At 35.0% G+C, this 72,089-nt stretch overlaps 1 pseudogene; it reads right to left on the reverse strand.

The window, feature by feature from the left end:
- Positions 1–42,633: 42,633 nt before the first annotated feature.
- Positions 42,634–52,782, reverse strand: LOC140532026 (ubiquitin-conjugating enzyme E2 L3 pseudogene; annotated as a pseudogene).
- Positions 52,783–72,089: the final 19,307 nt, after the last annotated feature.

Here is a 72,089-nt window from a genome sequence, read left to right on the forward strand (position 1 = left end):
TATTCTTGAGTGTTTTCCATACCTCTTGGTCCTGACTTCCATGTAGAATTTTAGGCCACAAGGCACAATGAAAATCCCTCCTTAAATCATTTGAAATTTATTCTTCTAAAACTCATCAGATCAGGTCCAAATTTCCCCCTTTTTCTACATCTCAAATTCTAATTAATTTTGTTGAAGTTATTTTCTTTCATCATTAGTTCATCTGCTTGTTAGTCCCCATTATTTTTCACTTCTCCTTTCTCTTTTCCCAAGACTCTCTGTTCATTTAACAGTTATCTAAGGTCAACATGACAAATATTCTATTCTACATACACATTCACACACATATACACAATATCCCAACATAAAGATAGCTACAGTGTCCTGGTGGTAACAGTATGTGAGTTGAAAAAAAAATGGAGTACAGAGTTACAGTTAAGGTTACTATCTTATTTTTCAATATTTAGTGAAAAAGGCCATGTGTGCTAGATTGTTATATTTTATTGCAACATTGACATGCCATTGAATATCCAGGTTAGCTAATTTTCCTAAAATTTCTGGATAATCAAGGTCTTTGTAATATATGTCAAGGGATAAGTGGGTTGTACAGATTGATTTTTATAATAAGAATTTAGAGAGAAAAAGATCACTTTAGGGTGACCCTTTATCAAGGACATGAGACTTTAACTGAATCATGAAGTGTAAGGAGGCTATGGATACAAAGAAGAATCTAAATATCAATAGCTGCAGAAGAATATAATATGAAAGGATAAAATTATGCTAAAAGTAAATAACCATCCATCCTAAATTTAACCAAGGTATGGAGCAATTCATTCTGAGCAAGAATATTTATTTTTGATATTTTACTCCCAGTGCACCTACAGGTAGGAGAGCAACCTGATTAAATGATGGGACAAATTTATGGGATTGCTTAAATGAAACATTACACAGAAGATAAACTAGACAAATAAATTATAGGGTTATGTCTGCAAACATACAATCAAGTGTTCTGCAAAATTGACATATCTCATATAATCATGAGATTCTACATTTACTGTACAAAATAGCAAAAGGAAGGGATTTTGATAGGAAGACATCCAAAAGAGAGTATATAGAAATAATTTATTACATTTTCTCTATGCCTGGATTCAGAAAAAGCTGAGGAATGGATCAAGAAAGGATAAAGGTTGAAGGAGTGTACTCATTGCACATCACTGCAGTAAAAGACAGTGCCTAAGACAGATATATGTTCTCTCTGGAATTGAAACGTGATAATATTTGAGAAGAGGCATTCACCTGTGCAAAGATGGCAAAAATGAGCTTTCCTTGAATGCTCCCAAACCATTTACTTTAAAATTGTGACTGGTAAGGCAGTGGATAATAGACTACCTAACGTAAGTACTCTGATATTTTCAGGTATACTGCCTAAATATATTTTAACCTGTGTTGCTCTTCTTGCCTCAAATTGTAAAAAGAATCAATATATACCATTTTCCCCACCTGAAATATAGCCCTTATAGCTGATTTTCAATGAATATGCCTCCTTTTCTTCAAAACCTAGTTCAAAATTTACATCAAAATTAATTCCCTGAATAATTCCTCTCAATTCTAATCAGTACTTCTCACCTCTCAAGTCCTGTGTATTGATTTACTTCACTATGGCTCAGTAAATATTCCCATCTTTACACTTACTCATCTCCAACCAGATTGTAAACTTCATGAAGGAGAGGAGTATTTTTTATGTCTTCATTGTCATCTTCCAATCAAATCATTTCCTTACCCCTGAAGCAGTCCCTTAAGACACATCTGCTAAGGTATGGATGAAGTGCAAACTTTCTCTGACAGAAAAACATATTCTTTCCCTGTCCAAAAATCTGATAACCAGCTTTTTGTTTCTCTAATTTGTTTGTTATATGTCCTTTTATATTATATGTATGTATCTGTACATATGCATATGTATACACACCTATACATATGCATCACGTACATATAATTTCCCTTATATATAGCATGGATTTACAGAATTGCTCAAGTATAATGCAAATAAAATATCTAATGAATTACTGTGAGTTAAAAAGAATATCAGAATCACAGAGATATTGAATTTTATAATTGGAAGAAACTTCAAAGTCCAGTAAATAGAACCCAAAGTTAAAAATGATTCTTTTCTCAAATATGCCTGGCCAGTTGTCATCCAAACTCCATCTGAAGTTCTCTGTCTTCCAAAACTACTCACTCTATTTCTGGAAATGTCTTCTTAGTATCTTTTTGCTTACATTGAGATGAAATTTGTGACTTTGGAAACATCCAATCTTTAGTTCTAAACCCTGTGGAATGAAGAACCCCAATATTCCCACATGACAGTACTAAAAAGTCATGAAAGCAGCTATTCTGTGTCTTCTAATAGAAAGAAGCTGGGCAAGTGTGGTTTAAAGTTGCTTGCCTGAAGTCAGGAAGACCTGAGTTCAAATCCAACCTCAGATATATACTAGTTTTGTGACATTGGGTAATTTGGTTAATACTTTTGCCTCAGTTTCCTCATCTATAAAATTGAAATATCACCTACCTCCCAGGGTTGTTATGGGAATTGAATGGGATAAGTGCAAAGTGATTAATACAGTGGTTGTCACATAGTAAACATCACACAGATTTTAGTTATTGTTAGTAACAATATTTTATTTAAACAACAAGAGATAGTTGTAGTTTTCCACACTATATAGGCAAGAAGGGGCTCATTTCAGATCAAACACACTTGAGCAAAAAGTACCAGATAATATGAAAATAAATAAGAAAACTCTAGCAATACCCCCCTTAGCCCCCCCCCCCACACACACACATAAGCACACACTCCAAAAAGAGCCTTCAGTGAAGAACAGGACATAGTTGAAAACATTTAAAATACACAGTATGCCCTGGATGGAATTTAGCACCAGGAGCAAAAGAGAACTTAGTAAAAGCAATTACAGAAAGTTAAAAACATTTCAGTGACCTGCAGAGAATGTGTTATGCATTTCTGCTAATGTCAAATAAAATGGTAATAGGCACTAAATGTATTTTTTAGAAACAAAGGTTGATTTACTCTTCAATTTTTTGGAGAAAATGTAATGTTACCTAAAAAAAAATTGACGTGATTCAAGGTAGTTGGATTGGAGAGGAGAGGAAGAACTACAATCTGGATATTCCAAGCAGGGTGAAAGCATGAACCAAGGGCTTGAGGATATGGAGAAAATAATTAACATTTTTTTAGTATTTATGAAGGAAAGAAAAGTGATATACAATCTCATTGTTCTTCATAATTACCCAGCAAGCTAGATGTTATCATAGGTGTATAACTAGGTGCATGTTTATGTGTCTATGCATGTGTGTATATATAATATGTATGTATATATGAATACATACATGCATACACACATACATGTGTATATGCAAATACATATGCATGTATGTGTATATGTGCATGTATATGTATATATGTATTGTGTGAATATATATGTGTGTATGTGTGTAATATATATACACATGTATAGTGTGTATGTATTGCGTGTTCACCCTTCGTTGCTGAAGAAGACCATGCCATCAGAGAAATAATGGCATGACTTGCACTTGACTTTGTTTTGAGTGAGGGAGGGCTGTGTAGATCACCAGCCTCACTTCTCCTCCACAGCCATCTGAATCCAGTGACCAGATATTCATCAGGATGACTGGAGATGACAGGATGAGGCAATTGCGGTTAGGTGATTAGGTCAAGGTCACACCCCTAGTGAGTGTCAAGTGTCTGAGGTGAGATTTGAACTCAGGTCCTCCTGGCTCCTGCACTGGTGTTCTATCCACTGCACCACCTAGCTGCCCATATATATATTCACATAAATACACAGATACACATACACACATACATACATACACACACATATACACATGCATACATATATACACAAATATACATACACATATATGTGCATATATGTGTGTATGCATATATACATGCACACGTATACACATAGGTGCATACATATGTATATATGTGTATGTATATATATATATATATATATACATATATATGTAGACATAATATGTGTGTAGCATCAATGTTATATTTCCAGCACCTACAGTACCTGTGAATATCCCAGCACAATTCTGAATCACAAAATACAATAGGATCTCCACATGGAAAACAGAACCAAAACATTTCTTCAGATACCAGAAAGCCAAATCCATCATAGCAGCAAAAATCTATACCGAATAACAATGCAGAGGACAGCACCTTCCCCAAGCCTTCCCCCTGCTAGGCTTCCCACAAACCAGTCCCTTTACACAAATCACAAGCAGACTCTCTTAAACAAATGATCTTTTCACACTTATGGTCAACTCCATGCTTGTCTGCCTCCTTCAGTTCTGACTTCTCTCATGACTAACTTCCTCTCATTTCTGTTGTAGCTCTGCCTCTTCCTGTTCCACCCAAACAGCAGACTGCTCCCACCACAAGCTCCATGTGACTCAGACTCATGTGACTCATGCTTCCATGTGACCCAGGCAGGTCACATGGGCCTATTAATGAATGAGAAAGATCTTTCCACTTTAAATTACCATTACAGTATGTGTATGTGTGTATATAGATAGATACATATATGTGTGTGTGCATGTGTGTATGTGTGTATGCGTATATGTGTATGTGCATATGTATGTATATGTATATATGTATGTGCATTTGTGTATACATGTATACTCACACGCACATATATAAGTTATGCCTTCAACCTGTCTAACAAGTATAGATACAGATAACTACCTAAAAAATGGCCACTGAAAGACTGAAGTGTGTTTGAAGGTCTTCTCTCAGAGCCGAAGCTATGTTCTATGGGTGGAAAGCATTTAGAGTCTCAAATTTATGATACTACTTAGTTGGTCACATGAAAATTACTTAATCACACTGAGTCTCAGTTTAATTATCTATAAAAGGAAGAGGTAGGAGCTCTCCTCTCACTCTAGAGCAAGAAGATGTGATCCAATAATGAGGAAGATTGAAAGATCCCACCAGAAGAAATAAAATACAAGAATTGTTGTAGTGAGTCAGTACTGATGGAGTCTGGAATGTGAGGTACTTGAGACTTGTACTAACATAAAGACTAACATTCTCAGGATTAGAGCACCATCCTACTCCTTACTCCTGATAAGCAAAGATGAGGTTTGTCTTGATCCTGAATGTTTACCCCGAGGTTGTTATGCAGAAGGAACTAAGTAAAGGATGTAAAAGATGTAAACTAAAAATGTTCTCACGGGAATAACCTTGCTTGCTTGCTTGAAGAGAGTATATAAACTTGACCTTCAGATCAATAAATCAGTCATGCACCAGTCATTTACAGATGGTACAGGCTCACCTAGCCCCTGTTGCTGTTATCTCTTTCTTTCCTGTAAACTTTGCTCCTCTCATCATCCAGTTGCTGGCAATTGGTGCCTGAAACAGGGACATGACTCGAAATAGGAGCAGTGGCTCCAACCAATCATGTGCACAGAATCTGGAAAATCTGGGGAATTTTGGTGAATAACTAGTCTCTCTGGGGGGTTTACTTTCCTATCATGATCTCTTCTCAGTTTTTGGATTCTTCTTTTCATTGTCTGTATATGAGTTCTGTCTCTATGTGTCTGTGTGATTAATGCAGCCAACTTCGCTGCAGCTGGACTTTCCCTCCTGGCTTCCCCTGTCTCTGATTGCTGCAGCATCAAAGGAGGATGGGAGAGAGAAAGAGAGAAAACTAATCTTATATTATTTAGTTTATATGATTGCTAAAGGCAGTTTCAGATCAGAAATGGAAAGAAATAATGTATGTGCAGTTTTAAAAGGGCTTTGATCAAAGGCCACTAGGAGAACAACAGGAGTACAGACTTTAGGAATGCATAAAAGTTTTGGAAATTGTTGGAAAGTTGTTGGTAAAATTCTCTCTCTCTCTTTCTACCTTCTAACCCTGGCCAGGTTGTGAAGGTGGGGAAGAAAGACAAGAAGAAATCGGGGAAATATTTCCCCTCATATCAGAGAGGCAGACCAATTAACATTTAATCATTTCGTGTCTCACCTAAAAGAGAAAAGTTTTGTTTAATGGGAAATAACCAAAAGGTAGTTGTTCTGATCATATTTTAAGTGAAACATGTCACTCTTAATTGGATGTTTAAGACAGGTCAGAATTTGTTATATTATTTGTCACTAAGGCAAATTGGAGAAATGTCATAAGCTACTCAGAGGGAACATGATGCTGCACTGTTAACAGGTGAGGTTTGTATCTGGAAGGGAAACACCGAGGGGACAATTCTAGACTCAATCTAGGATGAGATTCTCCTGGTCAATTTCCCCATTGCATTTCTTTTAAAAAGAATGTTTCCCACCTGACTATTCCTGAATCTGGCTATAAAACAGATACTGAATAATTGGAGAATTTTACTCTTATCTGAATTCAAGCAGAGTCAAGGATGTTTTATCCTGTCATATTTTGTATGTCACATGTCTCTACTTTTTTCCTTATATAGAAAATTTCTATGATCAATAGCAAGTGGTCAGCAAAACATGTGAGCCCTTTTGTGTAATCTTACTGGGAAACCTAATATAATTTTTATCTGAAATTAGAGCATGTTCAAAAATTTATGTAAGCTACTTAAGACTCATCTTAAGATGTCTCCATTGTTTAAAAAGATTTTAAAGCAGTAGTTACCAGCATGAGGTTACATTGCACCTTTTTGACTAAAGCATTTTTTGATATCTAGAAATTCTGTAATAATTAAGAATTTGGTTTGTTCTGATATTTTGGGAATTCATATCACTTAAGGACATTATATCAACTAAGTTTTAATGAATTTTAATTTTAAAAGGTTTATATTTTGCTTCAAAGAGAAAAGAATATTATCCTTTTAAAAGGTTTCAATTAATTTTCTTTATAGAAGTTTAGTGACTTAACATCAGGACAAATTTTAAACTGTTTTAAAAGAAAAGGGACCACTTTTAAAGAAATGTCTTTCAAAGAAAAAGGGAGTAAAGCCTACTAAATTTTCATTTTCAAGGTAATGTATTGCTAAATTAATACTGTTTGAATCTGAATTTGTAGCCATTCCATGGCCTAAGCAAAAGTTAAAATTAGCGTTTGAACTTATTAATAATTTAATTTCTAAAGTTTCTCTTCCAGAGTGAATGTAATCAGAAAAGGATAAACAAGCCTGTGAAACGATGAACATCTATTCAGTTGTGAGATTCAAGTTAGAAATCTCTTTTTTTAAGACAATACAGCTATGCTAGTGAAAATTAATAACTTGTGAGCTATCTTGTCTATGGTAGAAATATAAAGTAAGGTGAAGGAGTCTGAATAATGCATTCAAGAGATTTTGAAAGATAAATAAAAGCTTGATCAAAAATATGGAAAGCAGCTAAGAAGGTTAGGGACAAATGGGGTCATCTAAGCCCCTCCTATCCCCAGATAGTTGCTCTGGATACCTTTGTACCAGTCTCAGATGGTTTAAGTATGTTGAGATAGTGTGAGGAAATATTTTAAGACAGAAAAATGATGTAATTTGATTTGATAATTAACAGCTCAATCAAATTTGAGATAACCCTACCTAAAGAATATCAACCCATATTTAACTCCTTTTGGTCATTTTTTGGTCTTTGTTTGCTTAACGTCCTTGTCAGATTTGTGTCTTCTAGGTTCAATCCCCTCTACTTGCAGATGACCATTCTGACTGTATATCACCCACTGTTGATGACCCATCACCCTCTGGATCACGTTCCTGATACTGACTAAAGACCCAACCTCTTCAGTGTTGGGACCCTTTGAGTCAGGGACAGCTTAATGTCCAATCTCAGCGTGAAGCAGTTTCAGAAGCCAAGACCTTCATCCCTTACCCCAAAAGATCTTGGGCCCTATCTGTTTAAAAGGGGGAATGATAGGGTGCCTGGGTGCATGTACTAGGACCCCCATTCCAATTCTAAAATTACATTTCTCTTTAAAAACCTTATAAAACTACATCAATTTCTTGTCAAGATTGGCATAGACCTACATGGACTAAAATCACTTGCAAAGAAAAAAGGGGGAGATGTAGAAAGCCAGTACTGATGGAGTCTGGAAGCAAAGATGAGATCGTCCTGACCCTGGATGTGTACCCCAAGGTTGCTATGCAGAAGGAAATAAGTAAAAGATGTAAACTAAAAGTGTTCTCATGGGAATAACCTTGCTTGTTTGCTTGAGAGAGAATATAAACTTGACCCTCAGATCAATAAATCAGTCATGTACCAGTCATGTACAGATGGTACAGGCTTGCCTAGTCCCTGCTACTGTTATCTCTTTCTATTCCATAACATCCATGCCTCTGATCCACCAGTTGTTGGCAAATTGTCATATCAAGAAGAAAAGAATTATTGTGGCTTATGATTCCTAGTTAAGTATTACTAAGGGGGTCAAGTATGAATCTATTTTGGCTATTCAGAAACAATCCAGTCATCCCACAGAGAATATCTAGGACCTCCTCTTGAGATTTGTCTAACATGGCAATTACTGTCCATTTTAGGTCATTCATGTGAGGACTATAAATGCCATCAGGAGAAACCTTAAACACAATGCTAGAAATTGAGAAGTTTTCAGTAAGATACTGAAAACTTTTGCAGAAGAGATGATGTTTCTATTTTATGATTTAAATTTCCAGACCTCTTCCAACTTCCCTTGTTCATAAGTCCTTGGTAATAGTAACATATATTTAAACGGTTAAAAAATACTCTTCCATATTACAAAGAAGAAAATTTATGAAGATGTTCTGAGAGCCTATCATATTTTTACTCTTCTAGAATTTTAATCCTACCCACTTAAGTCAGTAACTCAGCTGCTTGAAAAGGGTACATGACTAAGAAAAGAGACTGCTCCCATTATGAGGATAAGACAAATTGCAATAAATAAATTCTGAGCCTGGTTTAGTCCCTGACTTTCAATTTGGATCTTTTTTTCTGTAAAATTGACACAATACATGAAACAAATACAATACAATTAAAAAAAAACTTCTAGAAAGTGGCATTTCCATAACTGCTGCCGATTAGAGGCAACCGCTCAAGAAGAGAAGAGAAAATTAGGGAAGTAAAAGGCTGGATAACAAGATAACTTTGGCAAAATTAATTTTATGAACTATGTGCTTTATAAAAAAAATTGGTTTGTGAACTCATAACATATGGATTGCCCTTATCTCTTCAGGGGTTATAGTCTATTTGAAAAAATGGGAAAATATATGTAATGATAAAATAGTAATAATTGAAAATATATTACAATGAAGTAGATAGATTAATTGTTATCTAAGGCTTTTTGCCATTCTAAAATTCTATGATTTTGTGTAAATCCAACATATCTGCTCATTTTTTTCAATTTTTCAATGTTCTTGATGAATTCATGTTTCTGCCTACTTCACAAGTAGCCTACCTGTTTTCAGGGAAATGTTTTGTAAACCATAAGGAACTATATAAATTTGATAGAACATTAATATTGATATTTTCAAGTTCAATCCTTATTCATCCTTATGATTCACTTTAGTTTTTATGTATTCTGTTATAATGTATTTATTACAGATATTTCAGTACATATACATAGAATCCTTTTCTGAACTTCTATAGCATTTATTAATCATTCCTTTATTCACCAGTTATCTGCTTATTAACAAAGGACTCTCAAGTAAGAAGTATATTAAAAAAAATTCTAATCTACTCAGTTATCTTAATAATGAAAGTATAAAAATATATAAGTTTAAGTAATGATGAAGTAGAAAGTTTGAGTACTAATAGTATAATAAAAGATAGACAATTTAAATAAAAGTGATTACAACTCCCTCTGAAAAGCTTTAAAATAATGGGGCCAGATAAAAACCAGATAAATAATTTGTTCAAACATTTCACAATGGCATGTGAATTATTACTCTACCCACTTCATCTCAGAGATATATTAGTTCCTAATTTCTTAAGAAAAATCATCGCATATTTATGACCCAAAAGATGAAAATACTGGAGATCTTTCAAATATAATCTGAAAGGTTTATGTACTTTTCACAAAGCATTCAATGCTTATATCCTAAAATAAACAAACAAATAAATAACCAAAATAAAAATCTCCAAATACAGAAATCCATAGAGTGAATGAGAAATGGAATGAATGTGGCAAAAATTCCAAGACATGCAAATTAAAAACTATTGGACTCCCTGAAAGTCAGAATCAAAAAAAAAAAAAGAGCCCACATGTATTCTTTCAAGAAATTATTGAGGAAAAGCATCCTGATATTCTAAAAATAAAAATTAAAATAAAAATTGGAAGAATCTACTGATCATCTCCTGAAAGAAATCCCAAAATTCAAACTCCCAGGAATAGTATAGACAAATTCTAAACCTCCCAGATGAAGGAGAAAATACTGCAAGCAACCAAAAATAAATAGTTTAAATATTGTTGAGCCATAGTCAGGATAACAAAAGACTTAGCTCTTTCTACACTAAAGAAATGGAGGGTTTGGAATGTGATGTTCTAAAGGAGGTAGGAGTACAAACAAGATTCACCTACCCAGCAAAACTCAGTATAATCTTTCAGGGGAAAAATGGAAATTCAATGAAATAGAAGAATTTCAAGAATTCTTAATGAAAAGACTAGAGCTGAATAGAAAATTCGACTTTCACATACAAGAAGCAAAAGAAGTATTAAAAGGCAGACATTAAAGAGAAACCATAAGGAATTTGATAAAGTTAACATAATTATGCTTCTACATGGGAATATGATATTTATAACTCCTAAAACAGTCTCAATATTAGGGAAGTTAGAAGGAGTATACAAACATAGAAAGTAGAGGTATGAGTTAGATGTGATGGTATGATTATCTAAAACGAAATTAAGGGATAAGAAAGAAGAATGCACTGGGAGAAAGGGAAAGGGAGAAGTAGAGTGGAATAAATTATCTGACATAAAAGAGACCTGAAACAGATTTTATAGTGGAGAGGAAAAGGGGGGAAACTGAGAGGAGAGTGCAAACAAACTTTGCTCTCATTGAAATTGCCTCATAGAGGGAATAATATACATACTTAGTTGAGTGTAGAAATAGAATTTATCATATAGGAAAGTAAGAAAAGAAAGAAAGAGAAGGGGGGAACTTACTGACATAAAGGATGGCAGTTCGGGGAAGGAAAAGTCAGAAGCAAAACACTTTTGAGATTGGACAGGGTATAAAGAGAGAGAAAGAGGGAGGGAAGGAGAGAGAGAGAGAGAGAGAGAGAGAGAGAGAGAGAGAGAGAGAGAGAGAGAGAGAGAGAGAGAGAGAGGGAGAGGGAGAGAGAGTAATAAGCAGGGAAAATAAGATGAATAAAACCAATTGGTAATTTTCCAGCAAGTTTCTCCAATATAAAATTCATTCCTTGAACATATAAAAAATGGAGTCAAATTTAAAGAAAAATAAGATCCATTGCCCAACTGATAAATGATGAGATGATATGAACAGGCATTTTTTGAGCAACATAATCAAATTTATCTATAATTATATTAAAAAAACACATTGTAAATCACTATTTATGAGAGAAATGAGAATTAAAACAACTCTTAGTTAGTACTTCACACCTGTCAGATTGGCTAATATGACAGAAAAAGAAAATGACAAATGTTGGATGGGATATGAGGAAATTAAAACATTAATACACTGTTGGAGAAGTTGTGTACTAATTCAACCACTCTGGAGAGCAATTTCAAACTAAGTCCAAAAGGCTATAAAACCACACAGATACTTTGACCAGGAAATACAACTCTTAGTTCTGTATTCCAAAGAGATTTAAAAAAAAGAAAAAACGACCCATGTGTAAAAAAATATTTATAGTAACTCTCTTAGTGATAATAAAAAAACTGGAAAATGAGGGCATGTCCATCAATTCTGGAATGACTGAACAAGCAGTATATGACTGTGGTGCAATACTATTGTGCTTGAAGAAACAATGAGCAGAATACTCTGAAAGAAAATGAAAAGACTTACATGAACCAATGCAAAGTGAAATAAGCAAAACCAGGAAAACATTGTACACAATAACTTCAATATTGTATGAATATCTGCTATGAATAACTTAGCCATTTTCATCAAGACAATGAACCTAGACAATGCTGTGAGATTTATGATGAAAGGTACTAATCATCTCCAGAGAAAGCAGTAGTAGAGCCTCATACATTATCTTTATTTTCCTTGGGGTTTTTTGTCTTTTTCTTTATTTTGCACAGAATGACTTTTGTGAAAATGTGTTTTGCCTCACTACACATGTATAACTATGCCAAATTGTTTTCCTTCTCAACAAGGGGCAAAAGGAGAGGGATAGAGAGAATTGGGAACCCAAAATTCGAAAATAAATGAATTTTAAGATTGTTTTTACATGTAATCAGGAAAAATAAAACAGCAAGTAAGATGAAAAATAAAGAAAACTTCTGTATTTAAAACACGCTATGATACAAAAGAGAAATAAAGAATGCATTTAATTCTATTTTTTCAGAGAGAGTTTGAAATCTTATTGATTCTGTGTAAGTTTAAGTTTAAATTTAAATTAGGCTCAAATAAGTTTTCCAAGCTTAAATGTGACGTGTAATTTTTTTTTTAATTTTGTTTACAAGTATGGATGATAGAATTTGTATGGCCCCATTAAACCATATTAAAGAATATTGTAATTCTTTTCAAATATTGTCAAGCATGCTATTCAACTGAATGATTATATATATTTTTAAGAAAAAATTGAAAGAGTCATGCTTGAAACTAGAAGTCAAATTTCTTTAATGGTTGGAAGCAATACTTACAAATACTTTCATCTCCTACTGGAAAGAAACAATGAGGATAAAAATATCTACACATCAAGTTACTTGTTGGCATTCTTAAATCAAAGTTCATTGAGAAGAAAACAATAAAAGAAGCTAACACTTATGCATTACCATTTTTAACATATCCTTCTGGAACATAAAAATAGACAACAGCATATGTAGAAAGGAGTCTAATAACAATATCTACATATATAGTTATCTATATCTATATTTATCCTGTCCCATCAAGATACAGAAACCATGGAAAGATTGATATTTCCTCACCAAAAAGTAAAAAAAAAGGACTAATAAGTATCTTCAGAGTAAATTATAAATAGATTAAAAATGTAAAGAAATAATTTCAGGATGGATTAATGTTACTTCCCTAAGGAATTATAAAGGCTGATGAAGTGCACATGACATGGCATCACTGAATGACAATGGAATCAAAATGATTTCTTTGGTTTATATTTACATGAATTCAACCAATATTATACTGATAAAAGAAGTATCACTAAACTGAGTGATGCAGATTTACTGAAATGAAGGAGTTCATGTCAATAATTCAAAGCTATCATTTGCACGAGAAACTGCTTTCCATAAAGAACTCAAAATTATGAATGAATGAATATTATTTACATTAAATATATTATTTTCATCTTTGTTCACATAATGACCCATTACAAAATGCCTTTATTATGAATATATTATTCTAAACAACCTTGAGATCTCAGCAAGCTATAGTATAACTGGAGAATTATCATAAAACTTACTGTTTCCCCAATTTCCCAGGAATAAGAACAATCCAGACAAATCTGATAAATGTTTTAGTGGATATCAGTTTGCTAACTGCTTACACTTTTCAAGCTTCATGGAATGAAAATAATTCAAAATATAGAGATCAAGCTGGAGAAAGTGTTGTATTGTAACAGGATGACACACATTATCTCAAACATCTTATTGGCAATTAAATTTTATACTAAGGAAGATTTCAGTTAACCTACTGGATATGACCTTTCATTTTATTACTTTTATTTAACTATTAGAAATAAGATTTGATCTGTATAATACTCCACCATATATTATATATTAAATAAGAAAAAAGGAAAATGACTTTTCTAATAATCATTTCTATCTCAAGTCCATTTAAAGAAAAGTAAAAATTTATTTTAATAATAATAATAATAATAATACTTTTAAAAAGATGAAAGAAATTATATGACAACCTTAAAAGACATAAACATTATCCTTAAAGAGCCCAGACTGGTTCTTGGTACATATTGTTCAAGCAAACAATAAAAACCATCCAATGTGTCACTGCAAGTTATAAAAATGTAACATTTACCAAAAGCTAGAAAGGCATTATTAGGTAGACAGAATGATACACTGGAAATTGACTATTCTTCACAAACACATCAAATTCCCATTCCAGAAATACAGACCTCAAACTATTCTTGAGAAAATTTTGTGCTGCAAATGGAATATTGTCACTGATAAAACTTCTGCCCACAATCATCCAGACATATCATTGCTCAACAGAAAAAAATGAAGAAACAGATATCATCATAAAAATACTCATGAATTCCAACATATGTAGAAAGAAAAAAGTCAAAATAAAGATGAATAAGAGGTTTTAAACATTTTTCTACAACTCCAAAGTGTCTTTTTTTTTAAAATCAGCATGAGAATATTATTGGACATTGAATAGCAAATAAAAGACAAAAGAAATCACAAAGGAAACAGCTGATGAGACCAAAAAAAAAAGCCAATAATACCTTTGGACTTACATAAAGAATAAATCATTCTATAGAGTAAATGTTTGTTAGTTTGATCCAGCACTGATGGAGGAACATTGAATGATGAACAAAAGTTTTCTTTCTTCTCCATTGACACTTGGTCATGTCTCCTTGAAGGGTAACCACTTACCAAAGAGAAGACATTGTATACAGCAATAAAAATTTTTTTAAAGGGGATTTGTTCTGTGAAGTTTAGATTCAGGCAAAGAGCCACTCATGAGGACCTAGAGGGCCACATGTCGTCTCCAGGCTGCAGTTTCCCCTCCCCTGAGAAAGAAATGCCAGATATAAAGAGAAAGTCACCCAGTAGAAGTGATAGTTTCAAGTGGCACATGCTCTAGCATCAAAAAAGACAGCCAGCTAGACCTGACAGAAAACTTCATGAGGAAAGAATAAGTTTCATTTTCTTGAGTTGTGCAGCCGAATATTGCTCTGGCACTGTTTACTACATAAACTCTTCATGGTCACTTTACTATTTGTCTTGCTGTTATGTATATTATTTTTGGGGAGAGTTTTCCGCTACTCATTTTTGGAGGAATAATTTGTAGCTACTTGTTTTACTATGTCATCTTTTTAAAAATTCTTCCTAATTAGCTAATGAAATGTAATGACCGTTAATGAGATACACTCTAGTAGGGAATCATGAGCTAAGGACAAAAGTGGTGTTCCTTATATATTGAGGTAACAGTTTTCTTCTGGGGACTGAATCTTTGAATATGAATCTACTTCGGGGAAGCACTTTAGATTTAGATGTTAAATAGCTGGTGGAAGAAATGAAAATAATGTGGGAAAAGGAAGGAGGTCGATAGCATAATACTAATGCTATTTGCTAAAGAAATTCTCTTAAGGTTGATGACAATGAACTGATAAGAGATGTATCTACATCATATATTTGGATGGAGAAATTATTTCATCATGGTATCATTCAATTACAGAGAGCAGTTATTTTATGCACCCAGGCAAAAGTCTCCAGAACACTGAATATGAAAATATAATAGCAGGATGATGGCTTGCCCTCTGACCATTTCTATCAGAACTATACCAAAAATACTAGAAGAATGAGCCCTTGTTGAGGCTATGTATATAGGTACAGATATAAATTTATCTATCAACATCTATATTTATATCTACAGATATGTAAATAGACATAACTTTCTGTAAACCTTAAATATAGATAATAGAGATATATAGGTATCTATCTATATATGCATGTATGTGTGCATATGTGTATACCTATGTATGTGTGTGTGTGTGTGTGTGTAGTTTCAGAACATGCAATATAGAATAGGTTATTGATTCTTATAATAACCGTAGAATGTAAGTTTTCTCCTCATTTATGGAGCTGAGAGATGAAGTGATTTACCCCTGTACCTATAGTTAAGAATTTTCAGTACATCCCACTATCTCCTAAAAAATAGTCACAATTGTAATAAAAATCCCCACTGACATCATCACCTTACATTCATGTAGGATTTAAATTTTTGAAAGCACATTTCTCTCCCATTTTATTTTGACAATATCCCTATTAGGAAGTTTTGAGAACAGGTATACTTTGTCTCATGTTACTATTTCTCATTCTTTAATGGATAGACAACATGAATATCACTTTTTTAGGTGTTCATCTCATAGATATATACCTGTGATTTGTGTGTTTGTGTGTTTTAAGGAGTTAAATTCTGAGAAATTTCCCAAAGTGGCAGATATAAGAATTATTTATGAACTGAAAATGATCACTTCAATGCTAACACTTCTGGTTTCAACAATCTTCCTGTAAGTGTTGAGTGTTCAAAAAGAGACCTTAGAGGGAATACTTGATTACAAAATCAGGCTTATCGTATAGTCAAAACTATGTTTTCATTATTTTTCTGTTTGCCATTCAAAAGAATGAGATCAGATGTTTAAGGGTCATAAGAAATAGAATGAAGATTGACTCAAGTGTTTAAAGGTAAACACACATATATGTGTCTGTATGCATATGTGAATGCATCTATATGCGTACATGAGTGTATATGTGTACACACACATAGAACACACATTTACATATATACACACATGAAACGTGTGTATGTAGGTATATATGTGTGTGAGTATATCTGTACGTTTGTGTGTGTATATAGAATAAGTGTTTGTCTATTCTCCTCTACCAACATGGAATATCATGCCCTTACCTGTGAGTTCTCTGGCCAAAGGAAGGTAAATTTTGAAGGCTGAAACCTACCAAGATAGCTTGGGGTTCACTGGCTAGGTTTCTCTCTTTAAATCCTTGCCTTAGACTCAATTCATTCTAGCTCTCGTTGATTGGTCAACAATTGGTCACTACCAAAGCATAATTTAGTGGTTATTATTTGGGCCCATTTGACTCAAAGTGAATATTTGATCAGAAACCCTCAGGATCTTCCTCTTTCAATTTTATTTTGTTTTTTCTCAAAGGGCTCATTGCTTGGCTCACTTCTTCATGAGGCCTGTTCACTGAGATATTGACTCAGTCAAAGTGAGAACTTGGAAAGACCTTAGCTTAAAAAGGCCAAGGTCTCTCACTGGATCCTGGGACATATGCAGTTGTACTCATCTATATCTGGCTGCTGGACTCAGATGCCTCTGGAGGAGAAAGTGAGGCTGGTGATTTTGCACAATTCTCCGTAACTTAAATCTAATTAACTTTGCAAGTTATGGCATCATCTTCTTGATGTCGTGGCCCTCTTCAAGAAAAAAGGAAAAACCACACAACCACAACAGCAATAATGTACCTGATCTTATGCTAAGTGCTTTTTATAAGTACTATATAATTTGACTGGCACAAAAATCCTGCAAGGTAGATCTTATTATTATTGCAATTTTGCAGTTAAGGAAATGAAGACCAAAAGAGATGAAGTGACTTCCTTAAGGTCACACAAGTACTAAATGTCTAAGGATGGGTTTGAATTCAGGACCAGCACTCTGTCCACTGCACCATCTAACTCCCTCATATTTTAAATTGACAGTGCATATATCCTCCACTAATATCCTATTTCAATGCCTTCTCATGGGATGACCATGATCCTCTGTTCTCAAATGTTCTGATAGTGATATGTAAGCTATGTCAGATCAGGTCACTCAGGAAAGGATTTTATCTGAATATTGTAACAGATGATTTTCATTATCCAAAGACCAAGCAAGCAAAATTTGTAAAGGCTCATGATCAGAATTGGTAACCAGGTTAAAGTTATGAACCCTTCAATAAGAGCTAGAAATACTGTTTCCCATATTTTGAGAAGCCTGTACACTAGCTGTACCTAAGTTATGAGAAAGTTTCTTTGAATTTTTCTACATAATTACAATATGCCAAAGAAGAACAAATATATTCTGTTGGTACATCTGCCTCCCCTTCCCTCAGAGTTCCTATCAAGGATTGAACCAGCTCTGTGTCAACTGAAAGACTCTGAGGGACCAAGGGTCGTGGGTTACACAAGCATGGCAGAATCAGTCAGAGCTTGTACCATCCTGCTACCACCTTTGAGAAAACAGTGTCAAAACCAGTTTTAAAAAATCCTGCTTTAGGAGGAAGTGAATTATCCATCATTAGGGGCATTGAATCAGAGGCTTAATGATTATTTTTATAGGAAAGTAGAATTTGAAATTTATGCATTGAATAGAGCTTAGAGTAGATGACCTCAGATGTCCTTTTTCATCTCTAAAATCCCTCAAGTCTAGGTATATAAAATGACATTTATTTTTTCCTTAGCAGTTGTAAAACTGAATGGAACTCAATATTCAGTCACAGTAACTCACCCATTACTGATGCCTGGTATCATGGATTTCCTCATTCCTTGTAATTTGACCTTTGCTTTTATTTTTTATTAATTTACTTTTCAAATCATAAATTTTATTAAGGTCTGGATTTTCTACTTAATTTCAATGAGGACATGACCCTTCTCAATAATAACAGCAACAATAATTGACAATTTCTAGGCAATGCAAGGACCTAAAACAATTCACAAGGATGCATGATAGAAAATTCCATCCACATCTATAGAAAGAACTATGGAGTCTGAATGGAGAGTGAAGCAGACAATTTTCTTTTCTTGTCGTTTTATTTTGTTTTTCTTTCTCACAGTTCCTCTCACTCATTCTAATTTCTGTAAGATGACTAATAAGAAAATAGGTTTAATGGGAATGAATGTATATTTAGAGCCTATATCAGATTGTATGCCATCTTGGGAAGAGGGAGGGGATGCAGGAAGAGAAAATATAAAACTTATGGAAGAGAATGTTAGAAACTAAAAAAAAAACAAACAAAGATAATAATAATTGCTAGAATTGCAAACTTTAAGGTTTGTAAAATGTTGTACAAATATTATGATTTGATTCTTATTCAGGCATATAAAAAGTCTGAGAGACATGGTTTCTGCGTAACGAACCATTTTCTTAATCATACTAATATATAATTAATAAAAGGGGCCAGTGGCACTCAAGTGCCAAAGACGACTCATGTAACCCACTCAATATTTATATGCCCTTAGAAGAGTGAGCTTTCCCAAGGGTGGAAATTGACTCTCATTGGTTAACAAGTAATGAAGAATGAATATTATGATGAGATGTGGGCCTATTCTAATAAAAGACTGGAGGATATGACTTTGATTATGTCACTCATGTACAAAGAGAGACTATCTCAAGCCAGACCACTCCCCTCCTGGGGAAATCTAGCCTGTGTGGAACACAGTGGGCCAGAATTTATCTTATATTAAATTCTTTGTAAGGTTCTTTAGGTGGGTGAGGCAACAACTCCCAAGGAGGACGAAAAGACATGTATCCCTGGCATTTGGTCAGTCACATCCATCAGTAATGTCCTTAAAATGCTGGCTTGGACAAGTAGGGAATAAGTATCTAGGAAAGGGAAAAAAAAACACCTGGATTTCCCTAGTAGTTGGTTATTTAACAATCATTTCTCTCATCACAACACTATGGGATAAATGCTATTATTATTTCTTTCTTACTAATGAAGAAATAGTTTGAGAAAGTGTGTGATTTGCCAAATGTAACACAACTAATTATTGTTTAAAGCAGGATTCCATGTAAGGTTTCCCTCTCTCCAAGTCCAGTACTCTTTTATGTCACCTGTTTGTCTACAAAAGGCTATTTTAGCAGGTACTTAGCTCATATAAATTCTAGAAAGCTGAAAAAGCCCAGTCATAAATTGTGTCTGTTATCTGTTAAATAGTTTCACTAAAGAGTTTAAGCACCAGACGCATCTCTAGCAACTCATGAAACCACATATTAGGGTGTATGTATGGGGAAGGCAGTTTCAGTCTATGATAGCTGAAGTTATATCCAACCTGATTCTCTTAAAATAGTATTCTCTTCATATTTCACCTTTGTATTTGTATTTTCATCAGTGTACCTTCTCCCTCCAATAGCAGGGATCATCATCTTCCTATGACTTCCTATCTATTACTCCAGTTGCCATTGCTAAGAAAGCCACCATGCTATGACCCAGTTAAGTTACATATATATGTTCAACTGGACCACATTTAAAGTCTTTCTAGATTGCCTCCACCCACCAACCTGTGTTATCACTGCCATGATTTTCAAGAGCCCAGTCTCCTACATGTCATAAGGCATTAGAAAACAAGACATTGCTGATAATTCCATTCTATAAATGAATTTTAATCCTGTCAAGATATAAATGTTACTTCTACTACTAGTACTACTACTACTACTACTAATAGTAATAGTGATCTACTTCCATTACTACCACCACTACTATTAATGCAACCACTGCTGTTGATACCACTACTATCATTAATAATGGCACATATTTTGTTGTTGTTGTTCAGTTGTTTTCAGCCATGTCAGACTCTTGGTGATCCCCAGTTTGGGTTATCTTGGCAAAGATACTGGAGTAGTTTTCCATTTCCTTTTCCAGCTCATTTTACAGCTGAAGAAAGTGAGGTGAACAGGGTTAAGGGTCTTGCCCAGAGCCATGCAACTAATAAGTGTCTGACATCAGGTTTGAACTCAGGTCTTCCTGACTCTATACGTAGAAGTCTATTCGTTGTACCACCTAGCTGCCTAGATGATGAATATACTAAAATTAAACTGGTTGACTTTGCTATTTTTAAGTTGATTCAAAGTTTTGTAGATAAAGCAAATGTTATTTCAGGCTAAAACTCCCTTTTAAAAAGTTATTTATGGATTTAATTTCACTAATATTATTCATATCCATGCACAATTCCATTTGAAAATTGTAAGTTATCCATGCTTTCTTGTCATGAGAGAACAGAAATTTTACGGTTGTATTTTGAATGTTAGCCACCTTTTTTTCCTTAAGATAAAACTCATGGATATTTATCCAAAGTGTTTCTCAAGTAAAGGCTTTTTGAGATGAAGCAGAAACTCAGGCCTTGGTCAATGCATGTTGTTGTTCAACAAAGCTCAAAGGAGAACTCAAAGAAATTGCTTCAGCATTTTTTGTGTGGTGGCAGCACAATTTGTTATGAATAGTTGACATCTGTAAGAAATCAAGCAAAGTAAGACAGAAGCTTTAGAATTCCTTCCCCAAGTTTCCACGAGCTTCCTAATGTCATGTTTCTAAAATTGCAACTTGTTCTTTTTTCTTAAATGATTTCGTAACTATTTATAAAATAGTAGAAATAGAACTGCAATTTTAAAGGTTACTTCAATTAATAAAACCAATTTTTATCATCATCCAGAAAATGTTAATAATTTTATGCTATTCTAGGCATTATTTATATACCTTTCTGGATCCCTCCTGTATGTAGAAAATATAATATTACATGGGTGCATTACGTTAGTGACATATAATTCCAAGACAGAGAGGAAAGTTAGAGTTAAAATGAAATTAGTTTAAATAAGATTTAAAATTGCGCTAAAATGTGTGTGTGTGTGTGTGTGTGTGTGTGTGTGTGTGTGTAAAATCTTCCATTTAGTTCTTTCTCATAAAATTCAGAAAGGGTCTATCTCAATGTAGTTCCTTCTTTCTCTTCATAATGAACTACCCACTGTTTCTTTTGGTTTTGTAGTCTTTAATTCCCAATAAGGAACACACAAAATAGAACAGTTATAATTGACCAAATCTTTCTATAAAGAAACCCTACAATAATAATGTTTAAAACATAAAAAGTAAATGAATGATTTCTTATTTTGTTAGTTCAGATATTTTACATTTTTCTTGATATTTATCTTCCTCCTTTCAAATCTCAGTTCAGCTAGTCCATAAGTACATATGTATATATTTGAGAAACATCTACTTTTTCACCATTCCTTATAATTTTACCCTATAAATTTATTCTTTATTGCAAGTTTCTTGCTTATTCTATCACACCCTCTCCCATACATGCCCCCATTTATTTTTTTGAGCATGTGATTTCATTACTTTAGAGAAAAACCTGGTCTCAAAATTTCTACCATTCATATAGATCTGAAAGTTGTAACTCACAGTCTTCGAGAATATGGGATCAAGGAAAGGTTGAGGGCTTTTGCACTGGTGCATTTTTAGTCTGCTTTGTTGTTTCTTTCTCCCTCTCCCCCATCCTTTCTTGGATGAATATTATACCTTCTTATTCCTTGAAATTTCAATCAATATTTATCGAGTTTATTAGAAAAAGTAGTGCAAAGGACAATTCTTTTTTCCTTGTTATTCTCCTTAAACTCTATGAAATATTGGTTGAATAACTAAGATTTGTGATTTCTGTTGGTGTACTTATATCTGCTTCTTCTTATTCAATTACAATTATGGTTTATTAGGTTCTATAGTCAACTACATACCTTTGAAGAGAGAGACAAAATGAAATCAAAGAAAATGTGCTTTATTATCAAGAAAAAAAATACTTCTATCACCCTGGCAAAGTATAATTTTATGAGACCTTTATTCAAGATTAGTCTGCCCCCGTGAGCACTCCACTAAGAAGGTGGCAGGTAACAGAACATCATGCCTTAAGCTGTGTTCTGACTTCAACCATCACTTTTCACTCTATTCCAAATGCCATCATGTGTATATTGCTTTCCTATTCATGAGACATCTACTAACCTCAGCCTCCACTCTCTGGGAACAATACTCAAATCTGCACACATTTTCTGTAAAGTACCTAGCAAGCCATTAATATTTGGCTTCACTCACCATTTCTACAATTTTCTTAACAAAAACTTCCATTCCTGGCCATCGCTCCTCAGTACTCATTAGGTTTCATTAAATAGTAATGGACTCAATATGCAGAATGAGATATATCTCTGGACATGGAAATGAATGCTTTGATTTACTATGCAAATTTATACCAAGGGTTTTGTATGCCTTTTATTTTCCCCTTTTCATGATGGTGGTGGTAGTGGTTGAGGTTGGGAGAGAGAAAGAAAATAAATGTGCCTCAAGTGATATAAAATTTAAAAAAAAGTTAAAGAAAACAATGTAATCTTCTTGAGGGCAGGGACTGTTTAGATTTTTTCTTTATATACTCAAAGCTTTGCAAAAAGCTTGGTATATGATAAATATCTAGCAGTTTCCATTATTCTCTCTCTCTCTCTCTCTCTCTCTCTCTCTCTCTCTCTCTCTCTCTCTCTCTCTCTCTCTCTCTCTCTTTCTGTCTCTGTCTCTCTGTCTCTGTCTGTCTGTCTGTCTGTCTGTCTGTCTCTCTGCCTGTCTCTGTCTCTGTCTCTGTGTCTCTGTGTCTCTGTATCTCTGTGTCTCTGTGTCTCTCTCTCTCTCTCTCTCTCTCTCTCTCTCTCTCTCTCTCTCTCTCTCTCTCTCTCTCTCTCTCTCTCTCTTTCTCTCTCCATATCTGGCAGGCTATCTTGTAATATTCTCTTATCACCTAGAATCCCAGGAGATTTCCCTGCATTAATTTGGGCACCTGTTACTAGCCAGATTATTTTTCTGGCTTTTAGAAGCTGACCTAGTTGCTTTCACTTCCTTTAATTATGTCATAAATAGGGTGCTTTGCAGAGACATATTTATTTCATAGAAGAAGTTATATACACTTTTCCCTCAAGGAGGCAGTGCAATGGTCTTGTTCTCCCTAGGTGAATTTATTTTTTCTTTTTCTTCTGACTGCCCTCTACCCTCAGATAGTGTCTTGAGTCAGATTTCTAGAATGATCAGCCTTCTTCACCCATGCCAACACTATCTTTCAGTTAAATAAACTTTTCTTTATCATGTATTTTCTAATGCAAACCAGTCTCCTACTCTAAATGAAACTGTTAATATTCCAAAATGCTTATACTATTTGTGTTGATATTTTTGTTTCCAAGAAGCAAGTTAAATATAAGATCAAAGATTTAAACCTGAAAGCAGCATTAGAGATTATTTAGTTGAAACTCCTCATTTTAAAGATGAGGGAACTAAGATCCAGAGATATTAAGGGAAGTGCCCTAACTCACAATATGTGCATGTAATAGAGATACTATTTGAATCCAGAACCTCTGACTCTAAACCCAATGTTCTTTCCATCATTCCATGTTTTTTTTTTTCCTCTATTTTTATGCTTGGCCTGATGAGTTGATTTTCCATGAGGTAACACCAAATATACCTGGTCCTTTATCCCAAAATCACAAAATTAAGCCAGTAGATCTGCTATTCTGAAGCTCACACCTAATGTCTTATTTCTTGAGGTCTGAACTGTTGCAAACTATTGCACTACTATAAACTAGTGGACTATTGTATATTCATCCCAATCGTATATTCATTAGTATCCTCAAAACGTCTCTCATTTGGCAGCTATTCTTAACTTTTGTGTAAGGGACTATGCTAACCTCTTGGGCGAAGATGGAAAACAGCTTGTGTGTGCAAGGACTGGGAACAGTACCAAAGTTCTTTCAGCCCACTTAAACCATGAAATTGAGACAAGTGTTTAAAATGGTTTTCAGAAATTCTACTGAATAATGATAATAAAAATGATGATGGCAATCATGATAATGATGTCAATAGTGTTTTAAGGCTTATAAAGTTTGTTGAATAAAGTATTTCATTTCTTTATCACAACAATAATAAAATGGCATTCTTCCCATGTAATATAACAACTGTTACATAATGATCTTTCCTTTGCAACAAAAGTTGAGGATTTCTTCTGCTAGAAGTCAATTTATCATGTAAGGATAGATGTTCAGATTCTGGCTCTACTAAATGGCTTCCTACATATCTCTCAACTTTAAGAGTCTGTCATTGTGTATTAAAAATGAGCGCTACAAATAATGATGATATTCAGTGTTCGATAGTAAATGAAGCATGCACTATTGGTTTTTTTGTCAAAATTCCCATAGAGCCACCATTTCTGGCATGATAAAGTAGATCTGGTCACCTCAGATTAGATTTCCTGAAACTAGGGTGATCACACAACTCAATATCCTAAGTGAGGAGGAAGGGAAAGCATAAAAATGCATATAATATTTCTCATATTTTGGAAGCAAATTTGGCTCAGAATCTGGCTAAGATTTACAGTATTTGCAGAGGTAATTATAATATATAATGAAGTAAAATAAATGAGGCAACTGCATTCAAATTGAAAAACCTCAACTTTAACTAAAGATTAGAAAACTTAGAACAAAGACATGCAGTATAGGGCAGGAATACAATATAATGGAATCACCACTTCAGGATGAATTGTCTTGATATTCACCAAATTAAAATTTTTCCATTTTGGTTATGTCAGTATAGATTCAGAGAATTATCAGTCTTAATGTATTTCTCATAAAGTACAAAGATGGCAATAGGAATTTCAGACACATCTGAAAATAGCTAAAGAGGGTGATAAATGGTCAACCATCCTTATTCTAAAATTTACATCCCACCTTGGCCAAAGAGACAAAGTTATATCCTTTTTGAATGATTTATGATTCAATACCTTGAAGAATTCCCACATTCAGCTTTCTGACTCCTCAAATTTGGAGATCACTTTGCAGAATAATTTCATCTGCCTAGTGATATTTTTTTTCCTATCCAAATCCATGTAAGTTTAAAACTCGACTATGGTGTCCCTGTCTACAATCTCTCTTCAACATTACTTTTCCAGTCCATCTTATTTATTCTCATAAGAAAACAAGATTTTCCGTAAAATGTAACTCAATTTATGTGATTTCTCTTCTCCCAAACCTTCAATGTCTTCATTTACCAACCAAAAGAAGTCTAAATTCATCAGACTGATATTTCAGGGGCTCCATTTTGACACAAAATATATTTTCATCCATAGCTTAGATTATTCTTTTTTTTTTATTTAACTTTTGACATTTATTTTCACAAAATTTTGGGTTACAAATTTTCACCCCTTTTGTCCCCTCCCCCCCCCAAACCCAAGCATTCTAACTGCCCCTGTGACCAATCTGCTCTCTCTTCTATCCTCCCTCTCTGCCCTTGTCTCTGTCTTCTGTTTTGTGTTGTAGGGCCAAATAGCTTTCTTTACCCCTTAACCTGTATTTCTTATTTCCTAGTGGTAAGAACATTACAGTTGATCCTAACACTTTGAGTTCCAACGTCCTTACCTCCCTCCCTCCCCACCCCTTCCCTTTGGAAGGCAAGCAATACAATATAGGCCAAATCTGTGTAGTTTTGCAAATGATTTCCATAATAGTTGTGTTGTATAGGACTAACTCTATTTCCCTCCATTCTATCCTGTCCCCCATTACTTTTATTCTTTTATGATCCTTTACCTCCCCATGAGTGTCGACCTCGGATTGCATTCTCCTCCCCATGCCCTCCCCTCTATCCTCCCCCCCACCCTACTTGTGCCCTTGTCCTCCACTCTCCTGTATTGTGAGATAGGTTTTCCTATCAAAATGAGTGTGTATTTTATTCTTTCCTTTAGTGGAATGTGATGAGAGTAGACCTCATGTTTTTCTCTCGCCTCCCCTCTTTATCCCTCCACTAATAAGTCTTTTGCTTGCCTCTTTTATGAGAGATAATTTGCCCCATTCACTTTCTCCCTTTCTCCTCCTAATATATTTCTCTCTAACTGCTTCATTTCATTTTTTTTAAGATATGATCCCATCCTCTTCAGTTCACTCTGTGCACTCTGCCTCTATGTATGTGTGCATGTGTGCATGTGTGTGTGTGTACTCCCACCCAGTACCCAGATACTGAAATGATTCAAGAGTTACAAATATTGTCTTTCCATGTAGGAATGTAAACAGTTCAACTTTATTAAGTCCCTTATGACTTCTCTTTGCTGTTCACCTTTTCATGGTTCTCTTCATTCTTGTGTTTGAAAGTCAAATTTTCTTTTCAGCTCTGGTCTTTTCATCAAGAAAATTTGAAAATCCTCTATTTCATTGAAAGACCATTGTTTCTCCTGAAGTATTATACTCAGTTTTGCTGGGTAGGTGATTCTTGGTTTTAGTCCTAGTTCCTTTGACTTCTGGAATATCCTATTCCATTCCCTTTGATCCCTTGATGTAGAGGGTGCTAGATCTTGTGTTATCCTGATTGTATTTCCACAATACTTGAATTGTTTCTTTCTAGCTGCTTGCAATATTTTCTCTTTCACCTGGGAACTCTGGAATTTGGCCACAATGTTCCTAGGAGTTTCTCTTTTTGGATCTCTTTCATGCGGTGTTCTGTGGATTCCTTGAATATTTATTTTGCCCTCTGGTTCTAGAATCTTAGGGCAGTTTTCCTTGATAATTTCATGGAAGATGATGTCTAGGCTCTTCTTTTGATCATGGTTTTCAGGTAGTCCCAAAATTTTTACATTGTCTCTCCTGAATCTATTTTCCAGGTCAGTTGTTTTTCCAGTAAGATACTTCACATTATCTTCCATTTTTCCAATCTTCTCGCTATGTTCTGTGATACCTGTCTTTCTCACAAAGTCCTTAGCGTCCATCTGTACCATTCTAGTTTTGAAAGAACTATTTTCTTCAGTGAGCTTTTGAATCTCCTTTTCCATTTGGCTAATTCTGCTTTTGACAGCATTCTTCTCCTCATTGGCTTTTTGAACCTCTTTTGCCAATTGAGTTAGGCTAGTTTTCAAGGTGTTAATTTCTTCAACATTTTTTGGTTCTCCTTTAGCAGGGAGCTGATCTGCTGTTCATGCTTTTCTTTCATCCCTCTCATTTCTCTTCCCAGTTTTTCCTCCACCTCTCTAACTTGATTTTCAAAATTCTTTTTGAGCTCTTCCATGGCCTGAGCCCATTGGGTGGGCTGGGACACAGAATCCTTGATTTCTGTGTCTTTGCCTGATGGTAAGCATTGTTCTTCCTCATCAGAAAGGAAGGGAGGAAATGTCTGTTCTCCAAGAAAGTATCCTTCAATAGTTTTATTTCTTTTCCCTTTTCTGGGCATTCTCCCCAGCCAGTGACTTGTCCTCTGAATATTCTCCTCACTCCCACCTCGCCTCCTGGTCCTCCCAGCCAGCGTTTGGGGACTGAGATTCAAATGCTGCTTCCCGCCTTAGGGCTTTTGGCGGGGGCAGGGCTGCTATTCAGTGTGAGAATTAAGTTCAGGTGGTCAGGTTGGGGCAGGGCAGCCTCTCAGGCTCAGTTCCCTCAGGGGGTTTATGCACAGACCTTCCACGATGGATCCAGGCTCCCGGACACTTGGGGAGCCCCTGTCTGCAGCCGCCTCTCAGCTTCTATCTCCCGGGGGGGCCCAAGCCATGGGGGCACCCCACTCCCCTCTCAACCCGCCAAAGAGACTCTCTCACCGACCCCCGTCACCTGTGGGTGGAGGCGCTTGTGCCGCCACTGGAGATCCCGTCCCTGATGCCTGCTTGGATCTGTACCTCTCGGAGCCGCGGCCACCGTAGGTCTGGGCTGGGCTCCGCGTTTGCAGCGCAACGGACCTTTTGCGAGAGGTTTGCAGGTCCCTCTGTGGGTGGAGGGACCCGGTGGCCACTGGAGATCCCGTCTCCGTAGCCCGCTGGGATCTTTTCCTCTCGGTGTCATGGCCGCTGCAGGGCTGCACTCAGCTACCAGTCCCGGCGCCCAGTTCACAGCGGGAAGGACCCCCCGCGAGAGGTTTGCAGGTCTCTCGGGAACAGAAATCTCCCTCACTCCAATATTCCGTGGCCTCTGGGTGCAGAATTCACCGTGAGTTGGTGCCCTCTAGCCGTTGTGTGGGTTGTGGGTTCGGAGTTATGTGTATGTGCGTCTTTCTACTCTGGCATCTTGGCTCCGCCCCTAGATTATTCTTTATTCATATATCTATAAACTACATGACAGTTAACTTGGACTTTTTATTTGTAAAGCATTTCTTATATTGCCTTTACTCAAAGGTTTTTCTGTGAGCCTGGTCCTCAATCTCTAATTGTGGAAATCCTACTCATACTTAAATGATCAGTTCACATAGCACTTCTTTCATAGAATTTTCCTTAATTTCCCTTCCCTCCCCTGAGGTGATTTTATCATTTTCAAGACTCACATGACACTCATTCTACAGATGTATTGTGTCCTTATCCATAATTGTTACATGTGCAATTTTGAACAAAGAATCCCTGAGCAATGCCTCTGATGCTTCACTACCTGTTGACCGTGGGTGAGACAAATAAACCCACTGAACCTCATTTTCCTTATCTAGAAAATGAGAAGATTGAATAGAATGTCCTCTGAGCTCTTTTTCAGCTCTAGAACAAGGATCCTATGATCTTCGTATAACTCTCAGTGGCTTATAACGAATCATAGAGAAGTTAAGAGTTATTGGAATCACCTATGCAGTCATCATATCTTACTACTTTCACCCCTTCATGACAGAATCATATCTAAAAGAGAGCATTTGTAGATAGTATTTATAAGTTCATAGAATCACAAGTTTTTGTTTTGTTTTGTTTTTCAGTTGGAAGGGACCTGAAAGGTCATTTAATTTACAAAGTACAAAATTCATGATGTTAACAGTGAGGTTTCTTCTTCAGGGTCATATAGGGGAGAAGCCCTGGGGAAAAAGCTCAACTCCAGAGTCAGTGTGCTTTCCACTGTCCCACAATTTTCATGTTTACTTATAATGATCAGCCGCAATTGTCTACATCTTTAGAGATTAGTTTCTGATTCTTGGGTTGGACAAATAGTACAATATGTTACCATATGACATATATTTTCATGCAAATGTGCAATACTTTGGGGTCTATATAGGGAGAAGTTTTAGGGACAAAGTCCTCTTACTTCAGAGTCAGAGTTCGTTCCACTGTACCACAATTTGTATGTTTATTTGCAATGAATGGTTGAAATTCTCCTTTTTTTCTTTATTTTTTATTTTTCTTTTTTTAAATTGATTAATTTATTTATTTAACTTTTAACATTCATTTTCACAAAATTTTGGGTTCCAAATTTTCTCCCCTTTTGTCCCCTCCCTCCACCCCAAAACACCAAGAGTACTAATTGCCCCTGTCTGCCAATCTGCCCTCTCTTCTATCATCCCTCTCTGCCCTTGTCTCCATCCTATACCCCTTTACCTGTACTTCTAATTTCCTAGTGGCAAGAACAGTACTCGACAGCTGTTCCTAAAACTCTGAGTTCCAACTTCTCTTCCTCCCTCCCTCCCCACCCCTTCCCTTTGGAAGGCAAGCAATTCAATATAGGCCAAATCTGTGTAGTTTTGCAAATGACTTCCATAATAGTAGTGTTGTGTAAGAATTAATTATATTTCTCTCCATCCTATCCTGTCCCCCATTACTTCTATTCCCTCTTTTGATCCTGTCCCTCCCCATGAGTGTTGACCTCAAATTGCTCCCTCCTCCCCATGCCCTCCCTTCCATCATCCCCCCCACCCTGCTTATCCCCTTATCCCCCACTTTCCTGTATTGTAAGATAGGTTTTCATACCAAAATGAGTGTGCATTTTGTTCCTTCCTTAGTGGAATGTTATGAGAGTAAACTTCATGTTTTTCTCTCACCTCCCCTCTTTATCCCTCCACTAATAAATCTTTTGCTTGCCTCTTTTATAGAGATAATTTGCCCCATTCACTTTCTCCCTTTCTCCTCCTAATATATTTCTCTCTCACTGCTTGATTTCATTTTTTTAAGATATGATCCCATCCTCTTCAATTCACTCTGTGCACTCTGCCTCTATGTATGTGTGCGTGTGTGCATGTGTGTGTGTGTACTCCCATCCAGTACCCAGATACTGAAATGATTCAAGAGTTACAAATATTGTCTTTCCATGTAGGAATGTAAACAGTTCAACCTTAGTAAAGTCCCTTATGACTTCTCTTTGCTACTTACTTTTTCATGGTTCTCTTCATTCTTGTGTTTGAAAGTCAAATTTTCTTTTCAGCTCTGGTCTTTTCATCAAGAAAATTTGAAAATCCTCTATTTCATTGAAAGACCATTGTTTCTCCTGAAGTATTATACTCAGTTTTGCTGGGTAGGTGATTCTTGGTTTTAGTCCTAGTTCCTTTGACTTCTGGAATATCCTATTCCACGCCCTTTGATCCCTTAATGTAGAAGCTGCTAGATCTTGTGTTATCCTGATTGTATTTCCACAATACTTGAATTGTTTCTTTCTAGCTGCTTGCAATATTTTCTCCTTGACCAGGGAACTCTTGAATTTGTCCACAATGTTCCTAGGAGTTTCTCTTTTTGGATCTCTTTCAGGCGGTGATCTGTGGATTCCTTGAATACTTATTTTGCCCTCTGGTTCTAGAATATCAGGGCAGTTTTTCTTGATAATTTCATGAAAGATGCTGTCTAGGCTCTTTTTGTGATCTTGGCTTTCAAGTAGTCCCATAATTTTTAAATTGTCTCTCTTGGATCTATTTTCCAGGTCAGTTGTTTTTCCAATGAGATATTTCACATGATCTTCCATTTTTTCATTCTTTTGGTTTTGTTTTGTGATTTCTTGGTTTCTCATAAAGTCATTAGCCTCCATGTGTTCCATTCTAATTTTGAAAGAACTATTTTCTTCAGTAAGCTTTTGAATCTCCTTTTCCATTTGGCTAATTCTGCTTTTGACAGCATTCTTCTCCTTATTGGCTTTTTGAACCTCTTTTGCCAATTGAGTTAGGCTATTTTTCAAGGTGTTATTTTCTTCAGCATTTTTTTGGGTCTCCTTTAGCAGGGTGTTTACTTGTTTTTCATGCTTTGCTTGCATGTCACTCAACTCTCTTCCCAGCTTTTCCTTCACCTCTCTAACTTGATTTTCAAAATCCTTTTTGAATTCTTCCATGGCCTGAGCCCATTTCGTGGGCTGGGATACAGAAGCCTTGACTTCTGTGTTTTTCCCTGATGGTAAGCATTGTTCTTCCTCATCAGAAAGTAAGGGAGGAAATGCCTGTTCACCAAGAAAGTTACCTTCTATAGTCTTATTTTTTTTTTCCCTTTTCTGGGCATTTTCCCAGCCAGTGACTTGACTTCTGAGTGTCCAGTCCACTCCCACCTCGCCTCCAGATCCGCCCAGCCAGCACTTGGGGTCTGAGATTCAAATGCTGCTTCCCAGCCTCAGGGCTTTGGGCGGGGGCAGGGCTGCTATTTAGTGTGAGATTAAGTTCAGGTGCTCAGGTCTGGGCAGGGCCGCTTCACGGGCTCAGTTCCCTCAGGGTGTTTATGCAGAGACCTTCAACAATGGATCCAGGCTCCTGCCTGCTTGGGGAGCCCTGGTCTGCTCCTGCCTCCGCTGCTGACTCCCGAGGGGGCCTGAGTTATGGGGGCACCCCACTTCCCTCTCGACCCACCAAAGAGACCCTCTCACCTACCCCCATCACCTGTGGGTGGAGGGACCCGCGTGGCTGCTGGAGATTCTGTCCCTGAAGCCTGCTCGGATCTGGTCCTTTCAGCACTGTGCTGCCGAGGCAGGATTGGGCTCTGCTCTGGGTCCAGGGAGCTACGGACCTTTTGCGAGAGGTTTTCAGGCTCTCTGGAGCAGAAATCTTGTCTGCTCCATTCTGTGGCTTCTGCTGCTCCAGAATTCGCCCGTGGTTCTTTTTTTTTACAGGTATTTTATGGGTAGTGGGTTCGGAGGTAGTGTATGTGCGTCTTTCTACTCTGCCATCTTGGCTCCGCCCCTCTGAAATGCTCTAAACTTTTGGAGGTCAGTTTCTGACTCTTGGGTTGGAAAAAATGCTACAATATATTGCCATATAGCATATATTTTAATACAAATGTGCAGTATTAACATGCACCAGGGGTTAAGGGAAGTGAGATATGGAATTTGGATATAAGTAGGCTTGGGCAGGTAATCTACAAAGTTGGAATTAATACAAATTCAAAAACTTGCTCAGATTAGGAGCAAATTGGCCATTCCAAACAGTGAAACATCTGTCTTATTCTGCTGGTCTTTGTACATAATTGCTGTCATCCCTTTATTCATTCTCAAGATAAAAATAAAATAACATGAAACTTACTATCCTTCAACCCTCATCCATATTGACTGTCCCCTTTATCTATTAATGCAAATTTTTATTTCTGTGGAATCAGAGAAATATGCTTTATTTTAGCACTCTTTCTAGTATCTCATGGTAGGGGATAAACAGCAAGAATTTCTAACTAACTTGTGTACTTTGTCAGAGGGGAAGACTAATGAGAGCACACTGCTAACTGTAGGGATATGCCAACGGATGGCATGAAGTCTATGGTGGTCTTCTGGGTTGTTACTGAATTTATGAGAGTTTCATTTTTTTTTTCATAAGTAAGCATTGTGAGGAACATAAGCCCTCCCAAGTTAGCTACAATCTAGAGTCCAAGCTTATTACTTAGTACTCCTCTTCAATGGCTCTTGGATCTAGGAAAATTAGCCTCTCTCAGTCTGTCTCCATCTTAGTCTCAGTCTTTGTCTTTTTTTTTTTTTTTATCATTCTCTCTCCATCTCTCTGTCTTTATCAGTCTCTTCTCTGCCTCTTTCTCTCTCTCTGTCATCTATCTGTCTCTCATTGTGTACATGTGCATGTGTTGGCCTGTACTATCTATCCCCATGTTTCCTCCTGAACTCTAGGAATCTAAGGTGAAATCTATGCATGTAGACAGATGGAAGACAACCTTTGGCTTAGTGCTGAGCTGTATATCAGTCTTGAAGCTAACAGTGCTTTTCTTAGCCTTCTTTTTTCAACAAAGTACACATCCTATTTAACTACTGTCTCTATTGGCCCAATACTATGGTGTAGTGCAAAGAGTATTAAAATTAGAGTCAGAAGAAGCAGATATAAGTCCTGTATCAGACATTTGTTATAAGTGCAACACTGGGCAGGCCTCTGTCTGAGCTTCTGTATTATATCTATAAACAAATACTTTAATAATTTCTGTTTTGTTTAGTGCAAGGAGCTTGAAGAGTGGATAATCTATATGTTGATGTATATTGCAGCCTATCCATGATTTAGGAAATGAATGTTAGGCAATTGTTTGAGTCACACATAGGTATAGTGATTTACTCAGAGTTACATAGTTGGTAAATATTAAAATCTGGCCTTCTGGAGTCAAAGTCCAACACTCCATTCACTATACCAGAGGAGTCAGACTCATGAATTGCAGTCTTTGTGCTGTCTACAAAACTCCCAAGTATAGAAGGAAGCAGATTGAAATGTAATTGGGAAATAATTAACAAATAAAAATAGAACAGAGATAATATAAATTTGTAATTTTTTAGGTCAGTAAGTGGCCAGAAGGAATTTATTTTGGTTTGAGTTTGATGGTACTGCACTATATCATGTTATTTGTTTGCTTATCTATAACATGGTAATAATAATATTTGTAATGTCTACTTCTTAGATTTTTTTTTCTTTTCACATTGAGTTTCTCCCTTGAAAAATCAAGACTGGATAAAAAGGACAGTTATCAAGGTAGTAGGTACCCAAAACAAAGACTAGACAGTGGAGAAAATAGGTCTAGATAAAACAAATGAAAACAATCTCTTTTAATAGAGTTTCTCCTTCTCCATCAATGCAGCTTATCTTTCATGAATTATGGATAAGGTAGTCCACCAGTCATAGTAGACCAGGACTTAGATAACTATCTCCTTCCTAGATTTGTGAAGAAGAAATTGTGTAAACTATACAGCCCTATAAAAAGGTGATATACCAGCTAAGTCAACAGGAGAGTGGGTTCAGTACAGGAACACTATAAGCAGCTTTTCACAGGTCATCTATTTTCTAAGTTGTAGAGTAATGACCAGATGATTTTAGGTTCTAAACAATTGACCTTTCACTCATTGTTCTGCAGTACTGTCATGAGTTAATGTACTTATTCAGTGCTCAAAACCAAATCTTTCACTATTTCACTTCCCCATATTCATGTGAATTACAGAGGATGACAAAATATTCTTCATTAAATTCTCTTTGAAAGAGATAAAGTATCCAGGCAAATGTGCATTTGAAATGGCATAGTGTTAATGATTTCCATTGAGGATGAATAATTATATGTCACCATTTTAGCTATAAAGATAATTTTGCTTTCCACTTCTAGGCAGAATGCTAAGATACCGATGTCTATCAGCTTATTAAATTCCACACCAGAAAGTATCCCTCACCTTCTCAGAAAAAGAAAACTTTTTCTCTTGTATAACTCTCAATTGTGCTTAAGTTAACTGCAGCCATCTTTGTTTTGCTTTGTTTTTGTCCCAATTTCTCAATTTCATTATTCGGAAAGATGCCTGATGAGTAATATAAATAATAGTCACCATCAACTTGTTCCTTTAAGGGACATAAAACTCTTAGCAGCTCTCTCATTTGATCTTTACAACAATCTTTTGAAGGAGGTAGTAAGGATATTATTATTCCTAATATAAATGAGGTCATTGAATCATGGAGAATATTTAATGACTTTCCCATGATCACACAGTTAAGTATCATAGACAGGACTCAGACTTAGCACTCTCCCCACTCCACACCTAGCATTCTTTCCACTACATCAAATAACTTCTCTAAAATATGATAGATATTATAAATTAACATACTGTTTGATTTATAGTTGTTGTTAAGGTGTTGTCAGGTGGGTATTTTTGATAAGTTATACTGAAATATGTGTCTATTTTCATTTAGCATTGGCATGTTTCCTAGATGATTACTAAGCATGGGCAAGCATTTTGATTGCAAGCAAGGACTCCAGTTAAAATGGAACCTAGTCCTGCTCCAACTAGCAGATAATTTTGGAAAATAAATTAAAGCAAAAAAACGTTCAAAAAGAAAACCCTTAAGTGAATCACATGAAAAATCACAAGCAAAATGACCTAATTTGTCAGGTGGTGACAGGCTTCCAATGAATCTCAATGAGGCTTTTTTTTAAGTCTACTGATGTTTCTGATAAAATGAAAGCCTTAAAGGAGGCCAAAAGGCAACTAAATAAATAAATAAACAGGAAGGTAATGTTCCTTTGGTGCTGAAGGGTAGGTGATGATCACACTGATGGATATTTGGGACAGTGAAGTGGATCACCTTAAGGGCCATTCTCTTTTGTCATTTTCAACACAGAATAAATTCTATTGACAATGCCATCAATATTACCGCTAATATCTTTCCTCACCAGCAGCCTAGCTTTTCTTGTATCCCATCTGACTCTAATGTCTTATTGTTTGATGTGGAAAAGAAAGAAGTACTCTTTAACATCAGATTCATCATGGAGCAGTAGTTCTCAAGGTATAGTCTCAATCACCCTACAAGTCTATGAGCTCAAAATTACTTTCATAATATTACTAAGAAGTTCTAGTTTCTCACATGATAAATATTAATTAATATTGCCCATAAAGAAGAAAGTTCTTTTGGTAGACTCTTCAATCATTTTTGAGAGTCTAAAGAGGTCCTGATACCTAAAAATTTGAAAAGTGCTGCTCCAGAGTCAACCTTACCCAAGATTCAGTAATGAAACCTGGTTACTCAATAGTTTATTCTGCTGTAAGTGTGTATTTATATACGTATATGTGCATATATGTGTGTGTTTGTATATTTACACATATCAACCTCTTAAATATGTGCATATATGTATGAATACACACACATATACATATACATACATATACACAGATATATATGTATAATATTAACATATGTATTTTTCCTTACTTTTCAGTTATTTTCTTTTATTTAGAAGTAACTAGATGACTCAGTGGGTAGAATATAGGACTTACAGTCAGGAAAATCTGAGTCAAATTCAGCCTTGGACACTATCTGTGGACCCTGGGAAATTCACTTATTTTGTCTCCTTCAGGTTACTAATAGGTAAAATATTGATGATGATTGCACTTGCCTTCCAAGGTTGTTGTGAGAATCAAATGAGGTAATATTTTTAAAGTGCTTTGAAAATGGCAGTGTTAAACAAATAATAGCTAGTATTGTTATCTTATACAAAAAGAAATAATTAAAATAAAAGGTTGTCATATCATGTAAAGATACAATCTTAAGCTAAGTAATTGGTAGAAATAGCTATAATAATATTCTTCTATGTGCTTAAGACTTGTAATCATTCAAGAAACAAACCACATTTCCAGGACAGTTGGTTAGTTATGCTATATTTTGCTTCATCTCTTTACCATGTCCCTCAGAGTAGATATATTCTGGAGAGTCAGTACAATACTTTGCTTTTCATTGACAATAATCTTCTATTCGGAAGGTTCCTCTGCCACCAATAAACTGTTATTACGGGGACCAGCAGTTTTGCAAACTGTTGAATTAATGGATTGCCTCTGCTGCTACACAGAGACATTGTAAGATCAGTGTTTGATCACCAAAAATCATATTAACAAATATAAAGCAGTGGAGAGAGCTAAAGGCCTAGGTTCAAACTTTCTTCTCCAAATGTAGAATTAGCTGATACATAGTCCATAACTGATATGCTGATATAGTGGGTACAAAGGAATACTGCCCTCCTTCTTACTCCTCCTGTCACCAAGAGTCAAGGATAAACTACAGTCAGATGAGAAGCAACAGAAAACAAGCTATTCTTTACACACACATACACATACACACACACACACTTTGTAGCTCAGTGACTAATGATTGGATTACTTCATCATTCCTAGTCATTCATGCTTGTTCAGACATGGAAAACCAAAATCAGCATACTCAAACTACTCATGCTCTAAGCCAGCAGATAGGGTGAGCAAAAAGCAGTTCTGTTACACAGAGAAGTAGTTAGTATTAGTCTATTCATAATAGAAATATTTCTCCTTAATTTAGTCAACATCACTTGTTTTGGGATTACCTCATTATAAATAGAGTCCAGTGTAGGAAAAGCAAAGCTTCCTCTTTCCAAATAATCAAAAAGTAATCTGATATCAGCTGTTAATTTATATTACTAAGGATAGTCAAGTAGGCAAATTCCTAACAATAAATCATGTACCATGCACAATTTTATTTTGTCTTCAAGAAGCAATAATTCTTAAATTTCATTTTACTTTCAAAATTGTAAAAGTAACTTAACCTGGCTACTTCCAAATGCTTTACATTCGTTTGTTTTTGACCCCTTTATTTTTTTCTGTAATTTACTGAGAAGATATAGTAAAAAGAGAAATTAAAAAGCATGGTGGTACAATGTTCCTTTATATCACATCATTCTCTGAAGAGAGTAGAGTGAAACTTAAAATCATCTCACGATACCATTCACCTCCATAAGCTCATTTTCAAATGTGGAAGAGTCAGTAGAAGAACTGCTGCCATTCTCTTGTCTACCTTCCTTCTGTTTCCAAACTGGGTGAAGCACATTGCCTAGAACTTCATGTCTCACCATCCTCTGTTGTTCAATATTTCTTTATTGGAGAGATCAGACACAAGACAGACAAAAGCAGGGACAAAGTCATATAACCATAGGTCACATAGCTGAAGCCTAGATAAAAGATAAAAGCCATTTAGTTTCCCCACCTGGAGGCTTGTAGAGTTCCTCAATAAAATAATAAACTGGAAAGAGTGGTAGAATCAAAAGATTTTTGTCTAAGTTTACTAGGCATTGGCATTTTCCTGTATCATCTAAGATGGTGAAATCCACATAGAAGATGGCAGACAATTACCTTCTGGAAGATAGGAAGACTGGAACAGTTGTGATCATTAGTCTTGATCTATCACATAGTGGGGAGTAGCCTGTTCCATTGACTACATGGCCAGAACTGTAGACGTCTTTACACCTGTATAACAGAAAGCCCCCCAACATATGCAGGAGGCCACCTATCACAAGTTTTTAGATCTGCATTTTCAGAATCACTTAATATCATTTTTGGACTTTAATAAGGGCCAGAGCTTGAATTAATCAATCACAAGAAGAACCTGGACCTAACAGTCTCTTTGTTTTCTGAAGTGAACTCAGAGAATACCTTTGCTTATGTCAAAAAGGCCAGATGGGACTGATTTAGCATTCCTTATGAGACCCTGAACCTGAGACACTCACTATCTTGGATAGTGGAACTTTGTTTTTTTATTATCTTGTGAATATGTACTATGTTATGACATGTTAATGATAAAGAAAACACAGATGTTCTGAGTTGTACTTTCAATCGATATTTTGTCAACTCTCTTAACTTATGGCATTTACAACCTATCCGATTAAGAAATTCCTTTCTCATGGTATAGTTAATCACTCATGGAGACCATAATTCTGAAGGACCCAGACAACCTTGGATTTGCCTAAACAGATTTAAGCCTGTTCATTCTTGTATTAGTCAGTCAGAAGTTTTTCTGACTCCATGATCATGTAACTGCTAGCTTTAAGGGAATAAACAATGTGCATTCAACCTATTTGCCCTTTTTAATCAAACTTCCAGGTTGACAATTTCTAAAAGGAAAGGCAGCTTTCAAGGGGTCAACAATCACTTTAATCATGCATATGTATCATTCCCTTAGTTCAGGGGAAAAAGTAAACACCCTGAACTTCAGAGAAAATACAGAGAAGTACAGATCAATAGACATGGCTTTCAACTGTCTGACCATTACATGCATAGTTACCAGAGAAAGAAGCACCAATATCTTGGCTTTCAAAGTCAGGAAGCTGCTTAGTGGCTTTCCAGAATCTCATTTGACACACACACCTTCTTCCAAAAACTAAGTGCGGAAGTAAAACCTTATTAGAGACAGAGGGCATCACAACCCTTGAGAACCAGTGCCTCCAAAGGTGTGGGCCTTCTTACAAATTTTCCCAGGCCTATTAATGGGTGGGGAAGATCTTAATTACATTATTCAATCAGAGGCACTTAATTATGCTAAAACAAAAAAATGTGCTATCAATACAACCTGATAAATGGATAGTTTCTCTGCTATGGATTACAAGAGTGAAACACTGATTCATTCACAGAAAGGATACAATGCTTTGTGTAAACCACAAGGGGCCATGGGCTACCATACACTCTCTGGAATAGGAAATGATTTTAAGGGTTTTGATTCTGTTGTGCCTGTCTTTTTCAGTTCTAGGTATAGAGAAAGAAGTTCCTGACCCAGGTGCTTAAGCTATGAACACCTTGGTGCACAGAATTTCAGTCAACTAGATTTTAGTCAACAATAAGGGAATCTTCAAAAACTGGAGCACTGAAATGTGAGGAAGTGAGATAAGGAGGGGATCGGAACTGGACTTTGGTAGAATAAATACTGAGTAGAAACTGAGCTAACTGAACCCAATTTCTCTCCCTTCATGAAAGACTAAGGTGGTATAGGAAGGGAAATATTTGTATGCTTTCTTGCTATTTTGAAGTAAATATTATTTTATAATAGTTTATTTTACTCTAAATTATTTAAAGGAAACTGTAGTTCTTGGATCCCTAAAATTTGGAGAAGCACAGTTTGCATGGGGTTGCCCTAATTGCAGAGATGAGAGATCTCCTAATACTCTCAGGGTATCTAGGGGAGGGTAATATGCAACACATCTAGCATTCAGGCAATTGGGACCAAAGAATTTATAATAAAAAAGTGTTCCAGACTGGGTATGGGGCCCAAGCTGAGACCTTTGTCTCTTACCTAAAAATAGCTTTAGTCGTATTTGTCTAAAGGGCCCTGGAAAACCTCACCTTGAAAGCTTCTTGGATTTCTCCACTTGATCTGGCATTCTCTGGAGACCCATAAGTTTTTTATTATTGCTATACCCAAATCTTTGTTATATTTCCCATCCTTGATCCTATCAAAAATCACATTCTCCAGGCTACTGGCCACTCCCATCAACATCCTCCCTGTATCTGAGCTTTATTCCCCACAGGGCACTGGTTATTCCCATCAAGACCTATAGATGCCCCAGGCTACTGACCACTCCCATCAAGACCATCCCTGAAATCCCCAAACTACTCGACTACCTCCAGATCCCTCCCACAGTCTTTCTGTACTTCATATCCTTCTTGTCTTCATGACAGCACTCAGATTCAATTTAGCTCTGGTTCTATTTGACTTGCTTGTTAATACAAGTATCAAAAATGGTGAGGCTTCTTAAGAGATAATGCAATATGGTGCATCTTTAATAAACTTTGTTTTACTTTGACTGAAAGAAAGTTTGAGCCAAATTAATTCAGCAGGATCCAGTGTGTCAGTGCTTTGGGGTCCTGAGCACCCTGAACCCCAACGTTCCCAGTTCTGACTCAACAGCCAATCAAAGCCTCTTCTTTAAATGTAAAGCGGATAAGAAATAATGCCTATACACATTCCAAATTCCACATATTAGATATATCTGCCGAGCATGCTGTATATGTTCATAAGGACTAGATTCATATATTTCCTGGCTATGTGACTGAGCACTTTCCCTCTTTTTGTCCTGTGCCACACCTTAAGACTTTAAGTTGTAAAGAAGGTGACAAAATGTATTGGTAGAGAAAATTTCCTCATTGTAAGTTCCCTATACCCATTGAAAGGGCAGCTAGGTGGTGCACTGGATAAAGTCAAGAAGATTAATCTTTGTGAATTGAAATTCAGCCTCAGGTATTGACTAGCTGTGTGAACCTGGACAAGTCACTTAACCCTGTTTCCCTCAGCTCCTTATCTGTAATGAACTGGAAAAGGAAATGGCAAATCTCTCCAGTGTCATTGCCAAGAAAACTCCAAACTGGGTCATGGAGAGTCACACATGACTAAAATGACTCAACAACAGCATATATTGAAATCCTCTTTCTCTCTCTCTCTCTCTCTCTCTCTCTCTCTCTCTCTCTCTCTCTGTCCACATAAATATATATATATATATATATATAAAATGTATTATATATGTATGAATGTATATAATAAATATACATACTTGTATATTTAGAAAAAAGCATGCCAAAATCCACAGATTAAATATTTTCTCTTTCCCTTGTTTAGCATATACAATTTCTTTAATAAAACATTTCATATAGGTTATTTCCCAAAATTTGCATTTTAATTTGTCATAAAATAAATTTGAAGATATGATATATCATGGGGAAAGTGTTCAGGGTTTAAAACAAGATCTACTTCCTCTATGAAAAAGTTTACATTTGGGGCACCCTGCTCCTTTCTATTCTAGGAACATCATAGTATGTTTACTTTTAATCCTTCCCCCTCCATCTCCTCCCACCCACAACATGCATATACAAAGAAGGGAGCAGAAAAAAATGTCATGATCAAAATGTAAAGAAGTTCCATGAGTCAGGAAAAACAAATAAATCATTATTCTTTTTCGCTTGCTGACTGCTCTATTGCCCCCACAGTTATTTTTTTTTTTTATAGTACCACTCAAACCACAAATGGGAGATGGAGGAAATCTGACTTTTAGTCTCATTTTCTTAATACAAGGGGTGTAGGAGAAACAGTAAGTAGATAAAATACAGAGTTGGGAAAAGTCTTGTGTCCAGTCTCTTCATACTAAAGAATGTGACATTTGCTGTCATCATTTGGACCCATGTGAAGGCCAAATTCTTTAAGTTGTCTGCCACAGAATGTGATTGTGTTCTAAGCAACTGCTACCATTCTTTTGTTAATAATCTCCTAGATTAAAATCACAGAAGGCTCACATACCTTACTTTTGCTAGCTGAGTCATCACCTTCTCCACCTAAATTTATGGGGTTGGTATATTTTAGTATAGTCCCTTGCCTGGCTTCTCTCAGCAATGAAATATCCTTTTTTGTCAAAGCCTATATCACAACTCCCATCAAGGGACTTTGAACATTTTCAGTAGTATATGGCCATGAGAATTCCTCCCCAGAATTCTCCTATAGTGATTCAAAGCCATCTCTTAGTGACTGATTGTACTGCCAACTTCCCCAACATCTCAGGCGTTCAATGTGCATGGGAGCACCTGCAGCATTTGCCTTGATATCAGTTGCTGCCATTGGTCACTCGGATACCTTGCAAGCTGGCTGTTATAAAGAAAGGACAGGTTGACAAAGTAAAGGATTCACAATTCCAAAGATTCCACCTTCTGTGTGTTGGGTGACAGTCATGATGGAGGTAATGAAGGATAAAGCAGGAGAGGGGAGCAAAGACAAGACTCAATGACTATCTTCAATGAGCAAAGCCATGCCTCAATAGCTCTCTTTGTGAAGATAAAAAGGGTTTCCAAACCTATACTCAAATGCCCCATAGAATAGAAAAATAATCATAGAAATTAATTCATTGAATTTAGTTACTCAATCTTCTATTAACTTTATCCTGTACTTATCTTTGAATTGTTTATTTTATTTTAATTTATTTTTTTACAAAACAGTGTTTAAATTATTGAAAGAACCTGAAACTATTTCAAGAAAGAATACTGGATTTAGAGTCAAAAGACCTTAGTTCAATCCTTGGTTTTGCTACCTATTTCTAGAGGCAGTGTGGTGAGGTGGAAAGACTCCCCACTTTGCTGCCATAGAAGCTGTGATCAAATCCTCTTGTTCAGTTGTTTCAGTCCTGTACAATTGTTCATGATCCCATTTGAGGTTTTCTTGGCAAAGATCCTGGAATGGTTTTCCATTTCCTTCTCCAGTTCATTTCACAGATGAGGAAACTGAGGCAAACAGGGTTAAGTATGATCAGATCCAGGATTCACTATTTAGTGTTGTGTTACACTCTCTGGGCCTCAGTTCTCGCAGCTTTAAAATGGCGATGTTGGACAAAATCAGGGGTGTTAATCTGAAATTCAAACAGGAGCCAGGAAACTGCACATGAGTCTCCTGTGAGTCACACATTACCTTTGTTTTAAAATGTACCGATATCTATATTTTATTATTAAAAAAATATTTTGTCGAATATTTCCTACATGCATTTGAGAGATTGGCAGGCTACAAGTAGACCTCTCTAATGACATGACTTCACAGGTTCCTTTTATCTCTCAATCTATAATTCCATAATCACAATTTCTCTAGGTTTTATTTTTATCATACCTAAAATTCAGGGTTTAGAACAAATGATAGAATTTAAAAAGTAGTTAAAATTATTTTTGTTCACTCAGTAAACATTTATTAAGTGTTTACTATTTGCCTGTTCCAAACCTATAACACTAGGATTCTATATCTATTATATTGTCTAATAACATCATCCTAAATCTGTAAATATGACATTGAAGAAAATGTAATATTACAATACTAACCCCAACGTAACCTTGATATTTAATAGTAGCCAGAATTTACATAGTACTTCAAGGTTTTACAAAGCACTTTAACTGTTCTCTCATTTTTTATTATCATAACAATTCTGCAAGGTAGAAGCTGCTATTCTTTCTATTTTAAAGCTAATGTTAAACTGAGGTTGAGAGAAAATTGGTGATGGAGGGTCACACAGCTAGTAAACAAGAATCTGAAGCAGGACTGGAATGCAAGCCTCTCCAACTTCAAGTCCAAGATACAATCTAGCTGGCTTATCGCATTGGTTAGGCAATCATGTGAAAGTCATTACTGTCATTCAAGAAAATAAAATGGAAAATTTAAAAATTTTTGATGCAATGTAACAGTTTGATTCATGAAGTGTGGGATGATGTATTGGCTATATATCATACCCTCCCCACCCAAGACTGGGACTTGGATCCAGAAGATCTGGGTTCAAATTCTGATTTAACAAATATCACATATATTACCATAAGTAAGTCACTTAACACTTTTTAAGAGTAACAATCATAGGTGAAGAACTGCCAACCCCTGTTGGTGTTTCACATTTTTTGTCTTGGGGATTTCCAACACAAGAGAAATCACAGGATGAAGAGAGAGGGAGACAGAGACAGAGACAGAGAGAAACAGAGAGACAGAGAGAGAGAGAGAGATAGAGACAGAGAGACAGAGATAGAGACACAGACACAGACATAGAGACATGGAGAAAGAGGAAGACAGACAGACAGACAGACAAGTAGATAGATAGATAGATAGATAGATAGATAGATAGATAGATAGATAGATAGATAGATAGATAGATAGACACAGACAGACAGACAGACAGACGGACAGACAGACAGACAGACAGACAGACAGACAGACAGACAGATAGATAGATAGATAGATAGACAGAAAGATAGACAGAGATGAGAGATTCATTAATTCATTGCTACATTTATAAATAGATCAATAGATCTAGAATTAGGAGACCCCTTAAAGTTCATCTAGAACAACTCTCTTCATGTTACAGATAAGGAAACAGATAAGGAATCCTCATAAGAGTAAAATACCTTTCCCAAGGAAGCATTGGTAGTTAAGTGGTAGAACTGGTATTCAAACCCAGGCTTTCTAACTTTAAAATCAGAAACCCTTCTACTATACAACATTGGAAAATAGGAATTTAAACTTTTGTGCGAAGCCAAATATTATCAATAAAACTTCATTTGTGTTGTTAATTCATGAGTGTATTTCTTGTGAATGCACAGCCCATTTTACCCAGGAGTACTGCCTACAGTTAATTGATCTGAATATCTAAGGAGTCATGCTTAATATTAGCAGGCTCAATTACTCCCTACATTTTCCTGAGTGATCATTGCATCAGTAAATGAGTCAGTCAGCCCAGCAATTTGCTGTAGAGGAGAATCATCCAATAATTTAATATTGCTTTGAATAATCTTTAAAGCTAGCATTGATGTGCAGATAATCCATAAATGGATGAATGAATTAGTTAAACTTCCGAAAACATTGATCTTAAAAGAGTGCAATAGTCTGCATGCACAAGCCATTCATTAAAACTTTCCCAGCTAAGATTCCACGAAACAAAAATAAGTACACATGTACCCTCTACATCTGTCTTATTTATCCCAGACAATGTCTGGGATCTCTTGGAGGACAAAGCCTTCAATTTTCTTGATATTTACTTGACAAAGTGAATTCAAGACAAATTAAATTATGAGTTATTGGTTGAAAAGCCTAGCAGCCTTCTTTGTGATACCCTATGCAATCACCAAAATGACAATGCACAAAAAAAGACATAAGTTTAAGGAAAGGCTGTTTTACAGAGTGCACTGTATGTTTTCTCCAGCTCCAGCAATAAAGTAAGAATATTGCTTTAGTGCTCATTAATTATTTATCACTACCTTGCTGAACTTCTGAGCATTTTCTGTGAAAGAAACAGCAGTGCATGCAGACCTAGGTATTCATCAAGCAGAGATGTTTGTGTGTTTCCCTTTAAAGCTCTAAATAGAAATTCCAGCTGTCCAGACAAGATCTAGGAAGTCTTGATTTATAAGAACTGGATGCATTATTCTTCCTTTTGAAAAGAGCAGATATGATAAATTCAGGTAAATTAATAGTAGAAGAGGATCAAAGAAATATTTATAGAATTGCACATATATTGAATGTTTAAAAATGCTAAAGTAAGGGAGGGAAAAGTTAAAAAAACCAACAATATATTTATAAGAACAAAAATAAGAGATAAATTCCATCAATTATATTACTTAAATTGTTCCAATCTGGACTTACTACTCAGTCACATTTCACCAGGAATCTCAAATGAGAATTAAACTCAGTGTACCTCAAAGAGCCAAAATATTGATTTCTAATTGAACTGAAAAATTGAATTGTGATTTGTTCGCAAAGATATTCAAGATTCCCCTTAGTAATCCACATTCATCAGTATACGTCTGAATATGATAGGACTCATTATTTATAGCAGATGGAGGGCAAATGTTGACTGCCTGCACAAATTGACACAATTTGATGGCACTTTACTTGTCTACTGAGAAGGTCATTTTGCTGATGCCCTTTCATAACAAGTTCAAGCTTACTATTATAACATACAAGGCTTTGCCATCCACTGCTCCAACTTACTACCATTCTACTATTACCCTTCTATAACCCTTTTCCCCCAGGCCTTATTTTCTCAAGCAGGAATCCAAAATTTCAGTTGAATGAATGAATGAATTAATTAATTAATGAAACATTTATCAAGCACTTTCTGTTGACAAGACTTACTGTCTACAATTAACTTATGATCCCATATGAAGTTTTTCAGTTTCTGAGCACAAGATCATGCAATTAAAGCTGAAAGGGACTTTAGAAACTGTCTTTAGCAGTAATCAAATTGGAGTCTGCAAATTCTTTTAAAATATATTTTTATTTTATTAGTCCTATTAGAACTATTTCAAAAGAATTACAATCCTTTTTATTTAATTTTCTACATTTAAATCCATGATTCTTAGAAGGAGTCCATAAGTTTTCACCAGACAGCAAAAAGGATCCATGATCCCACCTGATCAAGTTCAACCGAATCATTTTGTAATGGAGAAAACAGACCCCAACACTCAAATGCTCTGAACCAGGCCATACAGTTAAGAAAGTAGGAAAAGATGGATTTGAACACATCATCCCACTCCAAATCCAGTATTTTTTTTCTCTTCTCACCTTTATTGACTGTACACAATTATATTAAAGGCACAGCAACATGAGAAGAATTTATTTCCAGGGAAAAGAGTTTGAGATGTCCCCATGACAGGTCAGAATTCTACCCCTAAATAAATAACATTCACTTGTGACCTCCTCTCCTAAAAACCTATAATCTCTCTCCTTAGTCATGAATATAATGGAAGACAAATGTTCTCTACCATTCCCAGGATGTTAATTAGACAATAGCAGCTGATCCTTTTCTTTCGATCAAGGATCCCTCCAGCTGTGACAGGAGAGGTAGATTTCAAAAGAAAGTCCCACCCCACCACCTGTGGTTCCCAATGGCACTTTCCCCATAGATAGTACAATAGCCCTCAACCAACATGTGGTATAGTAACTCTCAAATGTTGCTTTTGTTTGCACATCTTATTGGCTGCTCCAATAGCAGTGGTTCTAGTCATCCGCAATTCTGCTTTTACTAACTGTGTGACTCTTAGCAAGTTACTAACATTTCCTAATCCTAAGTGTCCTCATCTATAAAGTACAAAAGTTGGGTTAAATGTCCTCTTTTGTTGTTGTGGTTCAGTCCTTTCAGTCATTTTCAATTCCTTGTGACCCCATTTGGGGTTTCCTTGGCAAAGATGCTAGAGTGGATTTTCATTATTTTCTCCAGTTCATTTTACAGATGAAGGAACTGAGTCAAACAGGGTTGTGTCTTCGTCACACAACTAGTATCTGAGGTCAGATTTGAACTCAGGAAGATGAGTATTCTTGACTTCAAGTCCAGCATTGTATCCACTGCACCACCTGGTTGGCATCTAATATTCCTTAAATCTCCAGATCTATGACTCTTTGAGCCTCTTTCAACATAAGTAAATTTCCCAGAGTTTAGAGAAGTTCTCACTTCTCTGAATGCAAATGATTGTAGCTAGATAGATATACACACACACACATAAACGCATACCTGTGTATACACACACACAGGCATACCTGTGTGTATATATATATACACATATCCATGTACACATATGCACACTTGTGCATACACACACACATAGAGGTGCATAGGAGTGTGTGTGTGCGTGTGCGTGTGTCTAGAAAGGAAGCTTCATCAGGTAACATCCCCCAGAGCCCTGAATAATTCAGCATCACATTCCAGCTGCTTTCTCCTAGAATGCAGTCCTCACCCATGTTATTCAGAATCCCTCTCATCCTTCAAGACACAGTTCAAGCACCAGTTTTCACATGAAGACTTTCTTTATCCCTCCACAACTGTCAGAACTTTCCCTTCTTAACTATCTTATGCTCATTTGCTTTGTAACTACTTGTATTTCTTATTTTCTATTATAAGCTTTTTATGTAAAAGGATTGTTTTATTCATTGAATTTATATACCAATTGCTTAACACAATGTCTGGCACACAATAGGTACTTATAAATACCTACTGAATAATGGAATGATTAATTGATTAACTGATAGTTTTGAGTTTTGAGACCAGCAAATATCCACTAACTATTCTTTATCTTCAGAGAGACTATCAAACTCCCTCAAGGCTGCCTATTTTAAGTGCCTAACACATCCTCCTGACAATGTAGGAGCTTGGCCTTACAATTGAGTGACTAGACAACAATAGATCCTGTTTATACTTTCTCTCCATAGTACAAAAAGACATGTCTGCAAACCTAGTCCCAGTAACATCCTTAGTTGCTTTATCATTTCCCCAGGTAAATATACACATTACAATAATGATTCTGTGTTACACTTCATTACTCTGCTGAATGGTCCTTCCATTCTAGGCAAGTTAATCTACCTCCTTGTACCGCTGTAATGATCATGTAGAGTTCTTGCCTCTGCACCTGTCACAACCTCTGTTTTCCAGGTAAATATATATTAAATTCCTGTCAACACAGAACTACCAGGGACAGGATGTTTCTTTAAATACAAGACAGGCAATAACCTCTGCCCAATAAATAAATTAATTAATAAATAAATAAAAATCGTCAATATCACTTAAAGTAGTCTCTTTCTTCTTAATTTTATTTATTTCATTTGGTACTAAAAAACTGAAACAAATATTTCCATGACATAGTAGGAAAAAAAAGATGATTGCAAGCAGTGCTGCCTCTCTATTATGATCAACTAACTATTCCTTTTAAATATATAATAAAGTTATCATGCACCTTCCTTTTTGCCCCTATTTCTTCTCTCCTCCCCCAATTCTATAGTTGGCTACCATTAGACATACATACATATGTGGGGTGGCAGTATATGTTACACACATACATGTATACATGTATATACATATACATCTATGCATTTATAATATATACATATGGATACACATACATATGTGTGTGTACACACATATATGTGTGTGTGTGCATATTCTTTTCTATACATACTTCTATTTATCAGATCTTTCTCTGGATGCACATATTGTCTTCCTTCATAGGTTCTTTACAGTTAATTTGGGTATTTATAATGGTCAAAATGACTTAGTCACTCAAAGTTGTTCTTAAAGCAATATTACTGTTACTGTAAACAACTTTTTCTTCGTTCTGAACTTTTTGTTCTGCATTACTTTGTGAATTCTTATTTTTTTTTGTCTAAAACCATTGAGCTCATCTTTTCTTATAGCAAAGTAGTATTCCATTACAATCATGTACCACAACTTGTTTAGCCATATCATAATTAATGGATGTCCCTACAATTTGCAGTTCTTTGTCACTACAAAGAATGTTGTATATAGATTCTTTTCATTTTCACGTAATCATCTTAGGAAACAGACGTAGTAGTGGAATTGATGAACCAAAGGGTATGGGCAATTAAATAACTCTTAGGCCATAATTCCAAATTGCTCTCCAAAATGGTTGGATTAATTCACAATTCCACAAACAGTGAATTAAGTGTTCCAATTTTTCCATATGTCCTCCAACATTTGTCCTTGTCCCCTATAATCATTTTAGACAATCTGATAGGTTTAAAGTGATATTTTGAGGTTGTTTTAATTTGCATTTCTCTGGATCAGGAGGTTTTCTAAATCACTATCAGCTATCTGCTTTGCTCAGATATTGACCCTGACTCCATGTCCCTGTACCTGTGACCAGGACAGTATCTCAGTGGATCCTTACATCCAAGTTCTCTAATAACAATGAAATTTGGGGACTCTTTGGTTATGTCCTGAAGATGTACATTGACAACTATAACTTAGTTATATCATTGAACTCATATGATTATAAAACAATAATTTTGGAAGGGAGTTCAGAAGTCATTGTAGTGTAGAGGTAAATAGGAATTAGATTTCAAAAATGCTCCACAAGGATTCATCTAGACTCTACTTATAAACCTCTAGAAATATCGTTATGCAGGGCAGCTTTGAAAATAATACATTGAATTAGTTGAATGCATTAAAAAGAAATAAGTTGTACATGACAGAGATTTGTAATTTCATATATAATCCTATTCCTCTTTGTATATATAAATGCTCATTTTTGTTCATTTGTTGAGTTCAGAACAAAAAGAAATTCGTTTTAAAAATAAACTACTGATAAATAAGCACTACCTTTTGAGTTAGACCATTTCTTTTTTGGAAAATTACATTTACTAGGAAGTTTTTTCCTCATTTTTTTCTATATCATGAAAGAAGAGAATTTTAGAATTGGAAAGACTCTTCAAAAAAAAAAACAAACCAAAAATAAAACACAACACAGCAGAGCTTACACCAAAAATGATCATCCAGCCATCACTTAAGATGTCCAGTGATGAACCCATTACACCTCTGGAAGCTCATTATACATTTGGATAGCAGAAATTGCCTGGAATGTTTTTGTAATCAAAGTTATCAATTTCATAATGTTCTCTGCCTCTTGTTTAGTTATAAATTCTTCCCCTCTCCACAGAATTGACAGGTGAACTATCCAACATACTTAACTTGATTAACTTGTTTGCCTAACATACTTAAGGTATCATCCCTTATTTCTATATCATGTGTCCATTTTGACCTTATCTTAGTATAGGAAAAGCAATATTTAAGTAACAAAAACATACATTTATAGCTTAAAGGAACCTCAGAAAATATTTAGAATAATCCCTGAAGTCCAAGGAGATTTAGGTGACTTTATGAATATCTCATGGGTAGTACTTTGAGAGCTGAAGTTCTTTGACTCAGATTAGTGCTCTTTCTACCATATACCATAATTATATTCTTAAGAGCTTTCTTCATTTCATACTCTTCCTATTGTGACCTCACTTAGGGGGAAATGGTAGGGAAATACTTGGCCAGACACCTACCATGATTGTATGGTAGTATTGCTTATCAACTTTGTATGATGAGAGAAGCAGAGAATTAGAATGTACATTTAAGTTGGGGAGACACTGACCTAGGTAAAATACCTTTAACACAATTGAGGACTAAAATATGAAAATGACTACAAGTGCAACTAACATCAATTTTGGTTGGAGTGGGTGGAAAATGCTTCATTATTATTTTCATTCAGTAATTTTTAGTCATTTTAACTTCATAACCCCATTTGACATATTTTGGGGGGGGGTGAGTATTTGTCCATTTAATTGACATTGTTTAGATAATATCAGCCAGATTTACTCAGTGTCCAGGCTCCTTCTCAATCACAGATTCTACCCTTGGGTTTGGCATCCTTTGGGTTTCTTAGATGTTACAAACTCACAACCTATATCTCACAAAGCATAGAGCCACAGGGAGGGAAGGCAATAGGACTGCTGGATTTTAGGTCATTTTTTTTTTCAAGGCTTGGGGTGGGTTTGGGCAGAAGTTGAGTAGGAGATTACAAGGTATTGTTCTGGGGATAAGGAGGGTGACTAAAATTAACTCAATGAAATAAATACAAAGAGAAAAGAAGGATCGGGAGTGTGCACCACACACTAACTTTCCATTTTAAAGCTGAAGAGAAGCTGAAGATTTGGGATAGATGTGGACAAGAAAAGAACACGCCATCCTTTAAGGTAGATTGAAGCAGTAACTTTTGAAACAAAGAAACTGGAACTAGAACATCTTGAATTTTTAATAATTTCTTTATAAGTTTACCTAGACCACTTTTGATTAAGAAAATTGTAGAAAGTTAGTAACTGCTACAAGTTTACACCAGGAGGTAACTCCTATCAATTTTTCAAAGAGTCCTGGTTGTAAGGTATTAGAAATGCACTGCTCTGGGTCTCCACTCACCCTGACTGGAATTAATGATGGATGATTTAGTCCATGGGTTGGTCTTCCCGTATTTCTTTGCAAAATCTTCAATACTCTTCCAGAATTTTGTTTTACAATCCCTAGAGTACTTTTTAACTAGGTCAAACTAAAGGGGATGCTCAGGCTGGGGGTCATTCATCAGTGGTATGAGGGATTGGATGAGTTGGTCAGTTTTGGTTACTGAGTTCCAGTTTTTCAGCACTAATTACTGGCAGGCAGACCTACCTTTTTTCATTGACGTTAGGGTGATAAATCTTTGTTTTAAAAAGTGATCTTTGATACTTTGAATAGATACTCTCCTGGGAAATTGATTTCAATTCTGAAGGCTCCCTTGTCTTATAGAGGGTTGTTAGGAACAATGAGTCCTTGCCAAGTCAATAAATTAGCTTCATCTACCTGGAAGTTACAGGAGTTTTTCATCCCACAATTGTGGAATTCTTCCAACTCCTTCATCAGTCTCCTGCAGGCTACCATCTTGGATCTGGTACTACTGCTGTCCCACAATGAATGCATTTGGCATTTTCTTGGCAAAGATAATAGAGTGGTTTGTCATTTCCTTCTCCAGCTCATTTTACCAATGAGAAACTGGGACAAACATGGTTAAGTGACTTGTTTTGGGTCACATAATTAGTTTTATTATTTTTTGATTTGTATTAATTTATTTATTTTAGTCAACATTAATTTCCACGAGATTTTGAGTTCCAGATTTTCTCACCATCTCTTCTCTTCCTCACCCAAAGATGGCTTGCATTCTGACTACCCCTTCCCCCAGTCTCCCCTCCCCTCTATTACTCCTCCCTTATTCCACTCTCCCTCAATTCCTTGTAGGGAAAGATAGATTTCTATACTCCAACTATACACCTTATTTCCCAGTTGCATGTAAAAACAATTTTTAACATTTGTTTTTAAAACTTTGAGTTCCAAATTCTTTCCCTTCTTCCCTCCCCACCCATCTTCATTGAGAAAGCAAGGACATCAATATAGGTTATATCTGTGTAGTTATTCAAAACACTTCCATAATAGTCATGTTGTGAAAGACTATATTTCTCTCCATCCTATCTCATCCACTATTTATTATTTTCTCTCCTTTGACCCTGTACCTTTTCAAAAGTGTTTGCTTTGGGTCACACCCAGTGTCTGAGGCCAGATTTGAACTCAGAGAGATGAATCTTCCTAATTTAGATGTAGTTCACTCTCCATTGTGCCACCTAATTTCCCCAAAAGGCCTTATATGAATGAGAATCTCAGCTTTGTCCCAAAGGAAATGAATGATCATTCAAGTCTAAGAGATTTTATGAAGGCAGAGAGGAGAACATAGGAACAGACAAATAGTTTAATCCAGAGAGTGACAGACATGTATATAGGTCTAAATACATCAGTTATCAGGGCCTTAGAATTCATATAGTCCACAAAGGAGGGAACAAAGTAGTAAGCAAAAGTTGTTTGTTCCCTGTCTCATTTTATGCTTCCATACCCACTTCCTGGGCCTGGTCCTAGGCACATTTGTTGTTGTTCAGACTTTTAGTTGTATCCATTTCTTCATGATCCCATTGAGCATAACATGTCAGGCCCTTCTGTCCTTCACTGTCTTCCAAAGTCTATCCAAGGTCATGTTCATTGATTCCACTATTTATCCATCTCATCCTCTGCTGTCCACTTTTTTTTTTCCTTTTGTCTTCAATCTTTTCCATTACGGTCTTTTCCAAGGAGTCCTATCTTCTCATGATGTGGCAAAAAAGTATTTAAGCTACAGCTTTAGTAATTGATCTCTCAGGGAGTAGTCTTGATAGATTTCAGTGTTGACTGATGTGAACTCCTTTTTGTTCAGGGATTCTCAAAAGTCTTCTCCAGCACCATAATTCAAAAAGCAACAATTCTGTTACGCAAAGTTTTCCTTATAATCAAATTCTCATAGTCATACATTGTTACTAAAAAAACCATAGCTTTGACTATATAGATCCTTGTTGGCAAGGTGATGTTTCTGCTTTTTAGTATGCTCTTCAGATTTGCCATAACTTTCCTTCCAAGAATCAAAGGTCTTTTAATTGAATGACTACAATCTCTGTCTATAGTGATCTTTGAGCCCAAGAATGGAAAATCTGACACTGTTTCTATTTTCTCCCCTTCTGTTTGTTCAAAGGTGCATGGATCTTTAGACCCTTGAAGGGAAGCTCTGTGACTGATGGAGGAAGGGTCAGCAATGCACAGATTTATTAATAATCATATATGCATAAACAATCACATATATACATAATCATATATTCACATATATTTATTTTATACATTATGTATAATATGCACTATATATTAATTAATAATAATCGAATTGTCAAGTCAAAATTATCAATCTTGTGATATTTTTGGGAGGGAGCTGCTGATGTGTGATTTCTTTGTTGAGGAAAATTCCTATTATATAAATTCCTTCTCCTGAAGGAAATCGGCAGCTCCTCTGCAATTACTAATCTTAGGCAGGTGTCTGGAATGAATTCTGCTGTTTAATCATTTCAGTTATGTTCCACTCTTTGTGACCCCATTTGGGGTTGTCTTGGAAAAGGCACTGGTTTATCATTTTCTTGTCTAGATCATTTTATAGATGAAGAAACAGACAAACAAGGTTAGGTGACTTGCCTAAAATTACAAAGCTAGTAAGTTTCTGAGGCCAGATACGAAATCAGGAAAATGAGACTTTCTGACTCCAGGTTCACTCTGTCCGATACTGCCCTGTGACTAACTGTGAGGGGTCAGGCAATTAATATGAGGTTTTCTATCTCCCAGACACTGACTTTCTCATTGCTATGTCATGCTTCTCAGAATAAGTCCATTTTGTGGATGAAGAAATTGAGGCTTACAGAGATTCAAGGATCCACCTATAGTCATGGAGTTTCTTAGAGGCAGAGGTGAAATTTGAACTAGTCTTTATGACTCCAAACCCCTTGCCCTTCCCACTATGCTGCATTGCCACTCAGTGTTGTAGATTCATGGACTCAGGATTGTATGATAACAAGAGGAGCTTACACAGTTATATTCACCGATTGTTATTCCATGAATTATGCAAAATAATACCTTCAATTTGTTCTCTCTGATGGTGTTTTAAGATTTGCTGTAAACTGAAAGCATGAACGCATAAGTAAATTCTCTCTAGCTAAATTAAGAATTCCCTGATTATATTCTAAGTTTTTCTTTTTTCCTTCAGTGGAGGGGGTGAGCACAATTTTGTATTCAAATAAATGCTTTTTGAGGAGTAGGGGGTGTGGTACAAACATTATACTTTCAATCAGTTACTTATTTTCCATAATTATTCCCCCAACACCACTGGAAATACCAAGTATGAGAATATCCTGGTGCTCTCTGAGTTCTAAGACTGGATTTCCAAGAGAGCTACCCTACTTATTCTATTTCTCCAAGAATTACATTTTATTTTAAAAGCAGAGGTCAAAATTTTAAAATTTGTATTTCAAATCAAACCACCTTCCTACTATGCAACGGGGATATATATATCCAGTAATTTTGGGGGGACTTTGCAAACTGTTCCAAGCCTATGGGGAAGGTGTTGGTCAATGATAAGTAACGTTTCCTCCCTTGGTCAGAGAATCCATTCACCTTAATTGCTCTGTGGCCAATAGAGATCTTTTAGAAGCCACAGGGGGAGAAAACATTATGTGAACCACAAATAAAAACCACAAATAAGCTAAAGTAAGGGTGATAAAAAATTTAAGAAATTGGGAATGATTGAACAACAACAACAACAACCACAAGTCATAGAAGCAATAGATAAACATGATTTGATCACAATAGCAGATCAGTGCAAGACTTGCAACTTCCATATTTATAAGAAGCCAGATAATAATTGTCACCCACTTTTAGAATAGATCAATAGTTTCCAGGCACATATTTGTCCAGGTACATCAATGGAAGACTTATCCAACTCACAAGGAGGTTGTAACAGGAAATAGTTGAAACAAGGACCAAAGAAGAGGGCACTGCTTCTAGTCAGAGTCAGTGTTAAAATTTTCTCTCTCAAACTACTCCCTACGTGTTCCTGGACAAGTGACTCAACCAGGCTCCTTAGTTTTCAGTTTCCTGTATGGGAAGGAGTGCATTCCATCAGTTCTGAAAAACCTTCTAGATTTTTTGTCCCCTTCTCTGAACTAGATAAATCTAACCACAAAATGAGCAAGAAAGAAGTTAAATAGGTGAATGGAATTTTAGAAAAGTTAAATATTATAGACCTGTGAAGAAAACCGAATGGAGATAAAAAGGAATACATCTTTTTCTCAGCAGTACTTGACACCTACACAAAAACTGACCATGTTTTAGAGCATAAGAACCTCACAGTCAAATGCAGAAAGGCAGAAATATTAAATGTATCCTGTCAAGATCATGATGCAATAAAACTTATGTGTAATAAAGGGCCATGGAAAGATAGGGTCAAAATATATTAAAAAGTAAATAATCTAATCATAAAGATTTATTGGGTCACACATGTACAAAAACATTTATAGCAGCTCTCTTGGTAGTGGCCAAGAACTGGAAATTGAGGGGATGCTCATTAATTGGGGAATGGTTGAACAAGTTGTGGTATGTCAATGTAGTGGAATATTATTGTGCTATTAGAAATGATGAATAGGAGGACTTCAGAGAGACCTGAAAGGACTTATATGAACTGATGCTGAGCAAAATGAGTAGAATCAGGAGAACATTGTACACAGTAGCAATGTAACATCATACACAGTAACAGCCACAGTGTGTGAGGACTGTTTCTGATAGACTTAAATCTTCACAGCAATGCAAAGACCTAAAATATTCCCAAAGGACTCTTAAGGCAAAATATCATCCACATCCAGAGAAAAAACTATGGAATAAGATTGCACAATGAAGCAACTATTTTCTCTTGTGCTATATTTTGTTTTGATTTCTCTCATGCTTTATTCCATTCTTTTTAATCCTTCTATTCAACATGACTAATGTGAAAATGTGTTTAATAAGAATGTCTATGTAGAACCCCTATAAGATTGCATGCCGTCTTGGGGAATGAAGGGGGAGGGAGAGGGAAAAAAAAATTAAGATTTATGGAAGTGTTTGTTGAAAATGGAAAGCAAATAAATTATTTTACAAAAAAAATTTAAAAAAGCAAAGAATGAGTGGGTCAAACAAATCAATAATTTCACCAAAGAAAATGACTGTTACGAGACAACACACCAAAACTTATGAGATGCCACTAAAACAGTTCTTAGGAGAAATTTTTTATCTTTAAACACTTATGTGAATAAAATAGAGAAAGAAGAGATAAATGAATTGGGCATGCAACTGAAAGAATCAGAAAAAGAACAAATTTAAAATTCCCAATTAAATACTAAATTATAAATTCTGAAAATGAAAGGAGAGATTAATAAAATTGAAGATTGTACAGCAAAGTTCAAATATACTAAGCACAATTTGCTATTCCTTTCAAATACACAACAAAGTTATCATTTTTTCTTTATTTCTTCCCTCCTCCCCCCTACGCAACAGATTGCTACCATTAGATACAATGTATACATATACATATATACTCACACACACGTGTTTGCATGTATGTATATGCATGTGTATTTATTCTATACCTATTTTATTTATCAGTTTTTCTCTAGATGCAGACAGCGTCTTTTTTATGTGTCCTTTATAGATAATTTGGATATTTATATTGGACAAAACAATTTTTGACTCAAAGTCATTTTTAAAATAATATTGTTGTTATTGTATGCAATGTTCTCTTAGTTGTGCTCATTTCACTCTTCACTATTTTGTGCAAGTCTTTCCATATTTTTTTAAGATTATTGAACTCATTATTTCTTATAGCACAGTAGTATTCCATCACAACCATATACCACAACTTGTTCAAACATTCCCTGATTAATGAACATTCCTGTAATTTCCGATTCATTGCCATCACAAAGAGACATGCTATAAATGTTTTAGACATATAGTTTTTTTTTTCCTTTTTCCTTAATCATCTTTGGAAACACATTATGTAACTGCTGTGTGAAAAGGTATAAGTAGTTTAATAACTCTTTAGGCATAATGTCAGATTACATTCCCGAATGTTTGGAAAATACACACACATGTATGTATATATGTATATGTATGTATGTGTGTAATGCCCATATATGCACACATACATATATAAATATGTTGCATATACATGCATGCATGTGCATGTATATGCATATCATGTGTACAAGTTTGTGTACAAATGTATGTATATGAGTGTATGTGTGTGTATAACCTTGTAAGTGAAATTTACCATTTCTTCTGATCATCAGTGAAGGTAATAAGTATGGTTGTTTTCTGAGAAGAATCTATAGGCTTTTCCAGAACTCCCAAAGGGACTACAGCACACAAGTTAACAATTCCTTACTCATAAGCTTGTAGGGTAAATTATGGGAGGAATCTAAGAAAACTCAATCCAACTGAAACATTTTTAGAAAAAGCTAGTGGCATGCTTTCTGTAAATTTATACTCCAAGATATTTTCTGTTGTCTCTGCATGTGTGAATATACCTAACAACTAATCAAATGGGAAAGACAATCTGAAGGACATATTCCACCCTCCCCTCACCACAAATGTTTGGGTGTAGCATTGGGTAATAATGATTCTTTGGAGCTTGGGTGAATCTCATACCTGACCACATCAAAGAACTGCATATTTGAATCTGCTGAATGAGTTCACTCCCTGTTGCTGAAGAGGCATGCTCTATCTCAGGCCCTGGAAGGTATCAGAGATTGTGTCTTTTCCATTACTTGTAGTAATGGTGATGAAACAGATCCAGGACAATATCTAAACTTGAAGCCTTCTGTTGTTTCCTCTGGTAACATTCTGCTATTATCTCAAAAGCAAATTTGGCTTTGTATGGGGTAAAGACTTTTTTTTCTGAAAACCATGACCTTAAAATCATGGCCCTCCTCTACTTTTCCTTCACATTCCTCAATTCTGGGATTCCACAGGACTACATAGCATTTCAAATACAATATTAATTTATTACAGTGTGGAAAAATCTTGATGAAAGTGTTTAGAGAGTAGAACTGATCCTGTGATTTCTCTGGTATAAGCAACTCCTGAGGTTGAAACTTCCTCTACTAATACAGAGCAGTTCCTTCTCTGTATTTTATTTTATTAGAGTGTTGCTTAGAACACTGAGAAGCTGGGTGACTTTTTCATTGCTACACTGTGTTTCAGAGGAGAGATGAGCCCAGATATTCCTGGAGCAGAGTGTGCCTCTCTAACCACTGCATCATATTGCTTCTCATGGAGATATGTAAATCAACAGAATGTTCTCCTTCTCTAGGTTAGTTTGATTATGTCCAATAGTCTTGTTTTTTGTTTTTTTCCCCCCATGGGCTGTTACTCTATAACTTTATATTTTATTTCACCACCGAAGAAGCAGTTAATTCACATAGTCTATAGCTTCTGATCCTCCATCGCTTTAGTCCCTATTTCCCTCCCTGCTCTTTCTGTAACCAACTTTAACTTTATTTGACGTGTCTGTCTTACCCTAGAATAATCTAAGAACATGTAGTGAAGTCTACCTTCACTGTGGCCTTTCTATCTACAAGGACAAATTCTTCTGAGTAACTGTTCCATGGTACCAAACATATCTTTTCTTTTTGAGATACTTCCAGTGAATTAACAAACTATTAAAAATAAAAAAATTGAAAGAGTTATGGAAAGATGCATGGTGAGACTGGCAGGCTATAAGAGAAACTTGTTGCAAGCTTCAGTTAAAAACATTACTGTGGAATATATGTGACCACTTTAGAAACTATATTGGTCATGGACCATTTATTTAGAGTTGTAAGATATCTGAGAAATTATCTAAACAACTCTATTTCTTTTTTTCTTTCTCTGTCTTGCTGTTTGTCTCTGCGTCTATGTCTGTGTATCTATGTCTTTGTGTCTATCTGTCTGTCTCCATGTATGTGTGTCTCCTAAACAGAGAGCTTAACTGACATTCCTGAAGTCACACATTTAATAAGTGAAAAAATGAATTAAAACAGTTGGATAATCTAAGGGGAATAATATTAAACTCCAGATAAGCTCTAAATATGATATGGTATAATATATATACATATATATATATACGTATAATTTATTATCTAAAATAAACAAAAAGGTAGGTAGCCATTGGGATTAAATTCTATTAATAAACAGTTGTTAAGTATCTTCTTATTTCAAATCACTATGTTCAAATTCTAAAAAAGTTTTTATTCTTGTTTTGTTGTTTTTGTTTTAATAAGACATATTTCCAAAACTAATGAAGATGCTACTAATAATAGTTGATGTCTATAAAATGCTTTAAGGTTCACCAAGCACTTTACAAATGGCAGCTTATTCCAACCGGGCAACAATGTTGGAGATACATTTGTTATTATTCTCATTTTATAGACAGGAAACCTGAGGTGAAGAGAGGTTAAGTGACTCACCCAGGGTCACACAGTGTCTGAGGCCAGATGAGAAGCATGATCTTGTCTCCAAGTTTTGTACTCCATATACTATTTTACAAAGGCACTACTGCCAGAGGATAAAAATACAAATAAATATATTATATTATGGTTTAATGGATAGAAGATGTTTTCATTTAAATTTTTAATGTTTATTTCTCCTAGCCAGTCTAGTCTGTAATCTACCTGAATAAATTTCACAGGTTAGTCTTCTTTTATATCTTCTTTTTAAATTTAATCATGTTTCTGATGGCATAGAATCCTGCGAAAATGCTCTAGGTCAATAAAGAGGTATGAAGACAAAATTATCTTTATTTATTCAATAACGTTTCAAAATTACCAGTTGATTTTTAAACAAAATATAGATGTAGACCATAATGGTGGCTAATATTGTGTTGTAATGTTTAATATCTCAAAGCAAGTGGCTGTTTATGCAATCTATTCAAAGGGCGAGATGTAGGATTCCCTAGAATGTATCATGTTATAGTGAATTCTCTTTTTCATGTTCATTTATTTGTCATATTTAATTTAGAATATACAACCTCACAACTCTTGTATTATTTCAATTTATTAAAAAAAGTTCTGTGACTTCCATGCACATTTGAAAATACAAAATTTTGTCCCTAAATTTATGGGCTTATATACAAAAAGACCTGGATTTGAATCACACATCAGGCAGTAAGTTTATATGTAACTCTAGGCAAGTCATTTCACTTCTATGGCATCGTATTTAAATTTAATGGGAACTGACTTGTTGACCTTTAACCTATAAATCTAAGATCTAAGATCTCCATGATAATAGAGAGGAAAGACAGTGCTATTTGTAGTCTGAATAAGGGAAGGCTGATAACAGCACAGAAAATCAGGAAAAGTTAAAAAACAAAGGAAGTGAGATTTAAGGAACTGCTGAAATTGAACAGGGAAAATAAATGTAGACATTCCAGACACAGGAAACATGTCAAACAGAAAAAAATATTGTGGCTTGCCCACTGATTATATATGGGAGAATGGGAAATTGAAAAGCAACAATTTGAAAGTGACTCTAAAGATGCAAAACTGCATGATTTACGAATCATAGTATCACAGATTGAGAACTGCAATGTACCTTAGAGTTCTTTCAGTTTGACCCCCTCATTTTGTAGCTACAGAAGCAGAGGCCCAGGGAGGTTGAGTAACTTGCCCAAGGTCACATGAAATAGGAAGCACAGAGAAATATTTTGAACCTCTCTTCTCTGCTTCCAAATCTAATATACTTTCCACTGCAACAGGAGAATGAAATTGGATTAAATTATATTGAAATTGATCTTGTTGAATTTGAGATGTCTATGGGACATCTAGTATCTTATAAGTATCTTATACGTGTGTGTGTGTGTGTGTGTGTGTGTGTGTGTGTGTATGATAAGGATTACAAGTATCTTATAAGCAACTGGTGAGTGGGAATTGAGTTCAGGACTGAATATGTAGACCTGAGGGTCATTTGATTAGAGATAAAAATAACTTGACCTCTAGGAGCTGAGGGTTTCACCTCGAAAGAGAGTAAAGGGAGGAAAGGAGATACATGATAGAAACTTGGAGTATATTTACAGTTACAAGACGAGACTAGGAAGATGATGCATTAAATGACATTAAAAGTATATCCAAATAGATAGGAGAGAAACAAAGGGGAGAGAGAGAGAGAGTGAGAGAGAGAGCGAGAGCAGGGTCATGAAATAATGCTAATGTGTGTTTTTCTCAGTCAACATGTGGTCCAATAGGATTCTTATGTACTGTTAGTGGCCCAATTTCTATTTGAGTTTAACAGAACTTGACTAGATAATCTCAAATATTCCAATCAGATCAGAATATCATAAAATCATAGATTTGACATTGTAAGTGATTGTAAAGGTAACCTAATCTAATCCTGTCATTTCAGGGACAAGAAAACTGAAGCAAAGAGACGTTAAATGATCTGCTAAGGGTCACAGAGTATCTGAGACAGAATTTGAACTTGACTCTAAGACCTGTGTCCAATCAAATATACTGCGCTTCTATCATATAAACAGTTTCTCAGAAGATAATTGACTATTCTAAACTTTAGTTTTAGGACTGGAATAGATCTTGGAAATAATCATCTATTTCTCCTCACCACCAACCTCTAGTAAGCATGATAGCAAGGAAATGCCTTAGCTACCCAAGTTCATGTGACTAGTTAGCCGAAAATCTGGGACTAGGCATTGAATTCCCTGTAATATAATAACAAATAATGAACTATCTGATTAATTTATCTTAAGCTGCTTCTTAAACTCCAGGCAAGGAACACAAAGCTAAGGCTGTGCTATTGTGTTTACACGCAAAAAATATTTTTCAGTGAAGATTCATTTACAATACATTATGCAAACTACTTTTATGAAAACACATTGAAGCCTGAGACCAATTCTCATTTGTTTTCTGAGGGGGGTTTATAAAAAAATATAATTGCTTTTCATGATTTAACATTAAAAATGAAGCACCCATGATAGCCACTCTCCATTTGCTGACAGAAAATTCATTTGGTTATGTCACCATGAGGAATAAAAAAAAAAAAAACCCAAGAGTTTCAGAGCAAGCCTTCAGTGTTGTTTTTTTGTTTCATTTGTTTGATTTTTTTTGTTCTTCAACTTTAATTGAAGAAGACTGTTTTAGTAATTTGCATCTCAGGAAATTTAGGAAATTGTTTAGTACATTATGCTTCAACTTTAATTACCTCCCAAAGTGGAAACATTTAACTTTAGTGAAAGCACTTGGGGAGTAGGCACAAGCACCAAAACAAGGTGATGTTGTTGAAATGAAGAAGTTGCTTAATGTTATTGTCTATTTCTCAGTCATGTGATTTAAACATTATGGTTTAACAAGTATTTATTAAATGCCTAACTATGCCAGACACTGAGCTAGGAGTTAGTGATATAAAAACAAAAGAGAAAATAATAACAATCCCTACTCTCCAAATAATGGGGAGATGCAACATGGACTGGGAAAGTAAATAAAAGATTACTGGAGGAAGGAGAAGACAGTAAGAATTAGGGGGATCAGATAAGGCTTCCAGAAGGAGATGATAACTGTACTGAACCTAGTAAGTCCTAAGGATAATAAGAAATTGAGGTGATAAGGGGATGAACTCCATAATTTTGAAATTATACAACCAAAAGATGGAATAGTGCGTGCAGGCAACATCTAGTAGAAAAGTTTGGTCGGAATATAGAATGTATAGAAGAGAGAGAGAAAGAATAAAGGAAAGGGAAAAGGGGAAGGGGAAGGAGAAAGGAAAATAGAAGGGAAAGGAAAGGAAGGAAAAAACAGAAGAGGGGATGGGAGGGAAGAGGAGGGAAGGGGAGGGAAAGGAAAAAAAAATATTAATCAAGTGCCTACTATGTGCCAGGAGCTTTACAAATATCTCATTTAGTCTTCACAAAAACACTTGTGAAGTAGGTGTGATTATTATTACCATTTCACACATGAGAAAAATAAGGTTAAATAGAGGTCAAATTATTTGCTTAGGGTTGGACAACTAGTAAGTATGTGATCCAGATCAGAACTCTGTTCATTCAGATTTAAGAATATATACATAATGTTCATCTTTACATAATAAAGAACAAACAATCCAAAGAATCCAGACTGAGAAGGAGAAGGAAAAATGAACATTACACAATTAATGGAAACAGTGGGAAAACAACTCCAATTCTATACAAAATTTAAAAAAAAACTTATACCTACACTACATAATTTTTTTAAATATAGAAATAAAGCATTTTACCAAATAGCTTTCCTAATACAGAAATGATTTCTATATCCAAACTGGAATAAAAATAGCAAAAAGAGATATTTATGAATATCACATTAATATTCAAAATAAATCTCTGATGTCACCAATATGAGTAGCTTGTGTAGCAAGGTTTATCACAACTCATATAATATATATTATATAATCATATTATATAGACATATATGTATGCATATATATATATATATATATATACAGAAATATTTGGGTGCATATACATATAAACATACACACATGCACATACACACATATATATAATATGTACATATAATATTCATGGCAGGCCATCCTTTATGAGTTGTCTAAATCTTTCTATAAATTCTCTATTTGGTGGGGGGAGAGGGGTTGAAAGCACACCCAACATTTAGGGAAGTTTATCACTTTTTTCTCAACAGTGTGACTTAACAAATTAACCTGCATTTCTCTTCATTATTGAAATTAAACCAAAAGAAACTTGGATTAAATAAACCTGGAATTCTACGATGGCTCATCATAAGGAGATTAGTAAAATTAATAAAGTAATGTCAAAAAATTACATGACAATAACAATATGTACAAAAATCATTTAAATATAGTACTCATATGTGGTAAAAAAAAGTATAATAATTCACAGATTTTAACTTAATATTATTGAAAACTTTAATCTAAAATTTATATCCAGAGTGATTTGAAAGAAGAAATACTAGAACCTTTCCAAATAAGAACAGAATTCCAGAAATTTTATGCTTTCTTTACTATTAATATAGCACTAAAAACACTAGGTGTATTAAAAAAAAATTAAAGTAATTAAATGAGTACACATAGAAGAAAGAGGCAAACATTTGGTGGATGTGATCAGTTACTTAGAAAACCTATAGTAGCAATAAAAAGATGATAAACAGTTAATAAAACACACAAGACAATACAAAATAATTTTTCTAAAAATAAAAAAGAATTTAATATAACTAGAGAAATATCCAGTGCTTACTACTAGGGCAAAATGACACTATCCAAGTAAATCTGCAGGTTTATTCTTTATCAATCAAGTTAACAAAATAATATGTTAAATTATTCAAAAAATGAAAAGCAAAATTTTTGGAGGGGAAGAAAAAAGATCAAAGAAATGAAGGAAAACCATGAAAAAGCAGGAAATAAAAAGATTTGACAGATCTAGATTTCAAATTTTGTTACAAAGTATTAATTCTCAAAATAATATACTTTTAATAAAAAGCAGAAAGGTATTGAGTAGGATAGGTTTAGTGAAGACTTCTCAGATTGTAGTTCTTCTCCCAGGGGTGAGGTAAGACTGAGAGGCTCAAGGTTACTATATTTTTAGAACAGAATAATTCCATATAAGGATATAAAACTGTGTAGTACATTAGGGTCTCAATGATTGGATAAAGTTTACCTAATTCTTCAATGTCTTCATTTCAAAAGGGATTGGTTAGATTTTGTGTCTAGAATGTAAGATCATATTCTCAGCTAATGAGAATAATGGTCAGTGGGGGGGTAGGGACTTGCGTTAGAGTCTACATAAATCACTGCCCTTTCTTTGTCTTCGGCTTTCCTACTCCAGGTGAACTGCTGTAAGATTGTCCAGATTCTCGAGAATCGAATAAATCTCTTTTCTGTCATCACTTTGAGAGGCCTCTGAGTAATTGATTTATGTAGGGACCTGAGCCATCCCACACAGTATATATGTGGCATAAATTAAATTTTTAAAAGTGCCTAGATTTATCTAGTTTCTTTGCTTTGTTCTTCCTAGTAATGGATATAGTCCGAAGGAAATTAAGAGCCCTTGTGTACAAGAAGGTATCTGTATTGTACAATATCCAAAGCATCATTTTTGTAATAAGAAAAAGCTAGACACACTTATATACCTCTAATGACATAACTGGTTGAGATATTTATAATGAATGAAAAATACAAAGAATTTATTGGGGAAAAATTCTCCTGAATATACTTATTACGATGGCAATCAAATTAGAATCTTTTGCTGTTTTTGTTTTACTAAAAGTGCCTCTGAATGAATGATGTGATTAAAGAAGATCTTTTCCACCCATTGATGGGCCTGCCCATTGTGGAAAGGTTGATTAGGGGAGTTATTTTGTAGGAAGGTCCCAAGTACTTTTTTTTTTTTCTATTGAGGCACTGGGTCAGAGGGCTATGTCCTCTGGCTCTGAAAAGTGTGTAAATACTCTGAAGATGAAGGTTTACTTTGGGCTTACTGTCTGGAAGCGTTTTTTTTTGTTTGTTTGTTTTTTTGTGGGAAGTGGCTTAAGGAGCACTCCCCCACTTTGAGACACCCAGATGTAACCTCTCTGGTAAAGATGTAGGTATGCTAATGGTCAGACATTTCAGAGACATGTCTATTGATTTTTGATTTCTCTGTTTCTCTGAAGTTCAGGGTGCTGACTTTTTCCCCTGAACTAACTCAATGATACCTGTGCTTGATTAAAGTGATGGTTAACTCCTCAAAAGTTGCCTTTCCTTTGAGAAAAGCAGAAGAACCTATGATAGCAGGCCCCCATGTGTATGTTGGGGAACTTACTGTTACACTTATATATACAAAACAATATTCACAATGACTAAAGCCAGGAATGCTCTGGTAAGTGCTTTACAATGGGCCCCTTCAGTAAATGTTTCACTGAGAGGAGAGAAAGTACATATGACATTTTAAAGTTTAATTTATAAATTTGTATTTTGTAAATTCAGATAATCAAGAAACAATAAAGCAACACCTGATCTGACGTGTTTTCTAATTTCTTAGCTGTAAATGCTCATTTTGAAAATATATTAATTGACTCTTTAGAACTGTTATGATTCAGTCAGATATTCACAAGTACAAAACAGAAAGATGAATATAAAAACATACAAGGAAGCAAATATAAACAAAAATGTTGACATCAATGATTTAAAGTAAATGTAAATGTCTTCTTCTCTGTTAAAAATTAAATTGCAGAAGTTGCAAATGACAACCACAATCACTGGATTGGATATTTGTTTAACTGTTCCCAAGGAATTTGGTTTTCAAGATGTTTACATGGGTACAGGGAAATGTCTTTTATATCAAAACAAAAAAATATATAAATAAAAAAATGGAAGAGTCAAATAGAGGTGAGCTTTAAATGACAGCCAAGCAGGAGGCTGGCCAGAAAGAAAAAAAAAAGACACTAATAAAGAAAATGTAAAAACTTGTAAGACAAAACTGTTCCAAAACCAATCTTTTGACACCTAAGAAGGTGAAAGCTAATACAAACTCACTATCAGGACTGATTTTTTTCTTGTCACATTATGATTACTCCTTAATAAAAGTTGGCTATAACTGCTATTATTAGTAAAAAAAAAATTTCCTTCTCCCCCAGCATATAGCATCTTTGCATAGAGAAGATGCCTAGTAAATGTTTTTGGAATGAGGACTGAATAAAAATGGCTAAGCATTAGACCAAAAATGAAATATTCTTTTCCTTTCTGTTTCATTAATATCTACAAGTTTTCTTATGACCAGATTTTCATGGCTATTCTGAATAACCAATCTAAGAAAATAGCACATGTAAATTATAAGTACTCCAGTCCCAGAAAAGGAAATATAACTAGCTATGATGCAATTAGTAAAATGGAGGTGAGGGGACTTGTGGTCCTGACAGGTAGGAAAACTATATTAAACTTTTAAAGAAAGCAATTAATAAAAATTGTAAGGAATAAAACATATTCTCAAAAATTATTAAGGAAAGCATTCTATCAAGCTACTTTTATAAAATAAATATATTATTAACTAAGCCAGAGAAAAGATAAGGCAAAAAAGATAACAATTGGCCAATACCATTAATGAATGTAAATGCAAACATTTTAACACAATTTCATCAAACATAGGACAAGAAATTATTCAAGAAATAATCTAAATCTAATTACCATTTCAATGAATGCAGAAAAATACTACTTGAGAAAGAAAAACATTCATAAAATGAACCCTATTTAATACAGACATAGAGGAATTTTTTTGTGTTAAAAATTATCAGCCCATAACTAAATTTCTGCATTTTACATGGAATATGTATATGCATGATATTCTCACAATAAATATGAAGTAAAACAAAGAGGTCCATTTTTCCTTTATTTTTGGTAAGGATTGAAAAATACTAGAAATGAAAATGTCAAGAGAGATAAATTAAAGATATCTTTATAAGCAAAAGGAGACAAAATTAAATCTATTTGCTGATGATTTGATGGATTACTTGGCAAATCATATGGAATCAGAAAAGAAACTAATCAATGCAATAACTTGACCAAAGTTACAGGCTACAAAACAAACCCTGAAAAATCAAAAGATTTTCCTACATCATAATAAAAAATCTACAATGAAAGAAAAGATAGTTCTATTTAAAGTAATAATGAAATAAAAAAAAAACATTCATGAGTGAATTGACTAAAGGATAGTTAACATACGCATAATATATATACATGACATATTCCTTTCTGCTATCCAGGCAGCTACATGGTATGGTGGGTAGAGTGCTCAAGAAGACTCACCTTTCTGAGTTCAGTCTGGTCTTAGACACTTACAAAGCTTATGATCCTGTCTGACCCAATTTCCTGATCAGTAAAATGATCTGGAGAAGTAAGTGGTAAACCTAACAACAAATTATATATATATATATATATACACACACATATATACATATATACACATATATACATATATATACACATATATATGTATGTGTGTGTATATATATATATATACACATATATACATATATATACACATATATATGTATGTGTGTGTATATATATATACACACAGATACAAATTATATATATACACATACATATATACACACACATATACATATATTTGAAGGCAAAATGATCTTTAAAGAAATATAAAAAGTCTTAAATAGTTCTTCAAATGTTCACTGCTCATAACTAGGTTTTACAATATGATAAAAATGCAACATTTAAGGTAATTTACACATTTATTCCCATAATAACTCACCAAAGTAATACTTTTTAAGACACAAAATGCTGAAAAATTATTTTAAGAAAAAATAGATTATAAAGGGTAATAACAATAAAAATGAAGTAATGATAAAGTAATAACATTTCTAGAATATATATATGTATGAATATATATATAATGAAGTAGCTATCAACAAAATCATTTTTGCTGGTTTAAAAAATTAAAAATAAGATCATTTCAATAGTCTAAACATAGAAAAATTAGAAATGATAGAACTGAATAATTCAGTATTTGATTAAACCCCCAAATAAAAACTAGGGAAAAACCTCCAATTTGCAAAGAATTTCTTGAAAACTGAAATACTGAGAAATTGAAATCAGTTTTAAATCCATACTTAATATCATATTATGCAACATATTCAAATATAATTTTAATATTAAAGATTATATATTTATAATGGAGAAAAAGAATACCCCATTCTTTCTCACCTTTGGATAGGGACTGAATTCTTACTTAAAAGAGTGACAAACCAAGGATAAAAGAGAGAATAGATTATTTTGATTTTGTGAAACTGAAAAGTTTTGGGGGACTTAGTTTTTTGGAAGAAGCTTTCTGTACCAGAGGATACTCTGTGATGTTGGTGCTTCTGTCGCTGGCAACTATGGTCAGACAGTTGGATTTGTCTGTTGATTTGTGATACATATATTGCCTATGTCAAACAGTTTGAAACCATTGTCTGTTGATTTTCTGAACTAAGTGAATTATATATGTCCTTGATTAAAAGACATTGTTAACCTCTCACAAAAAAGATTTTGTGCGATTAAAACTAATGCATCTTGGATAAGAGGAGAAGAGATTGAATGAAAAATGTTTCATTTTCTTTCAGATAAAGTTTTTGTATCCAAGATATGTATAAATGTGTGTATGAATATATCTAGGTATATACATGCTTATGCACATATTAGTGTATATATGCAAATGTGCACACACATACAAACATACATAAATACATGTTTACTTATTCATATATGTACATGTACACACAAGCCACAGAAATATATATGATCAAAAGTCTTTACCCAAGGAGAAGAGATAAAACAATAGGAAGAAATATTTCTCTAAGGAATTACAAAATTATCAAAAGCCATATGAAGAAGTGTTCCAAAACACTAGTAATAAAAGAAATGTACATGAAAACAACTCTCAGGCTTCATTTCTCCCATATTCAATTGTCAAAGATGGCAAAAGATGGGAAGAATCAACATTAGAGGAGTAAATGAAGGACAAGGACACTAAGGATTTCTTAGTGGAGCCGTGAATTCTTGTAGGTAATTTGGAATTTTGTGAACTAAATCACTAAAATGTCCACACTTCTTGACCCAAGAGTCCACTGCTAGGCACAAAAACCAAGGAACTTAACTGTCAAAAAGAAAAAATACATGAATTTCAAAAGAAACCTTTTTGTAGTAGCAAAATCTTGGAATTAATGTATATAAGCATTTGAGGAATGTCTATGCAAGCAAGTTTCACGGATATCATGAAATATTGCTATGGTGTAGGAAATGACCAATGTAATAAGAGCAAAGATGTATAGAAAGATTTATACGAACTGATCATACTGATTTCATCAGAGCTAGGAAAATGCTATATACAATGACTGAAATGTTTAAAATGAAAAAAAAATCTACAAAACAATCCAAAGTGCATTTTGTGATATTATTAACATAAGTTATGAGAAGATCTTTTCGTTCCATTGTAAAGCTCAGGATCTGTGGAGATGAACTATGTCATAAAATATCAGACGTTTTTGACATTCATTTCATTGATATTTTCTCTTCCTCTTTTTATTTCATTTCTATATGTTTTTTAAAAAAATTAAAATGGACAGCTCTCTGGAAGGTAGAGGGAAAGGGATACAAGACAAAGGCTAAGTAAGCAAAGTAAGTATAAAAGATACCAGTAAGGTATATTAAAATAGAAATTCTAGATGCCACAAGAGGTTTTTATTCACCAGCAGCAGGAATCAAAGTTTATGAAACTATTCCAATCCCAAGAAAGTGAAGCAAGATGACATACATCAAATGATGAAGCACAAAATTATTCAAATGGCATTCAGGAAAGTGCCTTAAAGATCAGAACTGCCAACACATATTAGTTCTTTTTAGTGTACCTTGTGGTACTAGCACCAATGGCTTCTGACATTTATTTAGAAAATCAATCAAGCCTCTGACCAAACCTAAACAAAGCTTACTGTACCATTTCTTTCTCTGGGATTATTTTAATCAGTAGCTTGATTTTGTTCTCCCTTCATTCATCTCCTTATCAGTTACATTCAGGTATCACTCAGAACTTCCCCGTCAGCATTCTGTCTGAGTACCACTTATGCTTCTTACCCTAATGCTGTCATGTCAGGTTTTCTCAAGTGATTTCTTCTTCTCTGGCATTTGACTTGGCCCTTTTACTTCCATTTTAGCTGTGTTTACTAGGCTGTAGAGGACATCTCTTTCTGATTTGCTGTTATTTTTTTTTTCCTTTTCCTTTCCAGGTCATTATACCTTGAGGTTTCAAT

This window comes from Notamacropus eugenii, chromosome 3, assembly GCF_028372415.1.
Source record: "Notamacropus eugenii isolate mMacEug1 chromosome 3, mMacEug1.pri_v2, whole genome shotgun sequence".
NCBI lineage: Eukaryota > Metazoa > Chordata > Mammalia > Diprotodontia > Macropodidae > Notamacropus > Notamacropus eugenii.